We start from the raw sequence: 72,089 nt of genomic DNA, 5'->3' as shown, positions 1-72,089 counted from the left end.
GTACTTGCTCACCAGCCTCGAATGTCATACCCCTTACCTTTTGGTCAGCATACTTTTTCTGATGACTTTGAGCTTTTAGAAGCTTAGCTTGGATGCTTCTTACATTATCCTGAGCATCCCTCACTACCCATAATGGCTCTACTTCCCCAGCTTCAAATCACCCTATGGGAGACCTGCATCCCCTCCCATATAGATTTTCGAATGGTTCCTTATCAATAATGGAGCGGCAGCTATTGTTGTAAGAGAACTCACACAAGGGCAGAAATTTGTCGCAATGTCCCTCAAAGTCTATCACATATGCCCTCAACATATCTTCTAGCATTTGGATAGTCCTTTTTGAGTGCTCATCTGTCTGTAGATGGAACATTGTTCTGAAAGTGAGTTTAGTACCCAACTCTTCATGCAACCTACCCTAAAATTTGGAATTGGACTGCGTACCACAATCTGAAATGATAGAAAGAGGCACCCCGTGCAGCCTTACTATCTTCTCCACATAAATTCTGGCCAGCTATTGTGCATTATAGTCCACTCTAATCGAAATAAAGTGTGTTGACTTTGTTAACCTATCGACCAACACTCAAATGGAGTCATACTTTCCCAAAGTCTTGGGAAGTCCCACTAGGAAGTCCATGGTTATTCTCTCCCACTTCCATTCAGGAATAGACATTCTTTGAAGCAAACTTGTGGGTCTTTGGTGCTCATAATTCACCTATTGGCAGTTCTGACACTTGGCTACATAATCTGATGTGTCTTTCTTCATACCTAGCCACCAATATAACCATTTCAAGTCTTAATACATTTTGGTTACCCTAGGGTGAATAGAGTATCGTGAACCATGAGATTCAGACAAAATTTTCTAAATTAGTCCATTTACCTAAGGAACACAAATACTTCCCCTAAAATAAAGCACCCCACTTGCATCAAGGGTTGAGTCTTGATCCTTGTTTGTCCTCTAATTTCATTTAAGTTCACATCCTCAAATTGCTTGGTCTTGATCTTTTTCTATAAAAGTGGGCCTTAGATCAACTCCGACCATTATCTCACCTTGTTCTGAGATGCCTAGCCTCATGAACCTGGCCTCCAACGCCTGAATTTTTCTAGCCAGGGTCTGCTTAAGGGGCCCTAAATAGGCTAGACTGCCCATGCTAATCAGTTTCTGGCTCAATGCATCTGCCACCACATTAGCCTTACCTGGATGGTACTGGATGGTGACATCATAGTCTTTAAGCAACTCCATCCACCTTCACTGTCTGAAATTCAAGTGCTTCTTAGTGAACATATATTGTAAGCTGCGGTGATCAGTAAACACCTCACACTTGATGCCATACAGATAATGCCTCCAGATTTTTAGTGCAAATACTACCCCTGCCAACTCCAAGTCATGATTTGGGTAGTTCATTTCATGCTCCTTCAATTTCCACAAAGCATATGCTACAACATTCTTATCTTGCATCAACACAATACCCAAACCGGAATGTGAAACATCACAATAGACAATGAAGTATTTACCTTCGATCGGCAGGGCCAGAATTGGTGTTGTGGTCAGAAGAGTCTTGAGCTTTTGAAAGCTCTTTTCACACTTGTTAGTCTACTTGAATGGTATCTCCTTTTTAGTTAGCCTTGTTAAGTGAGTAGAAATAGAAGCAAAATTTTTCACGAACCGCAATAATAATTGGCCAGTCCAATAAAGCTTCTAAGCTCGATCACGGAACTAGGCCTAGTCCAGTTCATAACTGCCTCAATCTTTTGTAAGTCCACCATTACCCCTTCTTTGAAAATAAAATGGCCTAAAACGGCAACTGAAGGCAGCCAAAATTCACACTTAGACAATTTTGCATACAACTTTTGTCTTCCCAAAATACCTAAAAAAATCGAAGATGATCTGCATGTTCCTGTTCACTCTTTAAATATACGAATATATCATCTATAAACACTATCATGAAAAAATCTAGGAACGGTTTGAACACCCCATTCATCAACTTCATGAAGGCTGCAGATGCATTGGTCAATCCAAAGGACATCACCAAAATTTCATAGTGCCTGTACCTGGTTCTAAAAGCCATTTTGGGCACATCTTCATACCTAATTTTCAGCTGATAGTATCCAGACCTGAGATCAATCTTAGAGAAGACTGAAGCACCTTGAAACTGGTCAAAAAGGTCATTAATACGAGGCAAAAAGTATTAATTAAAGAGTAAATTAACATGAAATATTTCATCTTTAGGGGACAACAACAACAACAACCCAGTGAAATCCCACAACGTGGGGTCTGGGGCTTTAGGGGAATATAATTAAATTAAATTAAGCAATTAATGTTAGAGTCAATACAGGATAAATAAATATCATTAAGTAAATAAACAAGAGTAAGTGCAAGTGAAATAATAAAATTGGGCCCAACACTCAGTTTCTATCCTCATGGACTAAGTAATTGGGCCAAACGGCTGTCAAAATATTGGGTTTTAGGCCCATTTCTGATTGTATACCCATATATACATCTGTTGTATATCATGTATACATTAAATGTATACTCCTTGTTGTCCCTATATACGACTGTATATCAGCCCCTTTTTTCCGGCACATTAGCTTCCTTCGGACCCCTTCCCTCAGCTTCCAATTCTTCGAATTATGAGGTGGACTCGATGAAGAATGAAAATTAGGCCTCCATGACCCATATAAATGCAAATGAGGGAAATATTGAATCCAAATGGACTCTACGGGTTTACATGCACCACAACAAATAATATATGTAAGCACCCACCCACTTATTAGATTCAATATAAAATGATAAACGTTAAAATAAATGATATTAAAGCTGGATAAGTACACATGATATTACTACAAGCCTTAAACATCACAAAAAAGACAAACTATTTCCACATTTGGATTTAATTATCACAAGATATAATCATCTCAGCACCTATCATCCTAAGGATGGACTTATACAACTATGGATTAACATAAACTAATATTTGAAACTAAGTTATTAAGCCTCATTTCAGAATTGAAACCAGGTAGAACAAATTGTCATTTTAACAGATTCTTGCTCAAGTAATTACTAAGACAAGCAAGCCTCATCAAATACAACGAGAAAAAAAATGTGAATAAATTTCATACATGATATAACATCTCCTAAATCGATACATATATAACCATTAAAAGGAAAGTCATGCTCAATATTCAAATAAGGAAGTAACTAATTCCAGAGCAAGCTTTAAACCAACAGAATAATCTTGAACAGAATAGGAAAAAGTCGAATAATACTCGAATAGAAATCAATATTGATAGTTGCCCATGATTTGAAAGATTTTTTATTTTTGTTTCAAAATACAAGTCTCGAATTAGAATATGATTGAGCAGACAAATACTTTTAACATAAAGCAGCTACATGTTTCACAACTTTGACAAACAACAAGGAAAAGACTACAACATCAAACACACAGGTTTCAGCTGAAAGAAAAAATAGTAATAATTCTAGATTCAACAAATGCCAAATATAAACCAACATATCTTGAACCGAATAATTACTAACAGAAACCAACATATCGAAATCATCATATACAGAATTAGACTAACAGCCCGTTTGGATGGGCTTAAAAAAATAACTTTTATGTATAAAGTGCTTTTAGAATTTTAAAGTGCTGAAAGTTATTTTTATAAATAAGCAGTTGAGTGTTTGGATAAAAGTGCTTAAATGAGGAAAATTATGTGAATTTTAGGGTTAAAAGAATAAAAAGGATAGTTTGGGAATTTAATTAAAATATAAGGGATATAAAAGTAATTTCCATGGTCAAAGAAAATGACTTTAAGCACTTAGAAAAAAAAAGTTAGGAATCCTAACTTTTCATTTTTGACTGACTTTAAGAACTTTCTGACTTAAAGTTAGAATTGGAATAAAATGAGAAATTGGTAGCTGGTGAAGTTGGATCGTATAGGGACATTATATGTATATGTTGCTGTAGGAAATTGTAGGTTAGTGTATATGTTATAATGTTGTCTTGTTGTTGTGTGTTGTAATGTTTAGAACGTGGAAGAATTGGATAGTGGAAATTGAGGTGGTATGGTGTGACATGTGTAAAGGAATGGGAATGGGTGGTGCCATGTAGTAAAGGGATGGCGGGTAGATTTGTATAAGGAAACTTACATAAATATATAATATTAAAAAAATATTTATCATCTATAATAATAAAAAAATATTTTATTAAATATTTATAATACAGTTTTAATACATATTGCAAAGAACTATTTATAAAACATATATAATACAAGTTTTATAAATAGATAATACATTTATCATATACTTTAATAGACTTATAATACATTATGCTAGTTTCTTACTACACAAACATAATATATATTTTAAAACACTTATAATACATTTATATTATATGCATAATTCACTTTTAATACAAGTGTAGATTTATCATAGTATTATTATATATTACTATAAATGGTAATAAATAAAAAATATTACTAAAATCAGTAATTAATTTTTAAAAAACACTCAATCAAGTAAGTTTTCCTCTTTATAATGTTGTAGGAATTTGTATAGGTGGGGTCATTAGTTGCATTAGATGTAATGTGCAGGAAATTATACACTGTTAGGTGGATATGTGCAAATTGGAATTGAAAATTGTGTGCGAGTATAATGGTAAAAGAAAAAAATGGCTTTGTTTGATATAGAATTGGAAAATGATGGAGTCAAAAATAGTTAATCTTTATAATCTTTTGATCATATGCAGTTAAATTATAACCATTCGAATTTTGAATTTAGCCAAAATGAATTTAATTAGAAAGTTCGGCTAAAAGTTAAATAAGATGAATTAACATTAATTAATTAACGAGCTTTTTAATCTTGAAAAAGTAATATAATTAATTTAATTTTAAACTAGTTAACTAAAAGTATAAAACTATTAATTTAACCAAATATTTAGTTAAAAACCAAAATCGTTTTGAGACAATTTCGAATAACCATAAAAGGCAATAATTATAAATATATATATATATCGTTCAAAAATTATAAAAATGCCAAAAGTTACTTAGAAGTAACTAAAAAATATTTTTAGATTTTTGCAAGCTAATTATTTTAAAATTGTTTAAAATAAAGAAACTCGGTTACTAATTTATATTGTGGATGGTCAAAATTGGGTGTCAACACACACCATGATGAGAGTGGAATTAAAAAGAGAGGTTGTTTCCCAAACCAATAAGTGATAGTTTAGATATGAAACTCACATTTTCAATAATTTAGGTATGAAACTCAAAAAAAGATGGATAGTTTAGGTGTGTTTTGACATTTATCTCAAAAAAAATCAAATTGAACCCAAACCAAACCGACATAATACATACAAAATTTTAATTCTTTTATACACAAAAAAGTATTTATTGTAATATGATTTGTAAGTATTTTTTTAAAATTAGTTTATAATTTCAATGTTTACATATATTATTTCATATTTTGACTTGTCATATGACTAAAAAGATTGACATGTTTGTGTCTTTTTGTGAGCTTTTTTATATGCTTTTCTAAGACAACGTCTTGAAGATGCTATTGCATATCTTCTTTTTTTATATTTTTTTTATTTAAGTATCTTCGAAATGTCATTAAGCAATATATTGCACGATTAAGGGAACAATATTCAATTGAGAACTTCAAGTGGGGTATTAAATGACACGATCAAGGGAACAACCTCTTTAATTTGATTTCTTTTTCAATCACGGTGTAATTGTAAAAAGACCGAAAAAAGCTAAAAAAAAAAAAAAAAATCAAAAGAACCGACATAATTGATTTAGTTATCTTTTAAAGAAAAATCAAATCAAACCGACCTATGGACACATTAGTTCAGCTCTATGCTATTCAAAATGAGACATATGTCTTAGGCTTCAATTTCGAGGGCCTCAAATTTTTATCAAAAATAAATTATATGTTAACTTTTTCATAGAAAAAAATGATTATTTATGATATAAAGTAGTTTTTTAAAAAAAAATACGTATATATTATTTTATTCTCTTTAACCCCAATTAAATAGAAAAAATCAAGAAAATATTGTTGTCTCTTTACATTCACTTCGCCAACATTCACAATATTTTATACTCTTTACGGAAAAGAATTAAAAATAACCTTAAACTATGTGAAATGAATTAAAATGTCTTCTGTTTAAAGTTGGTTCAAAAATACCAGCGGTCAATATTTGATCTAAAAAACTCCTATTGTTACTTAATGGGTGAAAATGACTTTTTTTTCAAATAGATATATTATTTATTTTCTTTTTGAACGCTCCTAATAATTTTTTTATTAGAAAATATTTATCCTAGTTTAATTCAAAAAAGTTAAAAAATTATTATTTTATTATAATTATTTTTTATTATTATTTACATAAAAATTAATGATGGATTTACTATTATCTTATATATATGACATATATTATTCGTTAAAAGAGTACATGAAATTATTATATTTTAATTGATAAAATTAGATTACAATTAATTAATTGATAAAATTAGATTAAGTAGAAAAAATTATTTCCTACATTTTATTACTTAAAGTTATTTTAAAAGAAAGAAAATAAGAATATATTTCTTTAAAAGTAATGTTTTTATAAGGAACAGATGTGTTTATCTATCTATCTATATATATATATATATATATATATATATATATATATATATATATATATATATATATTTGTGTGTGTGTGTCGGTTCAGAAAAGACCATTTTTGACTCATTTAGTAACAAAAAAGATATTTCTGGATCAAAGTATTGACGGCAAGGATGTTTTTGAATTAAAATATTGACGACAAGGACATTTTTGGACCAAACTATGAAGGAGAAATTTCATAAATAGCTAAGAGTTGAAACATAATTAGCCGTCTTATATTGTATCCAAGTGGATTTGCATGTATTTGGAATACATAACAAATCTCGCTCGTCTCCCTCTTCTCTATCCCATCTCGCTCGCACTCTCGTATGTATCTAGTATCTCATATACATTTGAATCACGCCAGATACATACAGATGCATGTATCTAGTGTGATTCACATGTATCTGGATCGCTCGCCTTCCTCCCCATCTCGCTCGCCTATCTCCCTATTTTAGAGTCTCTAGTAACAAAAACACATGTGTCTAAGTGTATCTTCCTCAAAATATTGTAGAAAACTCTTAATTAGTGATAAGATACGTAATATTTTGAACGTATAAGTAATAATAGTAAATATGGTAGTAAAGTATGTGCAATTATGTAGTTTTTCCTTTTAAGTTTGAGATACATCATTCTTTAAAATTTACCTAAAATAAAGCCCTTAATTATCTACTCACTTAATTCTCTCCATAATTTATGCATTCACTCCAAATAAATCTTTCTCTCCTAAATTTCTCCTCCCACGTTTTCACCATTCTCTCTTCTCCTTCTCCCTCACACAATCTTCTTCTGTTAAACTCACCTCTATTATCGATTCTACTGGATCGACAAATGTCTAGCAACATCAATAGCATGAACCTTTTAGATCCTTCAACACCTTGGGAGGATTACCTTTTGTTTACAGTTTTTAGTCCTACTTCGAGGCTTATTGTTGCTCGAAAAACGACATGAAAATTACCGTTGCAACTCTCGATATTTCAGCCGCTCAAATTTGAGAATCCAAAAATGCAACAACTTTGACAAACAAAAGAAAAAAATGGTATGCAATTTGCTTCAAATGGAAGGAGGTTTTATGAAGTAATTGCGATAAACCTTAATGAGGAACAAGATGAGAAAAGGACTTTTGGATTGAGTTGGAATTATTAGATTATAGCTTATTGTTTGTATTATCTTGTTTTTCGTCTTAGTCCTACTTCGAGGCTTATTGTTGCTCGGAAAAATTAATTATTTGTGAAAATAATAAGCGGAGATTTACGCATGTATATGACACATTATTGTTGTATTTGATTTGATGTATCTGAAATGTTGTTGAGTGAAGATTATATGTATCAAGTTTTATCAATGTATCTAATTAAATGTAAATGTATCTGACAAAATATATGCATTTATTGGATATTTACGCATTATTGGAGATTTATGCATGTATCTTGCACATTATTGATGTATATGGCATACATTTGAGTTAAAATTATATGTTTCTACTTTTTATCAGTGTATCTGATATAATATACGCATGTATGTGGCACATTATTGATGTATCTGACACATTATTGATGTATTTGACACATATTTGAGTTAAGATTATATGTATCTAGTTTTTATCAAAGTATCTGATTAAGTGTATATGTATCTGGCAAAATATGTATCTTTGTTGAATCGCCAAAAAAAGAAGAAATTGTTGGAATTTTTTAAGAGTTGTGATATCCTCTAAAGTTGTTACAAGCGTGATTTTCTTCTTAATTAATAGCTTTAGGTATATCCCTGAATTAAACACACTTCTTAATTAATAACTTTTAATTATATCCCTTAATCAGACACAATAATTGATATATATTTGTCTTACATATATTTAGAAGAGTCAAATACACGTATCTGAGGCTCAAAGTATAGTAAGTTACGTAATATTGCAAACTAGCGTAAATCTAAATAACTAGCTTCCAAAGTAGTGGGATTTGTGTAAATTACCCTAATATATCCATATTAAGTTAAGCCAGATATAAGTCAATATAATGACTATGCTAGAACCACTAAACTCGAGGGGTGGGTAATACCTTTTCTTCGATAGACACAGTTTCCTACCCGGATTTCTAACCATTGACAAAAGTGGTCCACCTATGAATAGACTACACACAAGTACAAAGAAATTTATATGACAGAAGATCAAAAATTGTCAAAGTAGCATTAAATTTCACGTGGAAATTTCCCCATGTGATGATAATATATTTTAAGCACGAGAATGTCCATAATTTGTGGTTTATATTTTACAGAAGACGAGACAGAATTAATGGACATGAAAGGCCAACAACCTCATTCTTCATTCCCTAATAAAGTATCTACCTATTGTTATAGTATGGGAATTATGGAAGGACAGGTGTTGAGCCAAATATGATAGACTCATAACATCAAAAAGTCTATTAATCATATCTCTACCACTTTTGGGTCATGAGATAGTAAGAGCAACCAATTTGAGAATTGTAAATTTGAAGCCTAATTGGGATGATATTGATTTACTAGTGATGATGAGTAATATCAATACCAAGAAGTTCTTACAGTAAGATGACTCAAACCCAGCTTCAGTTTTGTGAAAATCAACTCTGATAGCAATTGCAATGATACTTTCTCCTTGCAATTGCCATCAGAGTAAATAGAATTTTTAGTAAATATTTTCTCCGTATAATTTATTTGTCACATTTTTTTAAAAAAATTATTTTATAAAGAATGTCTCCTTTTTATGATAACTTTTAAATTTATATTTTTAAGATTAAATGATATATTTATATATTCTAGTGATAGGGAATCAAATTTGGACGGATCATAATAATGACAAACGGGTAAAGATCAACCAAACTCAAATTTGCTCTAGTCAAAACGGGTAAGGTAATATGTTATAAAATGGGTCAAAAAACAACTCAACCCAACTTTTACTAAGTTTTAATTATTTTATTTGTTCTTTTAAAATATTTTAGTACCTAATAAAATTATTTTTTCTTTATTATGGTTATATATAACATATCAAATTAAAAAGAATTATAATTAATTTGACAAAATTTCTTATGAGTCAATACGAGTTACATATCAACCCATTTTTTAATGGATTGCATTAAAAAGAATTGAGATAATAAATGGGCTCGTCAATAACCCACCCAAACTTGAATAAATTGGACGGATTAGCTTCGATTTTGCCACCCTAATTTTGTGTAGAGGTCCCTCCCATGCCATAAATATTTTTTACTTTGATGCAAGATTTAAAATTAGATAGTCAAAAATATAAATTTACTAGTTGGCAAATCTCAACAATCAAAATATTATCATTTTTTGTCAAACCAAATCTCACCAATAAGCCTACCAAAGTTTGAAATATTTATTTTTAATGATATCACTAATGACATCATAGGGACAAATTGTTTTTTATAAATAGAGCACTCTTGCTCATTTATAAGAACACACCAAAATAGAAAAAAAATATTAGAAAACAAAGTGAGGTATACCATATACTATAAGAAAATAGTCTGTGAAGAATAGTAGAGTGTGAGCGATATTTTTAGTAAGATGGAAAATCAAAAGAGTGTTATTCCTTTTGAGTGTGTTGTGGTCACTTTGAGTATTCTACTCGTGACTATCTAGTATAAAATTCCCTACTATAGTGATATCAGTTGCTCCTCTTGGCTCGTGATTTTTCTTTTATATAAAAGAGTTTTCACGTAAAATTCTTGGTGTCATTGTTTTTTCATTTTATTTCCACTATTTTGATCATATATATTTTTGTGTTAGTCTGTTTTTTTTTAATAAACTGATATCAGAGTAAGATTTTATTTGAGTATGCTTTGTGGTTGCAGCACAGTCTGAACTTCCACATTAGAAAAAATTTACTTTGGTTTGCAATAGCTATATTGTTTTTGGGGGGGGATGATGAAAGTCAACACTAGTAGAATAGTTACTTTGAATGGTGTTAATTATGTCATTTGAAAGGAGAATATGGAAAATATGTTTTATGTCAAAAAATTTTATCAAAAAATCTTTATCACTGTAAAACCTGATAATAAAACAGATAAAGAGTGGAATATGTTACACAAATAGATTTGTGGATTTATTAGGCAATGAATTGACGATAATGTGTTGATCTATATTTATGGGAGACACATGCTCATACCCTATGGAGCATCTTGAAAGCTTGTATGTCAAAAGTCTGAAAACAACAAAATGGTCTTAATAAAGTAGATGTTAAGTTTAAAATATCATGATGGTTATCCGATGATAGATCACCTGAATAATTTTTAAGAAATCATGAATCAGTTATTTGTTATGGGCATTAAATTTGACGAAGAAATTAAAGGCTTGCTTCTACTTGATTCCCTACCAGACTCTTTGGAAACATTTAGAACTCAATTGTCAAATTCTGCTCTGGATGGTGTGATCTCTATGGATTTCGCCAAGAGCAACATCTTGAACAAATAGATGAGAGGAAATCTCAAGGTTCTTCTTCGTCAGATGTCTTGGTGATTGCCTTAGAGGGAGAAACAAGAGTCGTGATTCTCAGAATAGAGAATATAATAGGAGAAAATCCAGAGTCAGACTTAAGAATATTGAGTGTTATCATTGTGGCATGAAAGGGCACACAAAAAAGTTTTTCCAAAAGTTAAAAAGGGAGAACAAATACAAAGAGAAAAATAAAGAATATGACAATGATAGTTGTCTAGCCACCGTCTCCACCGAAGATCTTGTTACAGTCCTTGATGTGGATTTGATAAATATTGCTTTTGATGAGTCAAATTGGGTTATGGACGCTGGTGTCGCATCTCACGGGACATCAAGAAAAGATTTATTTCTCTTTCTATACTCCTGGTAACTTTGGAACCTTGAATATGGGTAATGAGATTGTATCTTGGGTGGTTGGTGTTGATACTATATGTTTGGAAAGTGTTGGAACTAAAAGAATCCTTTTGAATGAGAACTTCCCACTTCTAACTAGTTTTGAACAATGTAAAATATGCACATGATGTTCGTCTATACCTTATTTCTATTGGTGTTCTAGATGATGAATGATATGTTAGTATTAATGGTGGAGGAAAATGAAAACTCATTAAGGGTCCCTTAGTTGTGGCTTGTGGTAACAAATATCGTGGTCTATAATGGACTACGGCTTCTATTTGTGCCGATATGATGAATGCAATTAAGAGCGATAAAAATCTTCAATGTTATGGTACAAGAGGCTTAGCCACATCTGTCACGACCCAACTCTGAGGCTGCGACTGGTGCCCTATTTGGACACCCAAATGAACTTACATACTAAATCTTCATATCACAAAAGAATTCCGATTTAGTATTATTTTTTTTAATCAGAACATAAGGTAATTTTTATTTTAAGCGGTCGCGCGTGCTGAAAATATCATATCAAACCAAAAGGGGCGACGGAACACATATCGCCGGATATGTGCATATATATACAAACATATAGGCTATTTTGGTCGTTATAAAAGGAGGGACCGCATTAAGACACAAGTCATAAACAAACACACATACACGACCCATGACCCACACCGATGTCTACAGGCCTCTATCAAAGCATAACTAAAACATATGATGGGACAGAGCCCCGCCGTACCCAAATGGTCAAATACATAAGAGTGTGTACATCAGAAAGACATATACCAAAATACAGCTCCGAGTCAAAGGAGCACTCTGTAGTAGAAGAAGGTGTGCAGCCTACGCCAATGGATCTAAAATGTCTGTACCTGCGGGCATAAGTGCAGCCCCCGAAGAAAGGGGGTCAGTACGAAATATGTACTGAATATGTAAAGCACAAGTGTAAGGAATATAAATCATAACTGAAAGAAAGGGTACAAGGAGCACATACCAAACCAGAACATCAAAATCTGTACTGAAAACATATGTACATAATGCAAATAAAATCACGCATAAGGCGTAGGAACGTGGTCACCACCCTGACGCTGGTGCCACAACACATCATACTCCGAAAGGTTTCAAATCTCTGTACCAACCCCGAACATATCACATCATCATAGCATGCCATATCATTAGAATATATCATATGTCATATCACATCATGTCACCATAAATGGTACCCGGCCCTATGGCGAGGTCTCGGGACCCATAATACATCATACTATCGAGTATATTATAAGGCGCATGATTACAAAGCCGGTCCGGATTCCGGCGAACGATATCATAGTAGTATGCACGAGCGGTGTAGTGAGAAACTAATGCAGCACATATATATATCAAACATTTCTGAAATTATGTTTGTAGTCCCAAAATGGGTATTAGAACATAAGGGGACGATTAGGATATTATTATTTAATTTTTAGTTTTTGTAGGAAAACTCATAGGCAAAAGTTTTCCCTTTATATTATATCAGAATAAACTAGATAGGACAATTAGGTGAATTTCGGAGCTAGTGGGCCTACCTCCGGCCAAGCTGAGGTAGCGTACATAAATTTCAAATATTTGGTCCTACGGAGTCATCTATCAAGGTTGTTGGATGATACGGTCTTATAAGTAGAAGTATGGATATTTGCACGTTTCTTTTCAACATAAATGAATTTTTAATTCAATTTCACTGAATGGATTTTTAGGAAATTTAAGCTCGAATTCTCATGAGTAGAGTTTTTCCCGAGACTAAAATTACAACCTACTACACTTAGGATATGCCAAAAGAAGAAAAGGAAGAGCTTTACATACCTTATCCGCTTCTTACGCTCACTCAAACTCAAATCTCGTTTCTTTCAAAATCTACAAATGGTCACAATTATCAAATGTAAATTATAAGCCTTTAAGAGTTCAATTTTTTTCCTTTACTTGCCTACAAAAATTTGGGCAGCACCTCCCCTATAAATTCAACATCCCCGAAAATTTAACTCGGCTAGAATATCAACAACAACACCCACAAGCATACCAACAACATCAATAATTACTACAAAGCACAATTTACTCTAATAATATTTCTTCTTCTTCTCTTTTGTCACATAAGGCCACAAGTTCTACTCCACCTCACCTTTAAACTAATATCAATATTTCATATTCATTTACTAGCTCAAGACCACGTAATCATAATTCAAAAGAAGTTAACATTATTCCATACAATATACAAGAATTCCACCAAAATTATAATCCACCCAAAACTTCTACGAATGTAACGAAACTACAAATTGCATTGTCTCCTTCCAGATTCATTAAGAATAACAACAATTCACATACTAGAATTCTATTTCCATAATTACACAAAAACTATACTAAAATCACATAATTCTCTATAACAACTTATAACCAATTTCAATGCCGTCTCGAATCATTAAACTTTTAGTTACACCATAATCGCCATAACGACACCACTAACAAGCTAAATAAGGTTCAATTCCTCTTCTCTCAACCATCACACCACACGGCCACACACACACACTTGCACACCCACATGGTCACACACACATACATCACAAGTACATGATTTTCACTTAATTCTACTAGCTACAACACACCCACTTCTTCCATAACATGAGAAGATAGAATTCTTACCTTATTCTTCAAATTCTAACTTGCCACAAACGTAGTTTTCTCGCTTAATTACTTATGCCACATTGAAGAGGGCCTCGAACTTGACAAGAATTCAAGAAGACAAGATTTTTGGATCAAAGGTGAAGAACTTGGAATTTTTCCTCTTTCTTCTCCTAGCTTCGTTCTTGGCTCTCTTTTTTTCTCTAGTTGATGACTTTGATATTTCTTGAAGCTTCTAGTAAGTAAATGATGTATATATATAGATGATGTATGGGTAATGGGCCTTCCTTGCTTTGGGCCTCAACTCTTCTTATCATTATTATTATTTTATTTGGAGCCCAAAACTATAAGTCTTACTAGTAATTCACAAAAATAGTTTTCCAAAATTCTCAATTTTGTCCTCGGCCTTCCTCCATATTTCCACACCAATTTTTTTATGAACATCACACCGGTACTAATTAAAATAAATAAAATAATTTACAACCTCATTCTTTGCAAGCCAAAAATATTTTTTCCTCTTTCCGAATGCGAAAAGGTACGAGATATAACAACATCAGTGAGAAAGGATAATGTTTTGGCTAAGAAGAAATTGTTGTCAGATTTCCAAAGTGCTAAATTAGAAAAGTATGAGCACTACTTGGCTGGAAAATAAAATAGAGTTTAATTTAAGTTTAACCCCATTCAAGAAAGACAGAGTTGCTTGAATTGGTGCACTTTGATTTATGTGCTCCATTGAAAATAAGGACTCTGGGTGGTGCACTCTACTTTGTCACTTTCATTGATGACTGCTCAAGAAAGTTTTGGGTCTATGTCTTGAAGACTAAAGATCAAGTGTTATGTGTATTTAAGCAGTTTCAGGCTTCAGTTGAAAGAGAAATTGGAAGGAAACTGAAATGTATTCGTACTTATAATGGTGGTGAATATTGTGGACCATTTGACGAATACTGCAAATATTAAGGTATTAGACACCAGAAGACTCCTTAGATTAATGGGTTGGCTAAGAGGATGAACAAGACCTTGATGGAAAGAGTTAGATGTTTGTTTTCTTAAGCAAAGTTATTGAACTCCTTTTGAGATGAGGTCTTATTGACCGCTGCACATGTTATTAACTTATCTTCTACTGTTTCTTTGCAAAGTGATGTTCCAATTAGAGTTTGGTATGACAAGGATATTTTCTATGACTATTTGAGCGTATTTGGTTGCAAAGCTTTTGTACATGTGTTGAAAGATGAGAGGTCAAAGTTAGATGTCAAGATAAGGCAGTGCATCTTTGTTGGATATGGTCTGGATGAATTTGGTTACATGATATATGATTCAATTGAGAGGAAGCTTATAGGAAGCCGTGATATTTTCTTCATGGAAAATAGAATCATTGAAGATATTGACAAAGCACGGAAGCTAGAATTTTCAAGTTCTGATGGCGTAGTCCATCTTGATCAAGTTCCTCAAACAAGTGTGAACGATATTGGTAGACTTGATGATCATGGTGATGCCCAGAGTCATATCCCAGATCAACATGTTGATGTTTATAATAACAATGATGTTTCTATTGATGATGCTCCTGCTCATGAAGTTATGGAAAAATCAAATATTTCTCTTAGGGAGTCCACAAAACAACGTATTTTTTCCTCTCGTTATTCACATAATGAGTATTTGCTACTCATTAATGGGGGTGAAACTGAATGTTATGAGGAAGCTATGGAAGATGACCATAAGGATCAATGGATTGAAGCTATGAAAGATGAGATGAAATCTTTGCAATCACACTTATGAGTTGGTGAAATTGCCTAAGGGCATGAGAGCTTTGAAGAATAAGTGGGAGTTCAAAGTTAAAGTTGAAGAACACAGCTTGAAATCCAGGTACAAAGTTGACTGATTGTTAAGGAATTTGGTCAAAGAAAAGTTATTGACTTTGATGAAATATTTTCTCCTGTCGTGAAATTATCCTCCATTCGTACAATTCTTGGTTTGACTGCTGGTCTTAATTTAGAGATTGAGTAGATGGATTTGAAAATGACTTTTCTTCATAGTGACCTAGAAGAGGAGATTTATATGAAACAACCTAGGGGCTTCTAAGTAAATGGTAAATAAAATTTTGTGTACAAAATTAAAAAGAGGCTTTTATGGCCTAAAGCAAACTCCTATACAATGGTACAAGAAGTTTGAATTTGTTATGGGGGAGCAAGTCTATAAGAAGACTTCCTCATATTATTGTGTGTTTGTACAAAATATTTCTGACAATGATTTTATCATCATTTTGCTATATGTAGATAATATATTGATTGTAGGCAAGAATATTTTCAAGATTGATGAGTTGAAGAAAGTGTTGTGTAAGTCTTTTTCTATGAAAGACTTGGGTCATGCCAAGAAAATTTTGGCAATGAGGATTACTCGTCTCAGAGATGAAAGAAAGATTTATCTATCACAAGAGAAGTACATTGAATGTGTACTAGAGTGCTTCAACATGAAGAACGTTAAGCTTGTTAGCACATTTTTTGCTGGTCATATGAAGTTGATCAAGAAGATGCGTCTTACAGCTCGGCAGGAAAAAGAGAGCATGGCAAAGTTCCATATTTCTCCGTTGTCAAAAGTTTAATGTATGCAATGATATGCACTAGACCTGATATTGCTCATGCAGTTGATTTTGTCAGCAAGTTTCTCGATAATTCAGGAAAAAAATATTAGGATGTTGTAAAGTGGATTCTCAGGTATTTGAGATGAAGCTCAGATAAATGCTTGTGTTTTGGAGGATCAAATCCAATCTTCAAAGGCTATACAAATGATGATATGCGAGGTGATCTTGATAACAAAAAATTCACTACTAGATATTTGTTTACTTTTTCGGGGGGGGGGGGGAGGGGCTATATCATGACAGTCGAAGTTGTAGAAATGTTTTGTGTTATCTACAGTTGAAGCTGAGTATATTGCAGCTACTGAAGCTGGGAAGGATATGATATGGCTCAAGCAATTTGTTCAAGAACTTGGCTTGCATCAGAAGAAGTATGTCTTTTATTGTAACAGTCAAAGTGCAATAGATTTGAGCAGAGAGTCCATGTACCATGTAAGAACGAAACATATAGACGTGAGATATCACTGAATTTGAGAAAAGATAGAAAATGAATCTATGCAGGTTGAAAAAATCTCTATAAATGAGAATCTTGCAGATATACTGACCAAAGTGGTAATAAGGGACAAGTTCGAATTGTGCAAAGAACTTATTGGTATGAGCTTTCTCTGATAAAATGAAGATACCTCCTTTTGGTATATAAGACTAGAAGGGGAGATTTGTAGAGGTGTATCCCATGAAACAAATACTTTTTATTTTGTTGCAAGATTTCAAATTAGATATCCAAAACTGTAAATTTGGTAGGAGGCAAATCTCAAAAATCAAAATATCACAATTTTTTGTCAAATCAAATCTCACCAATAAATCTATCAAAATTTGAAATATTTTTTTCTTCATGTTGTCAATGATGACATCATAGGACAATTTTTTTCTATAAATAAAGCATTCTTGCTCATTTGTAAGAACACACCAAGATAGAGAAAATATATTAGAAAGCAAAGTGAAGTATACCATACACTATAAGAAAATAGTATGTGAACAAAAATAGAGTGTGAGCGATATTTTTAGTAAGGTGAAAAATAAAAAAAATGTTATTCCTTTTGAGTGTGTTGTGGTCACTTTGAGTATTGTACTCGTGACTATCCATTGTAAAATTCTCTACTATAGTGATATCAGTTGCTTCTCTTTGCTCGTGATTTTTTCCTTATATAAAAGGGCTTCCACATAAAAAAATTTGATGTCATTATTTTTTAATTTTAGTTACACTAATTATAATCATATATTTTTTTATTAGTCCACATTTTCCCAACATTTTGCATTTTCTTTAGTCGAAGAACATAAGATTCAAAACTAAGAGTTGTCTGTTTTTGTTTTGCTGGACACTAATGTGGATTCTGTCACTAGATTGAGATCTAATCTGAAAGCATTGCACCATTATTGAAATTAGAACCAGTCAGCCCTTTAAGGCTTCTATCTCCTCTCCTATGGACTAATTTATTAAATTCGATATCGAGTCAAATCAAATAAATAAATAGAAAGGGACTAAGATATTTTGCTTTTTTGTCCTGTAGTCTATCATTTTCACTTTTATTTCCTCCACAATTCCACTGCTTCCAACCTAATAAGTAAACACCATTTCAACATTAAATTATTACCAAAAAAAGGGGTTATCAACTCCATGGCTTTTCTCTGGTTAGCTCTTGCAGTAGTTCCCCTGTTATTTCTTCTTATTCAAGAATTACAGAAGAAGTTCAGTAAGAAGAAGCTTCCTCCAGGTCCAAGAGGTCTCCCAATTATTGGAAATCTCCACATGTTTGGCGAACATCTTCATCAAGATCTTCATAAAATATCCAAAAAACATGGTCCCATAATGTCTATCCACTTTGGTCTTGTTCCTGTCATTGTTGCTTCCTCATCTTATGCTGCAGAGCAATTCTTGAAAACTCATGATTTAACTTTTGCTAGCAGACCATCTAATGAAGTTGCAGAGACCATCTTTTACAATAGAAGAAATCTTGTCTCGTCCAATTACGGACATTACTGGAGAAACATGCGTAAATTGATCACTCTGCATTTGTTAAGTAATGCCAAGATTCAATCTTTTCAGCCTATGAGGAAACAGGAACTTGAGATTCTTGTGAATTTACTCAAACAGGAAAAGAATACGATTGATGTTAGAGAAAAAGTTTCATCTGTTATTGCTAACATGTCGTGTTTGATGATATTTGGGAAGAAATATATGGATGAGGATCTTGGCGAAAAAGGGTTCAAAGTAGTGATACAAGATATATTGTGTATAGCAGGATTGCCCAATTTTGCTGAATTCTTTCCCTTTCTTCGTGTTCTTGATCTTCAGGGATTTACTCGTCTTTCCAAGGAATTAGCGAAGTTGTTTGATGAATTCTTAGAGAGAGTGATTGAAGAACATGTTTTTGATAAATCTAGCCATGAGGAGAAGGATATGGTGGATACATTGATGGGGATCATGCAATCTGGAGAAGCTGAATTTGAGTTTGATCGTCGACATGTCAAAGCTATTTTACTGGTAATGGTTTTTATTTTATGAAATTTAAATTCTGAATTCGCAATTTAGAATATAAATTCATTGGTGAGCCTAAAGTTGGCACCTTAACTAGGCTTTGTTCATTTTAGACAATTCAAGTAAGGCTTTGATATGTCATTTTGACACTTTGTGCTGACTTGGCACATTGCGTGTGCTGCACCCATTTTAAGCGCGTAAAAAACGTTTTTTCTTAAAAAATATATTTATTTTTTTTGTTGTTCTTTTTCTTCATTTTTTAGCATCCATTTTCTCTTTTTCAGTTAAAAAACCCACCCAACACTCTTCAAACAAAGAAAAACTAACGCACGATTAAGTTCCTTCTCCAGCCACCAAAGAGGCATGAGCCAAAGAGGTCTGCGCACTGGGAACCTCTGCTTTGCGCAGAGAATTTTGCTGCAACGGTGTGATTTATTTTCTTCTTTAAATAAAGCGATGGTCCTAATAAATAATTTGAAGACTCAATTGAATGCGGCAAACGGCGTGTTTGAATTGAAAACCCCTAATTAAGAAGAAGGGTGTTGGAAAATCCCAAAATCAGAAAAGACCCAACTAAGAAACATAAGTAAAATTGAGAATTACTTTCTGAGATATCAAAAAAGAATGGGTAATGAGATACCTTTCCGACTCTAGAATTAGCCGTTGTAGATTTCAATACAACCCATATCAAAACAACCCAAATCCATTCTCCACAAATTTTTCTGATGGAAACTAAAACTGATGGAAATATCAAATATTATTTATCAAATATCTTTTTCTTTTTTTTTGGATAATTTTGACTTTTGAATTGAGGCATTTCTCTTAAGCTATAAGAGGAAGAAAGAGAACGTCGTATGAATTTTGTTCCTGATGAATCTGTTATTAACACTGAGAGGATTGAAGTTGATAAGGAGACTATTGACTTGCTTGCTTCAATGAGTATGAGTGAACTACCTGGTGTTGTACTCAAGAAAGAGCAGACAGTGGCTATAGCTGCACCTGTTGGTGGATTTGGCGGCGGCCGTGGTGGATTCGGCGGCGGTTGTGGAGATCGTGGTGGGTACTGAGATGGGTTTGTTCGTGTTTTTTACTTAAATGTTTGTTTTTATTGTTATGAGAAGTGATTTTTACTGAATTGTAGCTTGATTTTTATCTGATTATGGGTTTAAATTTGGGGGAAAAAAAAGAAAAAAGAAAAATATGTCACGTGTTTTTATTTAATTCGTTGATTTTGACACGTCAGGCGAGTGCATTACACACACTTAATATATTTTGGTGATTGTCAAAAAAGTATCAAAATGACACATCGGAGCCTTACTTAAGGTGTCTAAAAAAAACAAAATTCAATTAAGGTGTCTATATAAAAGTTGATATCAACTTTAGGGGATAACTGATGAGTTAATCCTTTATTTTATTGTCCTTTTGGATTCGTGAAATTATTGCTGATTGACAGTTTTCTGTTTTTCTCTCTCCATCATATGATTGATCAATGAATAAAAATATAAGTGTAAAACTCATCTAAAAATGTAAAAATGTAATCAATTTCCACTTTTCCATTAAACTGATTTGTATATAAATATTCTCACTACTTCAATTTATTTATCTGATTTTAATTTGATATGAAGTTTAAAAAAATAAGTAAAACGTTTAAATTTTGTGGACTTAATCTAAAGATATGTAGAATGTATCAAAAAAAATTAATTTTATGGTATTAAATATGTTACATGAAAAGTTAAAATTAAAAAATTATCAAAAAAATATATTTTTTTAAACGTTAAAACAGAGTAAAAAAAATATATAACAAAAATGTGCTTATAAGAATTGTCTAAAGTAACACTATAGCACTAGCTTTAAACCTTTGTATAAATGATGCCCATTGTGGTATTCAGAATAGGGGAAAACATAAAAGCACATATATTCATTCACTTTGGGTAACTCGTATTTTTCTTTTAAGTAAAAATTACAAGAATATGCGGTTTAATATCCTTATTAACAATATATATATTTATTTTCTTTTATTTACAAAACTAAGTTTTTAATTACAAACTTAATAATAAATTAATTTGCAAACTTTGTTTTTGTATATTCTTATTAATTCCATTTTTTTCATTTTTTATTGATTTACGTGCTAATTTTTAGAAATTTGATAATTAATGATTCTTTGAATTCTCAAACATAATAAAACTATTTTCTCTTTCTTTATTTTTATATTCATTAATAACAGCTTATTAAAAGTAAAAAGTCTATCTCTCTTCTTAGTACCATCAATGTAGTTTTTACCCACCTCAAAATTATTTTTGTATATTTTTATTAATTCCATTTTTTCTCATTTTTTTATTGATTTACTTGCAAATTTTAGGGATTTGATAATTAATAATTCTTTGAATTTCAGAATAAAATTATTTTCTCTCTCTTTATTTTTATATTCAGTCTATTAATGTGGTCTCAATTATATCTTTTACATTGGTTATATCAAAGGTAAAAAGTTTATCTCTCCTCTTATTACCATCAATGCAGTTTCTACCCACTTTAATAATATATTTTTCATATTTGTAAAAAAAAATCCTCTCTTTACAAGTTCATCGTTAATTTTCAAAAATTATTTTTTCTATCTCTTTACAAGTTCATCATTAATTTTCAAAAAAAAAAGTTGATACCTCCATTGTTGAGTTGTTCAAGTTTATCAAATTTTTAGATTTTTTTGAAAATGTTAAAGAGAAATCACACCATGAAAACTACCCCCACTAGAAAGAGCCCTAGGCTCAACCAACTCAAATATGTTCGTGTCCACACCTAATTGAGAAGCAATAGTGGTAATCAATATTTCTTATTTGGTGTTTGCATCAAATATTACTCCTTCAATCTTATAATCTACATAACTACCGGTGTCACATTACAAGTTAGTGTTACAAAAGCACATTATCCAATATATAATCAAAAATATATCAAATTGATAATTACGTTTGTGTTATAGTTAAAGTTTAACAATACGTACACCAAAAAAACCATTTATTTAACTATTATAAAAGTATATTCACCAAATTAGCAATCATATATCATATGATTCTTATTCTAATCAAAAAAATTATCAACATCATGTCACGACCCCGATCCGCCGTGGCTGACACCCACTCTAACTCTCTGGTGGGAGAATCATTCTAACAGCCTAACAACAATAATCGCAATGTATAAACAAACTTAAAGATGCAGAAGCATGTTTAAATCAAAGATAAATGCTGAGTTCCATAAACTCAAAAACCAACTAGTTATCAACCTAAATTATGCGGAAGTAAACACACCTTAGGAACTGAAAGTCCTCCGTACCAAAACTCCAACTAATAGTAAATATAAGAAGGGAAACACTCCCAAAAACCAAGTCATAATACTAAAACATTGTCTGTAATCTTAATCCCGAAAAAGTGACTAGAACATAGAAGAGTCCATGACAGCTTGAAACAAACAGCTAACCCTTGAATTCGAACAAGCTCACTCTTCTAATAGAAGTCTCTCCGCAGCTGACTAAATATGCCCCGTACTCAACAAAATGGCAGAGCAAGAGTAGTATTAGTACAAAAAAACAAAAGGTGTACTGATAGGATCACGCGGTTAGCTAGTAAGCAAATCATAGACAAGTAAATTCAACACAATAGGTATATACATACACAGAATAAGTCAACTAATCCCAAGTTTAACTATATTCAGCAATATTACAACTCAATATCCTCCACATACTATAACTTCACACAGAGGTCCCCTCAAAAGATCTACAAATAATTAACTTTATATTGGAACGTGACACCTGATCCAAATATGTATCGGAACTAAACACCCAATCCAATTATGTATCGAAATGTGATATCATGTCACGCCCCGAGAGGGTACCTGTAACACCCCCCAAAATTTTCCGCTAAGATTTGAACATTTCTTCACGTGTGGGTAGACTCGAACTGGAGGACTTGTAATTCTACACATGAGTTAGGATTAATTCCTAAGTATTTGAAGTGTGTTAGATATATTTAGGGGTCATAAGGGATCTCTAACACCAAGTTGAGTCCAAAGAACTCCAATTGATTAAGTTTTCGGACGAGTTAGTTTAAGGGTCAACTTCAAACGACCATATCTCCTATTATATAAAGAACTGGGTGTCCCACAACCTACCAAATTAAAGGTCTTTGAGTCTTCTTTCCAACGCCACCAAGATTGCAATTTTTGGAGTTCGGAGTCAAACGTTATGGTCATTTTACTACGAACTAGCACTGCAGGAATATTCAGGCCTGGGCGAAATATAGGCTTGGCGCCCCAGTGGCGCGACGCGCCACTATAGCGCCAGAAAACAGCCTCAGTAGTTTGATCCTTGGCACGACGCGCCACTATTAGATGTGCAGGGTTTTAGGCCTATTTTGGCTTGGCGCTGCAGTGGCGCGACGCGCCACTATAGCGCCAGCAAGACTTTTGCCCAATTTTTCAGATTTTTGAAGAGGGGCAACTTGGACTTTTTCCCTAATTATATATACCTATCCTTGGACATTTTGGGACCATATTTTCAGTCCCTCTCTCTCTCAAAAAGCCCTAGATATTTTCCCTCTCTTCTTCTTCTTCTTCTCCAAATCCTTCTCCAACAAAGGGTGCCTTCAAGAGTTCCAAGAGCTTCAAAATTTGAGTTCTCCATTGAAGACCCAACACAAGGTTTTCTTCAAAGTCTTCAAATAAGGTATGTAAGGCTAACCTAAAATATGGATTTAGTTCTTCCATATGCCCATATGTGTGTTGGATAGAAGTTGTGAAAGAGTTGAACCTTCTAAGAAGGTTTTCTTGAAAGTTTTCCTAAACTATGGAATGTTTTTAAGTACTATTAGTTGGTTGATGTTTTTAATGACTTGAGTTACTAAATAGTTATCTTTCATATTTTTGTCTACAAATGTGTCTTTATATATAGATTTATAGGTATTGACGATATTCTTGAGTTGAGTTTTGTTGAGAGTATGGGTCCATGTTTCATTCACATGAACTCAAGATGAGATTTCTTGTCATAAATGTCTTGAGGTTGAGATGGATAGTTGTGTGCATATATATGTATTGATTGGAATGAAAAGAATGAATTGATTAGTTAAGAATGTCCCTTTGCTTCTATAAAATGAACATAGGACAAAAATAAGGATTTTGGAGTAGATGTTTGATGATTGATGTGATGATGATACTTGACAATGATGTGATGATAATGTTTGATGATGATGTAAATGATAATATATGATGATGATGTGATGATGATGTTTTGGTAACGATGTGAGTGATGATGTGAATGGTGCTTATTTAATATATGTAGAATGGTTGACGAAGAGGTATATTGATGAGGATGTTATGTGATGAAGTGGATTGGAGTCTAATGTGAATTTGTGGTATGTGATGTGCATAATTTGAGTTGATTGGAGTCTTAGGAATGTTTTGAAAATAATTGATCTTTTGAGGAGGAGATTTAAATAAATTAATTGTGAACCTTTTTGCATAAACTACTTATACACTATTTTGAGTCTAAAGAATTATTAGTTTCATCTTTGATTTAGAAAGGAGTTTAAGTATGAGTTGAGTATGAAGAGCCTTTAAATGAGTTGAGTATCGTTACATTAAAGTATTTATTTTGAGTTTGAGTTGAGGAGTTGAAATTATATTTTGATGTACATAACATTTTCTACATTCATTGAGTCGAGATTGTATAAATTTTTAAAGAGAAGAGTTTGATGATTTGAGATGAGTTGATTTGAAAGAAGGTCCAATGAGACTTGTCATTTTGAGTTAATTGAGTTGAAATGAGAACAGAGTTGATGAGGTGGCAATGTTCCACATGAAACTAGCCGTGAGGGCTTATTTGAGATGATTGAAGGAGTTTTATGAGCATGGAGTCATGGGAGGAGTATCGAGCACCGAATTGAGCAAGAGTACAGTCCATACTCAAACCCAATACCTGTGTTGCCAAACGTAGGGGGGATTGAACCGTTAAGTCGGATGCTTCCCCGAGAGATTTGTCCTGACATTATAGGACTTGGTTGGATTGGATCCATGAGGTTCGTCGTTCATGCCCTGGCAAGGTATGAACGGGCGTGGCAACGACGTCGTTTCATTGTACCTTCACTGGCTCATAAGTGTTGGTTGTCGGTTAAGAGAAACTCCCATTTAGGTCTTTATAGTACTCTGAGTCAGTTGAGTTGAGTGAGTCGCTATATGCTTATGAGTTAGTCCGGTCTATACTATTTCTTGTTAGATTTAGGACACTTGAGTGAGTTGTTACATATTTATTGAGTTGAGTCCTTTGAGTTGAATTGTAAAACGTTGCATAATTTAATTTGCATATTTACTGAGTTGAGTCCTTTGAGCTGATTGTATTAGTTGAATGTTGAGTAGATTGTATACGGTTGGATTGGAGTAGATGAATATGCGATTAGAATGAATGGAATGGTATGTGACTAGAATCCATTTGATTATTGAGTTAATTGTTGAGTTGAGTGTATATAATCGGATTGTACATGATTGAAAGGGATTGAATTGTAAATGAGTTGATTGAACGGTATTGTGTATGATTGGATTGGACTGTATGGTATATGATTGATCTTTGTCTAAAAATGTATTATTACTTTAGACTTATGACGCCTTGTTGAGTCTCTCTTATCTTTTCAATTTGAGATATTTGGACCGCTGCTATTCTTCCTTGAGGTATGTTCCATTCTGCCATTTTACATACTAGTACATTCCACGTACTGACGTCATTTGGCCTGCATCGTTTCATGATGCAGAGATAGGTTTGAGAGATCGTCAATAGGAGCATCATTGGGGATCTATTCGCACTCAGCGTGGTGGTGAGTCCTCCCCTATATTCGGAGGACACCGTCTGTGTATTCTTGCATCGAGTTAGCCCTTTTCATTTTGATTCGAGGTAGCCATGAACATGTCATTGGCACCAATTAGATAGTAGTGATAGAGGCTTCATAGACTAGATAGTGATGAGTCGATCGAGTTATTCTTGTCAAACTATTTATAATGACAAATATTTTAGTTGATCTGTCGGCCCATGGCCTTTATTCTTTGAATTGAATGGATGATTTGAGTTGCCCGCTAAATTATTCTTTACTTTTAAACTTTCCGCTGAATGAATGAATGAACGGATGTGTGATTAGGCTATGTGGTTCGCTTGGGAGCCAGAAATGGTTTCTGAGTGTCGGTTACGTCTAGGGTACCCTCTCGGGGCGTGACAGTACCCTAGACGTGACCGGTACTCGAAGACCATTGTTGGTCCCCAAGCGAACCACTTGGTCCAATCACACATCCATTCACTATCAATCAATCAGCAGAAAATTTAAAATAATGAAATAATTTGGCGGACAATCCAAATCAACGATCTAACTCAAGAAAGAAAGGTCATGGGTCAACAAATCAAACTGCAATCTTTGTCCTTAAAAATAGTTTGACAAGAATAGTTCAAGGAAAGAAAATACGCAATCGACCCATCACTATCTAGTCTATGAAGCCTCTATCACTACTATCTAATTGGTGCCAATGACATGTTCATGGCTATCTCAAATCAAAATGAAAAGGGCTAACTCGACGCAAGAATAACATAAGCAGTGTCCTCTGAATGTAGGGGAGTACTCACCAATACGTTGAGTGTGTATAGATCCTCAATGGTGCTCCTATTGACGATCTCTTAAACCTGCCTCTACATCATGAAATGATGCAGGTCTAAATGGACGTTAGTACATGGAATGTACGAGTATGTAATATGGCAGAATGAAACATACCTCAAGGAAGAATAACGTTGGTTCAAATATCTCAAATCAGAAAGATAAGAGAGACTCAATCAAAGTGTCATAAGTCTAAAGTAAGAATATATTTTTAGACAAAGACCAATGATATACCATACAATCAAATCCAATCATGTACAATACGATCCAATCCAATCATATATCATCCGATTCAATCCAATCATATACAATCGGTTCAATCCGGTCATTTACGATCCGATCTAATCCAATCATATACAATCTGATCCAATCCAATCACATACCATTTAATCCAATCCATCACATATCACCTAATCCAATCCAATCATACACAATCCAATCACATATCATCCCATCCAATCCAATCATATACAATCAACTCAACAATCAAGTCAAAGGACTCAACTCAATAAATATGCAAATTGGAACTTAGTAATGTGATATAATCCAACTCAATTATCAACAAGCTCAATCAAACCAATCAAATCATGCACAATCCACACAATTTGGGAGTTTCTCTAACCGACAACAATCCACCACCTATAAGTAGGTGATTCACAACGAGCCACATCATTGCCACATTCATCCATACCTTGCCAGGGCATGAACGAATCAACCAATCATGGGTTCCATCGATCAGTCAAGTCCTATCATTTCAGGACAATAAAATGAGAAACATCCGACTTTAACGGTTCGATCCCATGGGAAACATCCAACTTTAATGGTTCAATCCCTTCCTACGTTGGCGGCGTAGTTCATGGGATTCGAGTATGGACATACTCTTACCCAATTCGGTGCTCGATACTCCTCCCAAGACTCAATATGCACATATCTATCAAGTGAGTAGAATATTCAAAATACTCATTTAGTCTCTTAGGACTTAGTTTCAAATCAACTCATTTAGTCATTGGACTCTTTTCAAAACTCAATCTATCTGGTCTCATTGGACCTTCTTTCACAATCAACTCATTTCAATCCACAAACTCTTCTTTCTGAATTTGATACCATCTCAACTCAATGAATGCAGGAAATATTAGATGCATTTAAAACATAATTTCAACTCCTCAACTCAAATTCAAAATAGACATTTTTATGTAAAAATACTCAACTCGTTTATACTCAAAGTACTCATGTTCAAAAATAATTAAAAGACTTCTCAAACTCAACTCATGCTTAAACTCCTTTTAAATCATAGATGAAAATAATCATTCTTTGAACTCAAAAATAATGTGTAAATAGTTTATGCAAAATGTTCACAAGACTCCAATCAAATCAAATTATGCAAATCACATATCACATAATCACATTAGACTCCAATCTACTTCATCAGGCAACACCCTCATCAACATAACCTCTTCATCAATCATTCTACATAGGTTAAATAACCACCATTCACATCATTATTCACACCATCATCAAGCATCATCATTCACATCGTTATCAAACATCATCATCACATCATCATCAAATGTCTACTCCGAAATCCTTATTTAATTCTATGTTCAATTATAGAGACAAAAGGACATTCTAACTCTACCAAGGTTTCGTTTCTTTTTATGCCCTTCACATTTATAACTATACCAAAATTCTCATATAACTAAAAATCAATTTCATCAAACTCATGTAAAAGAATACCCCATTTCACTATGAAAAATAATATTATTTTTATTATACATAAAAACCATTAATCTCATCCTCAAGACAAATTATGACCAAAAAGGAAATCTTATCTTGGGTTCATGTGAATGAATACATAAATCCATAGTCTCAACAAAGTCAACTCAAGAACATCATTAACACATTTTAGTAATATTTTATAGTTTAAGAAATTTCAAGAAAACCTTCATAGAAGGTTCAATCTTTCACAACTTTTATCCAACACATCTATGGGTATATGGAAGAACTCAATCCATATTTTAGGTTAGCCTTACATACCTTAGAGTAGATTTTGAAGAAACCTTGTTGTTGGTATTCAATGGGAAGCTTGAATCCTTGAGCTTTTGAGAGGATTTTGTTGGAGATGATTTGGAAGAGAAGAGGGGATGAATATTAGGGTTCCTTTGGAGAGGCAAAAGTCTGAGAAAATATGGTCCAAAACGTTCCAAGTGAGGGTATATATAATTAGGGGAAAAGTCCAATTTGCCCTTCCTCAAAAATCTGAAAAACTGGGCAAAAACTCTCCTAGCGCTATAGTGGCGCGCCGCGCCACTGCAACACCAAGCCAAAATAGGCTTAAAAACCCTGCAACCTAATAGTGGCGCGTCGCGCCAAGGACCAAACTATTGAGGCTATTTTCTGGCGCTATAGTGGTGCGTCGCGCCCTTGCAGCGCTAAGCCTAAATTTTTTGGGTTCTGGAAAATGGGCTTAAAAAACCTGCGCACCTAATAGTGGCGCGTCGCGCCAAGGACCAAACTACCGAGGCTTGTTGCTGGCGCTATAGTGGCGCGTCGCGCCCTTGCAGCGCCAAGCCTAAATTTTCTGGAGTTAGAGTCCAGGCCTGAAATTCCTACAGTACTAGTCTGTAGAAAAAGGGTCATAACTTTTGACTCAAAACTCCAAAAATTACAATCTTGGTGGCGTTGGAAAGAAGACTTAAAGACCTTTAATTTGGTAGGTCGTGGTCCACCCAGTTTATTATATTCAAAGAGATATTATCATTGGAAGTTGACCCTTATACGAACTCATTTGGAAACTTAGTTGAGACTAATTCTTTGGACTCGACTTGGTGTTAAAGATCCCTTATAACCCCTAAACACATATATCACACTTCAAATACTTAGGAATTAATCCTAACTCATATATAAAATTACAAGTCCTTTGGTTCGAGTCTACACACACGTGAAGAAATGTTTGAGTCTTTGCGAAACAATTTTCGGGGTGTTACACATCCGATCCAATTATGTGTCGAAACCTGAAACCCAATCCAAATATGTATCGGAACGTTATATACGATCCAAGCATACCACAATCACAATTACATTCAGTATTTATAATATTTATATCCCAAGAACAGGTTCATCACAAAAACAGGCCAGCAAGTGACCATTTCACACATAATCTAGCATGTTTCCCTATTCATATACACACATGCATATCATGAAGCAATTTAATAAGTATATGAAACACATACGGGAAACTAGACCATCACTTACCTCAAATTCAAGCTTCAATAACCTTACAGTGCAAGAATTTTCCCTTTTCGGGTTCGTTCTTTGTCTAGAAAATAATAAATACATATAAAGGATCAGCATAATAGCCTAACTATCATGAAATATAATACAATTCACACCTTAGGCCAAACCCATGATCCTAACCTCATCCTAGGGCTATTTTCCACCATAGGTTTTCAATTCAAACCCTCCCCCAATGATTATTCACCATACTTTCTAGGTTCTAGGAATCAAAGTATGAATTTAGGGAGTAAAAAACTTACCTTAAGCATGAAAATATGTTGAAACTTGATAGAATTCACCCTAGGTCGCTTCTCAAAGTCCAAGAAATTGATTTTGCAGAAAACAACCATTTCTGGACTTTGTCACGATTTAAGTCGCGGCTGTCCCGTTCTGGCGGGACCTATCCTGCTCTGGCAGAAATAATCCCGTTCTGACGGGATATGCGAAAACAGTGAGCTCAAAGTTTGTGCTCCGAAGCCCCATTTCACAACACACTCCCTTTCAAAGACGTATTAAAATATATTCTTCACGCCAACTTCGATTTCGGGAGTTTTACTCACCCAAATGTGATTTTGCAAAGTTGTAAATGCTCCGTATTGTCCTGGCTATCAGCCTATTCAATAAAATTAGAGGTTTGACCTCCCATCATTCAAATAATTACCCTAGACTTCACCTGACTCAGAATTCGTTCAAGTCTGGCTTAGGCTATGTTTTTTCGAAGTTGCTAACCGAAGTTTTCTGGCCCAAAATTCTTCCCCATTGGTCTATTTCTAACGACGAGGACAGGTCGTTACACATCATTAGTACATAGGTAATATTTATATAATTATTGCATACACCAACACGTACACCAAAAAATGAATCAACACGTACACCAAAAATGAACCATGACTATAAACCATTATGCACCAATTGTTCATCAATATATAATCCAAAAAAACACCAATCATAAACACATAAACCATAATATAATCAAAAATTTAACAACATCATCACTACATAGGTATTATTTATAACATTATTGAATCCACCAACACGTACACCAAAAAAATTATGTTTTTTAACCATCATAAAGGTGTATTCACCAATAATGGTTAAAATTTCAAATTAAATCTACCAACACATACACCAACACATACCCCAACACGTACACCAAGAAGTATAGTAACTAAAAATTATGAATTTAACCATTATAAAAGTATATAATCAAAATCATATCAAATTGATAATTACATTTGTGTTATATTTGAAGTTTAACAACACGTACACCAAAAAAAGACTACTTATTTAACCATTATAAAAGTATATTCACCAAATCAACTAGCATACATTATATGGACCTTATTATAATCTAAATAATTATTAGCATCATTAGTACATATGTCTAATTTATATAATTATTGAATACACCAACATGTACACTAAAAAATGAACCATGGCTATCAATCGTTATACAACAATTGTTCATCAGTATATAATCCAAACAACACCAATCATAAACACATAAACCATAATATAATCAAAAAATTTATCAACCTCATCACTATATAGGTATTATTTATAAAATTATTGAATCCACCAACACGTACATAAAAAAAATCATGTTTCTAATCATCATAAAGGTGTATTTACCAATAATGATTAAAATACCAAATTAAATCCGCCAACAGGTACACCAAGAAGTACACTAACTAAAAACCATAAATTTAACTATTTTAATTAGGTATGCTTGAATTTGTGATCACAAAAATACCAAAAATTCACAATATCAACAAATTATAATTTTAAAAAATGCCTACTATTGGTCGTATTCCATTTGTATTTGTATCCTGTTGTTAAAAAAAATTAAATCATTACATATACAGTATTCAAACTAACAAAGCACCGAATAATTAAATATATTTTTGAATTTAAATAATAGTTAACTAATACCTTAAACAATATTCGTAACATACAAATTGGCATAAAGCTCTTAACCTGCATTTCTTGTAATTTTCTGTACTTTATAATTGGTATTTATTTTTATCTTTATCAATTGATGATAGTTCAAGAACCTTAATTAAGAAATATAACCAAAAAGATACGATAACATTATCAAGAATCGAAACATATATCATAATACATACCTGTTGGATCCCATCTTCCGTCGTGATGAATTAAATTGACAAATAATTCACATCTGCCATGAAATGATTTTCAGAAAAGAGAAAGTAAAGAGTTTTATTTTGGTTATAATACTTCTTTTTAGATTATGTGAGAGAAAACATTAACAAATGATTGAGATAAATATGGAAGGTAAATAAGGAATTTAAAGGATTAGGCTGCAAAAAAGTGGACAGTATTTTATTATCCATTTTTTTCTTTTTTTTAAATTTATTTTGTGTTTTGAAAAAAAGAACTATTGTCATTTTGATGTAAACTAAAAATATTGTTATGTATTGGTTAATTAGGTTCTTATTTTGTCTAGTTAAGTTTTTTGCCCAGAGAAAACAAATTTCACAAGTGATATTCTAGATTGATCGTATCTTCTATATCCTTCAAACACATCTCAACTTCACCTCCTTCCAAGTAGCCACCATTCCTACCACCCCACATCTACTAATATTTGTTTAAATTATATAAAATTATTTTTTTCTTACGTACCAAAATTTAAGAAATAAATAAGATACTCTTTTATTATTCTGATAAATATTTTCTTCCATACAAACACACCCTTATTTGTTTAAGTACGATTCTCAACACGCCCTCATAAGTATAAACTCAGAACCCAAAAACTCTGTTTACTCCATATCTAATTATGCCATCATCTCATCTATACTCAGGACTTGCTGGTAGCATCTATGGATACTTCAGCAACAACAATAGAATGGATTCTAGCAGAACTTCTAAGGCACCCCACTGTGATGAAAAGACTTCAAAATGAGTTGGAACAAGTAGTTGGCAAAAACAGAATGGTTGAAGAATCAGACATAGAAAATCTGGAGTATTTAGATATGGTCATAAAAGAAAGTAGTAGGCTCCATCCTGTTGCACCCTTATTGATCCCCCACGAGTCGATTGAAGACTGCGAGGTTGATGGTTTTCACATACCTAAAGGATCCCGACTTTTAATCAATGTTTGGGCAATTGGAAGAGATCCAGATATTTGGGTAGAGCCAGAAAAGTTCAATCCTGAGAGATTTCAAGGAAGCAACATTGATCTCCGTGGACGACATTTTGAGCTTTTACCATTTGGTTCGGGAAGAAGAAGCTGCCCGGGTTTGCAGCTAGGGCTCACCACCGTTCGTTTGGTGCTCGCGCAATTGGTTCATTGTTTTGATTGGGAGTTGACAAATGGCATGACGCCAAAGGATATTGACATGACTGAGGAATTTGGTTTAGTAACGACTAGAGTTCAACATCTTATGTTGATACCTAAGTATCGTTTGCATATATAATTTTGTATGTTGAACGTATTTAAAAGAACATATATCCTCATAGACAAGCTATTTCACTATGTTATAATGCTCGATAACTTGGATTCGCCATTTTCGGGTCAAATTTATCCATCTTCGTTAGTAAAGATAATTATACTTTGTTGTAGTGGAATGGTTGATCCTTACTGGGAAATTCTCTAATATTAGTTGATTATATATATATATATTGCTTCTATCTTGATTATTGTTGTCTGTAGTTGCTGGATTGTCTTTGAATTGAGATCTTATATTTGATATTTGTGATTAAGTATTGAGACGGATCAACCCTTGACATTGCTTCATGTAAGGGTCGGTCAACGATGCTATTGACAAGTAGATGCGTTCACTCTTGCTTTTTTGCACATTTTGAGTAAAGGTTCAATTCCAGGGACTAGTGGTGGTTGTGTCATCATAGTATCTAAGGTTTTAGGCTAGAGTTCAATGTGACTTGTTCAGTTGTTTCGCCACACTGGATTATGGCTTCTTTTGATTTTACTATCTCTTTTTTTTATACAATTTGTGTACCAAATCTTGGGATTTCCATTTATTTTCGCTTTTGTTTTGACTCGAAATTCGAATTTTTATTCTATTAATGTTTAATGAAGTTTCCAGTTATTTTCGTTTTCTACTTGTTGATTTGTAAATTAATGGGGTTCGCCTTCAAGGAAATGATGGGTGCCCTCATGACTTAATGAGATTTTGGGTCGTGAGAATTTCTGGTAGATTCTCAATTCAAGTGAAGTATCGCAAAAATCAAGTAAGTAAAACAAGTATAATGTTAAACAATCTATTTGAAGGGTAAACCGTACCATATTATGCATTTGAACACGTTGATAATCCAACAAAAAAACATTAATTTGGAAACCAAATAAACAAGCTAAAATGAAAAAAGAAAGCATTAATCCTATTCTTTACCTTTTAAAGAAAAAAAGTAATGCAATGTATGTAAATTTTATACATATTTTATCTTGTTTTGTCCCGGCGGGGCTCGAACCCGCGACCTTCGGCTCATAAGACCAACGCTCTAACCAACTGAGCTACGGGACATCATATTTGTAAAGGTAATCAAATACCCTTTTGGTCAACATTTACATCATTTACATACTTTTGACCTTAAACAGAATACTCCTTTTCAATTAGAATTATTCTACTCTGTCCGTCCCATTATTAATTGTCAGCATTACTAAAAACATCCATTCCAAAATACTTACCAATTTATAAAATCGTGATTTAATTAATTAACCTTTTTTTCCATTTTATTCTTAAAATTAATTATTTTTGAAAATAAACAATATTAACTACATTGAAAAAACTAAGGATAAAATAATTCTATATTTTATTTCAAAATTATTTTCTCTTTTATTGCTCGTACCAAATGAGCCCTAATAGTATAATTTTGAATGAAGATTTAAGTTGTGACCCACGTTAGCCACTAATATTCGGTTTAATAAATAAGTAATAAATCGTTATATCCTAATTGGATGTTGAGAAGTTACCAAATTGTACTATAATCAACATGGATTGTAGTGCAATAGTGAGACTGTTTCATCTTTAATCAGAGGTCTCAGGTAGTCTGATATAGAGAAAATCACGTTGGGAGCGCCACTCTCGAATAGATCCTGCAGTGCGCGGTTCGAATTTAGTTGGGGCTTTAATGCTGGCTCTGAACACTGAGTGGAAAACCAAAAAAAAAGTGGAATTTTCACAAATAGCTTAGTCCTAAAATTTAATAGGCAGAAATAGCTACAGTTTAGGTAATTACATTACGTAACTGTAGCTATAGCAGCTATTTATATAATTCGCATATCTGTTTGTATAGTTTGCTGCGAATATACAAAATCCGTTTGTATAATTCGCTAGAAATACCCAAACAGGGCAAGTATATATAAATTTTGTATTCATTTACGTGATGTATCAGAACGTCGGATATATCACTTCACGCGATGATTCGGTCGGATACATCACTTTATGTGATGTATCAGGACGTACGTGATATATCCGGATTTCACCCAAAAAAAGAGATTTCAGGTAATTTTTAAAAGAGTAAGAATAGAGTGTAATTGAGAAAAATTACTATGAGATTTAGGTAAAAAAAAAACATGATACTATAACTCTCTACTGCTTTTTAACTTTTCACGGAGACAATTTATGAAGAATGCTTCTAATCAAAAAAACGTCATAGATTCGAATATGTTATCTTAATTAAATTAATATTATTTTATGTAATGTAAAAATCTTATAATTTCACGATTTTAAAGTCATGTTTAGGATTTGTATTAGATATTGTTTATGCTGACAATCTAAAATTGTGAGAATTTTTACATGTAGGTTTAATGAATCCTAATTATGAAATTAGTAGTTTATAGTTATTGGAATGTTATATGTTTTGGGGCTCGTAAAAAGGATATATATACTCCCGAACTATCGAAAATGATATTAATATACCCTCCGTTATACTTTTGATACAACCATATCCTTGCCATCCAAAAGCTAGTGCAATAATACCCTCCTCTCTAATAGAGGGACATGTGGGGACACGTGTCCTCATCTTGTCCAATGACTTGTTTCCAATTAAAATAAACCAACATCTAATTTTAATATCCGTTTTTAAAAAAGAACGCACCCAAATAGACCCAAACCCCACTCCTAATAGACCGATCAAATCAATTCTCTCTTCACTCTTCACTCTCTCCTGATTTACCAACGAAAAACAACAAATCCAACCTCACATCTCTTCTTCGACGTTCTTCTTCTTTCTTTGGTGTTCTTTCTTTTTTCTTGTGATTTCATCCATCTTAATTCCTAAATTATGTCTGAAATTAGTTGTGATTCAATTACTAATTCGGTGATGACTTATTTTTGTGGTGAAATTGTTTGTTGTTTTATTTCAAGGACTCCATTGAACCCCGGAAGCAAATTTTATAGATTTTCTAAACCTAAGGTATGTTTTTCATTAAAAGTCAATATGATTTATAAGTATCTTTTGGTAATTTTTGAGAATATGAATTCCTTTGTATTGCTCTGGATGAGATTGAAAATTATGGGTTTTGGAAATGGGAAGATTATTCTTCGAAAAATGCTTTAGTCGAACTAAATTTATTGAAGTCTAAATTGAAAGCTGCTACGGTAAAATAGAGAATTCGAGAGAGTCGTTGAGTGCAGTTAAGATTGAAAGAGACAACTTGAAGAAAAAAAATTGAAGGATTTAGAGTGTATAAACTACTTCAAGGTGAATATATGAAGAAATTTGGAAGCAACATTGTTGAAGTCGAAGATATTGTTTATATTATCATTTGTTGTGTTTGTGGGATATGTTGTTGCAATTTTCAAGTAACGTAGTTTCTTGGTTGTGTATGTTTTTCTTGATTGCAATTATTAAGTGTTTTCAAGTGTATGCGTTTTTGGTTGTGTAAGTGTATGTTCCTCAAAACCTTCTATTTGGAATCTCATTGCTATGTATAAGTGTATGTTCTGCACAAAATGTCTAATTCTTGCATAACCAAATTCTAATTAAGTAATTAGCAAACGACCTTTGTTAAGTAATAACTCATCTTCCCTTTATTAACTGTATTTAATCCCACTTCTTAATCAAATAACTAACAAATGGATGTCCCTGTAGGCTTTTTACATAGAAATGAGATGAGTTATTGAAATTTACACGTAATTAGGGGATAACACTCTGTTACTGAAATTTACACTTAATTAAAGGATAACACTACAAGATATTAACAAATTGATGTCCCTGTAGTCAATGGGCAATCCTTAAAAATCTGTCACAAGAGGTAAAATACAAACACTACAAGATACTTATAAATCACACTATACTAACAATACCAAAATCTTCCTGCACCAAAATCTTTCCAATACAACACTACACTACCAGCATCACTACTAAGCTACCAAAACCAATTAAGTACTAAGTAAAAATTAAAATTGTACTTTCATATAATAGCAAATATGTACAACAAAACATTAGTACTTTCAATGTTTAGACTATTAGTCAAGCAAAAACATAATTGAAGGCACCACACTTCAATTAATTAGTCTACCAAAAACTCATTACACAGTAATGTAAACATCATAAAAAGCACCAGCCTATACAACAACAAAAAAATTCAGAAGAAACATTATTAAAGGCACCACACTATCATCTTCTTTTTGGCCTTGACTTTTGAATCATTTGTGCTTGTAGCAGGTTGGTAGTAATTGCATCTTTTTTCTTCTAAGTTAATCCAGTTGGTGATATGGAAAGGTTAGTAGGTTTACTAACACCAGATTTGTCACCTCTGAAGCTTATTGCTTTAGTCCCAATTTGTTCTTGTGGATTTTGCCTCTTTCTCAATCTTGCTATATAAATTTCTTCAGAAACTGTTCTTGTCCTTAGACGAGAGTCTTCATCATCTTCCTTAGCTGCTGGAATATTTAGCTGCTAGCAGGTTCCTCTTCTTGTGTTGGTTGGGGGGGGGGGGGGTGAAGTTGATGTCTTCCTCAGAAGGTTCCTCTTCATCAATCAAACCTCTCCTAGGTTGCCTTTTCTTTCCCATAACACTGTCCTTATCTACTTGCTTAGTAGCTTTCTTTTCCTGCCTTGTATTCTTTATCCATAATACAAATTAAGATGTAAATAAATAGAAGTGTATTATGATTAATAATAAAAATTACTTTTTGACAACCCTTAATTATGATTTTGTTCTCTACAAGTACTACATATCATTACTTTACCTTTCCTTGATTACTTCCATTCACCTTGCCTCTTAACAGCTTCATTCTTTTCTCTATCCCTCATAACTTTAGGTTTGCCAACAAGCTTGACCCTTTCTGGTGGATTCAATAGCTTGTGAAGGGTCACATTTACAAAATGGTTCTTCCTTGACAGGTTGCAATTTATGTTTGTAAACTGTCAATGATGCCTCCTTACTGTAATACCAATCAATATCAGTCTTTGGTAACATTTTTTCATGCTCCATGGCCCTGATTGCATATGGACATGGAATTTCAGTGAGATCCCATATCCAACATGTGCACTTTTTCTCCCTAAGATTGACAATGTGTCTATCATAACCTTAAGTGACCTCATAGCCATTGTCTCCATTGCCACTCACCTTACAAATCTTGGATATCTTCAAATACTCATTATACAACTGTTCACTTTTGGGAATAAACCCACCATCTGTCTTCTTCATAGAAGCAGCCTCTTTTTGTGCCAGCCTTTTCATTATTTTGACCCTAATGTCTTCCAACATTACAATAATTGGCGTGTATCTTGCGTCAAGTATCTAAGCATTGAATGACTCTGTAAAATTATTGTTCACATCTTGATTCTAGCATATCGTATCAAAAAAGGCCCTGCACCATGTTTTGAGTGGATACTTGCTCAATAGATCAAAACAAAGAAGAGTTAACAGTTAACAAGTAACATTATTTAAATTTAGTGAACACTAAGTTAAGGATAGAGGAGTCATGTTAGTATTAAGTTAAGGAAAGAAATGGACAGTGTTGCTACTAAGTATTCAAGTTAAGGAAACACAACTACATAGCATACACTACTAAGTTAGTTATTTAGTACTCACGTTAGGGAAAAAATATAAGAAATGGATAGTGACAGTGCAACATAAGTCAAAATAAAGAAATGGACAGTGGCAGTGCAACATAAGAAGTCAAGTGAACACTACAACATAAGTCAAACCAAAGAAGAGTCACATTATACCTGTTCAGTAGGTCCTGCCCAGACTCTTCATCAACTTTCTTAATCTCCTCAAGTTGGTCTTCAAACTCCTCTGAAAATGAGGACCATGAAGCCCACCAAAACAACTTCTTCAGCTCACCTTTATCGTATTTTTTGCACCAATTTGTCTCAATATGTCTTGCACAATATCTTTGATGTGCTTCAGGTAAAACTGTTCTTATTGCATCAAGCAGACCCTGAAAATCAAATGAAAACAACAAAATTAAATAAAGGAATCACTAGATTTGTCTATCAATAGTATCAAATAATAGAATAATAGTATAATATTACCTTCTGCATATATGATATGAATGTCACTTCTTCACCATTTTAAAGATCAAGTGAATGTTGTAACTGTTGCATGAACCAAATCCAAGTCCTTTGGTCTCTTTGTCTACGACCGCCCAAGCTAGAGGGTAGAAACAGTTCATATTGTCTTGTCAAGAGCAATCAATATTTGTCCCTTAGCTTTTCCTTTAAGAAATTACTATCTAACCTAATAAATGGCCTTAACCCTGCCTTAAATCCCATCTTCAATGCCTTGAAGTAGATATATACATCCTAAGAAATTCTCCTACCATTAGATAGTTCCTCCTTAGACAAGTTAATCATAATATCAGACCCTGGATTGCATCTCCTCAATTCAGTAGCATAAGCCTCTAATTTATTGTAAGAGTCTATAAAGCTACCATCGAGAGTCTCTAGTATCTCTCTTTTAGCTCTTTTGAACTTGACTTCACTTACATTTAACTCAAACACTCTATGTAAATTAGCCTTCATCTCTTTGATCTTGTACTTAGGGTCACTTTGCAATTTCTCCTTAAAATACTGAGTTATTGTTGTGTAATCAACTAAGGAGTTGTCATATGATATTCCACACTCTATATGATCTACTAGTGTTTTGACACTAAATCCATGAGTGGTTTGATCCCCAGAAATCAGACATAGAAATGGACAACCTTCAGCAACACATTTATATCTCAGTCTTCTTTTATCACTTTTCAACACAACCAATTCTACCTTCTTAGCCATATCACAAAGTTTTGTTTTGCTCTGCAATTTCCTTGAAGGTTGTATCCTTAACAATATCCTTACAATCTTGCAAACTATCAGTTATAGTTCTTTTCTTTTTTGTAACAAAAATTTTCAATTCATCAGTACCATATTCTGAACAACTAATAATCATTCCATTATCATTGTCACTATCACTACAGTTTGTACCTTTATCAACTGCTAGTAAAAGTAAAAAATGATCCATCATGCATGACAATATCAAGTACATCAACAGCTAATTCACATTCATCAGTAGCAAACAAATGAATGGAAGAATAATCCTCAGAAATAAAAAGATAATAATGTCCTAACTCCATCTCCTACTAATTCAAAATACTTTCCAGACAGAGCAAGTATAATAAGTTGTTGCACACCAACAAAACCTAACTTATCTGTATACTCATTATCTCAGTCAATAAAAAATATAAGATTAGGATCATATCCTCTCCAATGATGGACTCATATCTTATCATAATGTGGTTCTGGATTGTTAAGTCACTTACCTCCATGATGAAAGTATGGATTAACATTAACCATTTTAATAACCTAAAAGGATAAATTGTTAAGTATACACTGTTAATACTCATATTAGTTACTTAGTTAGTTAATACTCACATTAGAAAAAATAAAGAAATGGACAGTGATACTAAAGATAGTCAGCAGCCTACTAGATACACACTACTAAGTATATAAGTTAAATGAACACTACAACATAAGTCAAAACAAAGAAGAATTAGTACTCACATTAGGAAAAAAAATATAAGAAATGGACAGTGGCAGTGCCACTGTATTAAATTTAAGTATCAACATTACTAAGTGTTAAGCATTAAAGTTAAGTCAACATTCTACTAGATAAATTATTAAGTCAACATTCTACTAGATTAACTATTAAGTACTAAAAAGAAGAAATGGACATTGATATTAAAGATAGTCCGCAGTGTAGTAGGATAAACTGTTAAGTATACTACATAAACATTGTTAATACTCATATTATTTTCTTACTTAGTTAGTATACACGTTAGGAAAAAAAAAATGGACAATAGTATTAAAAATAGTCAGCAGCCTACTAGATACACACTACTAAGTTAACACTACAACATAAGTCAAAATAAAGAAGAGTTAACAGTTAACAAGTCAAATTATTTAAGTTTAGTGAACACTAATGCATAACAGATACACATTTAGCATCCTACTAAATACACACTACTAAGTATTTAAGTTAAGGAAATACTACAACAAAAGTCAAAACAAAGAAGAGTTAACAGTTAACAAGACAAATTATTCAAATTTGTGAACACTAATACATAACGGATACACATTCAGCAGCCTACTAAATACACACTACTAAGAATTTAAGTTAAAGAAACAATACAACAAAAGTCAAAACAAAGAAGAGTTAATAGTTAACAAGTCAAATTATTTAAGTTTAGTGAACATTACTACATAACAGATACACATTAAGCAGCTTAATAAATACACACTACTAAGTATTTAAGTTAAGTGAACACTACAACAAAAGTCAAAACAAAGAAGAGTTAACAGTTAACAAGTCAAATTAGTTAAGTTTAGTGAACACTACTAATACATAATAGATACATTCAGCAGCCTACTAGATACACACTACTAAGTATTTAAGCTAAGAAAACACTACAACATAAGTCAAAACAAAGAAGAGTTAACAGTTAACAAGTCAAATTTTTTAAATTTAGTAAACACTAATACATAACAGATACAGACTACTAAATATTTAAGTAAAGGAAACACTACTACATAACATACACTACTAAGTTAGTTAGTTAGTACTCACAATAGAGAAAAAATATTTTTAAAAAATGGACAGTGACAGTGCCACTGTATTAAAGTTAAGTATTAATATTACTAAGGGGTCGTTTGGTTGGAAATAAGTTATCCTAGGATTAATTATCCTTGGATTAGCTATCCTGAGATAACTTATCCCACCATGTATATGGGATAACTTATACCATCACTATGGTATAATTGGTGGGATAAGTTATCCCAAACTTGACAACCAAACAAGACACCAAAATTCTATCCCTATACTTTTTTTATCCCAGGACTATTTATTTTTTATCCCTCACACCAACCAACCCCTAAGTGTTAAGCATTAAAGTTAAGTCAACATTCTACTAGATTAACTATTAAGTCAATATTCTACTAGATTAATTATTAAGTATTAAAAAATGTTAAGTGTTAAAGATAAGGAATGGACAGTGGCATAAATGAAATAGTTAGTTCGTACTCACATTAGAAAAAAATAAGAAATGGACAGTGTTGCCACTTAGTATTAACATTACTAAGTACTAAGCATTATTTAAGTTAAGTGAACACTACTAAACAATTGAAGTTAAGTGAACACTACTAAATAATTGAAGTTAAGTGAACACTACTACATAATAGAAGTTAAGTGAACACTACTGCATTAGTTTTAAGCATTATTTAAGTTCAGTAAACACTACTACATAAATCAAAACAAAGAAGAGTTAACAAGTCACATTATTTAAGTGTGAACACTAATACATAACAGATAAGTTAAGTAAAACAGTTAAGTATTAAAGCATAAATTTAGTTAGTTAGTCATATTAGAAAAAAACAAGAAAAAATGGAAATAGGAATCATAAGTTATGGACCTACCTAGGAAGAGTGGTTGTTTTTAAAAAATTGAAGGCAACTTGTCTGATTTTGAAGTGGAAATCATAAATTATGGACCTACCTAACTTTAAAGATTGACAATAAATAATGGGAATAGAAAACCCTAACAAGTAGACATATAGACACAAATAGACAACACAAGAACATAAAGAAATCAAAAATCTTTAAAAAAGACATTACAAAGTATAAAAATTATTACTTTAACATTTCTTTAACCCTAACAAGTAGACAAAGGTGCACAATCCCCTAATAAAATCTCTGAAAACGACAGGGTATAAAACCCTAGAAAATCAAAACCCCTAAAAGTTTCTAAAAATCACTATAAAATGTAGATTCTAGACAAGTATTATACATATTTATGAAAATCAAAACTTAACACCATCGTCCTTACACGGTAAAAATGACAAATATAAACAAAAATTCCATCATAAACAAGACAAAGAAAACGTAAGTTGACTGAGAAGACGTGGTACCTAAGATTGTAAGTTGGATTTGTTTGGCCGGAATAGAAACAATGAATAGGAACACCGACGAAGTGACAGAACACTGCCTACGACTAGAATTTTCGTTGGTATATCAAGAGAGTGAAGAGAGAATAGAGTGAAGTGGGGTTTGGGTATATTTGGGCAGTTTTTTTAAACGGGTTTTAAAATTAGGTGTGGATTTTTTTTTTATTGGGAATGAGTCATTGGACAAGTGACACGTGTCCACACTTGTTCGTTCATTAAAGAGGAGAGTATTATTGTATCAGTTTTTGGACGGCAGAGGTATGATTGTATCAAAAATATAGCAGAGGGTATATTAGTACAATTTTCGATAGTTCGGAGCGATATATGTCCTTTTTCCCTTTGGGATTTCAGTCTTTCCAGAGGAGAAAGCAAATTGCTTTGGAATTATTTTTTAAAAACTGTTGGTCATGCATAGTGATGACAAATGGGTGGTTTGGGTCAAATTTGGATGGATAGAAAATAGTTCAATATAAAATGGGTTATAATTCAACCCGTCCATATTTTATATGGGTAAAAATGAATTGATTAAAATACTAGTATGCACATATTTATCTATTTTTTCATGAGTAAATAATACTCTACTTTATAACTTAATATTGAGAAAATATTATAGTCTTTTTTTTTGGATTAAAAATATTTAAAATATTTTATTTAATTTTACTGTATCCTAAAATTAAATCTGACATCCAATGTGGGACCCAACTTCTACATCGAGACCTGACTCCAACCAGATCCAGGACCCAAATTTTATATCGAGACCCGACCCCTGACTTCAACTCGGGACCGACCCTGATCCCCTACTTGGGACCCAATATATGAATTTGTATTTGATCCCGACACCTAAATCGGGATCCAACTATAACACTCCAAAAAATTTTAAGCTCACATCTGAACCATTCTTCATATGCGTATTGGCCTGAACTCGATAATTTCATTTGTATATATGTGTTAGGATCAAGTCTTAAGTATTTGAAGTATATTTGATGTGAATTAGGGTCATAAGGAACCTCTAGTACTTAGTCGAGTTCAAAGATCCTCTACCGATTAAGTTTTTGCATAAGAAAATTCAAGAGTCAACTTCAAACGATCATGTTTCTCAAAAAATAATGAATTAGGTGGTAAATGTCCTATCAAATTAAAGATATTTAAGTCTTCTTTTAAACTCCACTAAGTTTGCCTCATTTGGAGTTCAGAGTAAAAAGTTATGACTATTTTTATCGGAGATTCTCTAACCTAACAGAAGTTCGCGATGCGGAGAGGATACGAACTTCATTGCCTAAGTTGAATGACGTCTTATTTTTTTTAGGTTTCTTTTGTCCTATGAACCTTTGGAGAGTTATTTTAATGTCCTTAAACGTGTAGAAATCCATTTTTCATAATTAGAACCCCTCTCATTCACTACTAAACTTGAAAGCTCAAGAATTTTCAAGAACACATCAAGTTAGGGTTCTGTTTCAAGGTTCTTCATCAAGGTAAGTTCTTATCCATAGATTTCAAGCTTTCCAAGCAAAATTTTCTTCGTCTATTCATGAATCTCTAAGAGAAATCTTAAATCTTAACCATAGGGTTTCCAAGAAAACGAATCCAACAATTTCAAGAAAGCATATCATGATTATTCTTCTTCAAGTTAGGATTCTTCATCAAGATTTGTGGAGCTCTTAAAATATGTAAGGCAAATCATAGCGTTGGATTGAGTTCATCCACGCTTCCTACATCTAAATTCTATCTTCAAAGAGTTGAGTTGAGTTTTAGCCCTAGTTTCTTTGAATTCTAAATGAGTAATTTCGTCGTTTATTGAGTTCTATATAATTATGCATTGAGATCATTATTGTTTCTACACCTTGAATTCTTGAGATTGTTGTTCATGATTTCATTCACATGAACCCTCATTGAGTTGATGGTCATTATATTAACATGCATTTATTTTGAGTTGATGAGAATGGCTTTCATGCATTAAATGAAGTATGATTTTAAACTGAGTATATGCATATTTTATTGAGTTTCGAAAGAGCATGAGCATTGAGTTTAAATGAGTTCGAGTATTGAGCTAAATGATTTGAGAAAGTTTTGACGAGATGTGAATGATTTTTTTTAAAAAAAAGTATATGTTAAATGAAAGAGCATGACAATTTGAGATAAGATTGAGCTTTTTGAGTTAAATTCCAATGAGACTACATGAGAAGATTTGAGTATTTTTCTTGATTGAGCATATGAGCATACTATATATTTTGGGAGTAGTATTGAGTACGAATTTGGGTAAGAGTAGAGGCAACTTCAACCCCATAAACTAGTAGTCAACGTAGGATAGAGGTCAAGCCTCTCTTCTCCCAAAAGAGGACTTTTATATTGAATCTATTGAGGTTGATCGTCCCTTATCCTAGAAAAGTATTGAGCTGATGTGGCAACGACATCGCTTCTTTTTATCATCACTCGCTCATAGGTGATGATTGTAGGTTAGAGAAACTCCCTAATGAGTACATATACATTATTACACTGAGTTGCATACCTTTAAATATGATTATTGAGGCATTGTTTTACTTTTAAAACTTGCATACTTTATTGAGTTGAGTTGCGCTTTGTTCTTGTCATTGAGTGTACTTTGAGTTATTCTTTTCTTTCATCTATTTTACATATTGTACATTTCATGTACTGATTTCATTCAACGCTGCATCATTTTATGATACAGATTCAGGTTCTCATGATCGCATACACATCAATAAGACTTCTATTCATCAGTAGTTGGTGAGACCTCATTGTATTCGAAGGAGCTCTTTCCTTTTAAATCCATCTTTTAATTATTAGTAGTTAGTTGAGGTAGTTGTGGGATTGTCTCAACATATTCTTACGAGTCAGTTAGAGGGTTCATAGACATAGTATATATTGAGTCAGAATGATTCGTTCAGAGTTTGTTTTAAAACTACAATTGCATTACTGAGTTAATAATATTGAGTTACATTATACTTTGAGTATTTTAAATCTATTATTTAGTTATTGAAGAAGTTGTTTTTAAATGCCCACTTGAGTTAACTTTCTATTGAATCGAGTCTTCCGCTGAGTGAGTTAGCCAGGTCAACAGTTCATTTGAGACCAATAATGATTTTTAAATATCCGTCACACCTAGAATATATGCTCGGGGTGTGACACCGACCCCAACTCTCGACTCCCGATCGAGATCCAACTTTTGAATTTGGACATGATCTCAACACCCGATCCAGAATTCGACTTTCAAATCAGAATTTGACCCCGACATCTGACCTCGATGATGGATCCAAAACCCGATCTCGATACTTGATTTGGGATCCGATCTCGACTCCTTAGCCAGAACCCGAGTTTCAAATTGAGACCCACTCCGAGGGGCCTAAGACTTCACCTTATTAATTTTATTTTTATTATCTGTATTTTTTTAATATTTATTTTTTAAAATATTTTTTTTAATCTTTTAAATTATAGAGGAGAATAATTAGTTTTAATGAAGAACATAAAAAGGAAGGAAAATTATAACACTTGTGGTGATATCGTGAATTTTGAATGAATAATAGTTGGAAGTTTAACTCATTTGGTAGCCCATATTTTACCCATGAATATCCATATTTTTCTGGGTTAAATATGAATTTAAACTCATATTTTACCCATTTAAAAAATAACTCACCTAACCCATTAAAATCTGGGCGAATTAGACGTGTTACCAAAATATAGGCTCACTTTGCCATCACTCGTTATGCATAGTGTCTTACTTGCATACCATTATCTATTTCTTTGATTCTAAGAATGTGAGATTATTGAGTAACTAGTTGTTACTCTATATTATCCATCTAACTAAGCATTATTATGTTAGTACTTTAATTAAGATAGATATAATGATAATACAAATAGGGGCGGATTTAGGAGGTGGCGACAATGTTGTGTATATAAGTTATTTTTTAAAAACATTAGTGTAAATACATAGATTGTAAAGATTAGAGTTAGATTAATTAGTGGTTTTAGAAATTTAAAATTTACTGTGAGGTTCCTGGTTCAAATCTTAGGCATTTTATTTATATTTTCTTCGAATCCTTGATAACTCAGATCTTTTCTAAATCCCTTAATTAAAATTCTGAATCTGTCATTGAAATGCAAAGTCATTTTTTGCACAATTTATAATTCTACCCTTGTTGCATAATAAATATTTGAAAGTACTATATATGGCCCTATCTTTTCCTTCTAATGGATCCAATGTGTTTGTATCCTGTCACATTTTAATTTCCAAATACTGAAAAAACTTAATATGTCTCTCAACTTGTCATCCTTTTGTACTTCATTAAAACTTTACGGCTAATTTAGTAATGCATAGATCAGGATAATTCTCATCATTTAGTATACTTCATGAAATTGTTATTTTTTTCTCCCACTTAATTGAGAATTGTTAGATTTAGTTTCAATTAATTATATGTATTTTGTTATATCAATTAATTAGAGGTAGTATCTAATGTCAAAAATTAAAATAGCTTAGTTGTCATATAGCTTATACACATGTATATGTATAGGAAAAAGGTTAAATGGAAGTTTGGTTTTTTATTTGTCCAAATTATGCTTTCACTTCTCTTCTTCATCCTCTTGTTCTTGATTTCTTCAATAGCTCCTTCAATGGAGTTTCAATTGTTAGCTTGTATTCTTGACATGGTATTAGAGCCATAAACATTGTTTACTTCTCTGAAATTCAGCATCACCTCATTCAGTTCTCAAGTTTTCTTTGATTATTTTTATTTTTATTTTTTATTTTTACCCCCATTTTGGAGGATTTATAGTGTTTCCACACTTCCCCTCCAATGTGACTCGAACCCAGGAGAGCGAAAGACTCATGCTCATCACCCTAATCTAATGGGTGTGGGGAAATGGCCGTTCAATCTATTGATGAAATTTCTTCTCGACTGCCCCCGTCTGGTCTACTATCGTCTTTTCACCGCCGGTAGACTACTTTGGCCCACCAAATGGCACAACCACAGTAGCTGGCAGGGACGCCTCGCGAGCCGGGCTTTTAGAGATGAGGCTTTTTGGCGAAGCCAAGTCAATTTCGGGCCACCAAACCCTGCAACACCTACCGGTCGTGGGTGGAGGTGCTTAACCAACTGAGCAAGTCTCACTTGTCTATTTTTTCTCATTTTCATTCTCGATTCTACTCTCTTCTTTGATTCGATTTCAATTTCTGAATTCCTCAACCCGCTAGCTCAACTTCATCAATTTTTGGCAAATGCATGGCTCCGAATACAGACGTGAATCGAAATCAAGCTCAACAAGTAATTGACTCCAATGAACCTCTTATATGCCTCCGTTAGCGAGCATCAGATCTGAAATCATTCAGGTACTTTTTTATGGAAGTGGATAAAGATTTTGGAGGCAAGATGTTCTTAGAGCACTATCTATGAAGAATAAAAGAAGCTTCATCAATGAAAAAATTCAAATTCCAACTCTAGATTCATCTACATTTTCTCAGTGGGAATGTTGACGTAATTATGTCATGGATTTTGAACTCCCTGTCGAATGATTTTAGAGATAGCTTGTAGCAAAGAAATTGTAGAGGATCTAGAAGATATGAAAGACCAAATCAATGGTGCAAAATTGTACCTGTTCCAACCAGAAATCATGACCTCGTGCAAGGAAATCTAGACATAACAGGGTACTATATACACTCTGGACGCCAACACTCAATGTACCTACCTATGCACTTATAGTGGTAAAATCAAGATGCATAAGGCGGAGTATGATATGAAACTCATTCAGTTTCTAAGAGAATTAAAGGAGATCTATATTGTGGTGCGAGGTAGCATCTTAATGACGAATTCACTAAGCCTTCACAATTCTAGTCCAAAAGGAGAAATAAAGGGAGGTCAACCCTTACACTCACATGAATTTTCTCTTAGTGCTATCTCTGGGAACAACAATTTCAAAACAAATTACTCTCAAAACAGGCACACAAATGGAAACAACATTTACAGAGGTCCATCCAACCATTCTCAGAATTTTCAACAGGAATACTTATCCTCCTCCAGACACCAACAAAGAAAATATAGTATGTGACTACTTTAAAAAAAGAAGATTGGACACACAGAAGATAAGTGCTACAAATTACATGTTTTTCCTCCAAATTTCAAGTTCACCAAAGGAAGGAACTCAAGATCAACAACAAATGTTCATATCACCTGTGAAGAAATGATGGACAACAATCATGAAAACCGTCTACACAATCCTAGCCAAGGAGCTCATGATTAGACCAAAGACCAATATGATCATCTGGTGAGATTGCTAGAGAATGTTCAGGTGCAAGGAGCATTTGGAAATACCAAAGAGCGATGGATAATAGCATGAGTGGACACAGTGCTGGAGCCAGAATTTTCAATAAAGGGATTCAAAATCGGAAGAAGTAGACACACGAATTAGCCGAAGGGGGTTCGACATTTACTATTTATATATAAAAAATTATTTTAATCATGTATAAATAATATATTTTTTTATCGAAGGGGTTCTAATGAACCCCATCCACCACCTGAGTGGACATATAAACTTTGCAGGTTTTTTGACATGTAACTCTTCTATTACTGAAATTGTGATTTTTAATATAGTTGTTTCAAAATAATTGTTGATACCTTGAATTTAGGCAGTGGAGCCTCAAACTATATGACTTTTAATAAGACATTTTACAAATATCATAACTTACCTTACCCTTTCCTAGTTACATTACCAATTGGCTATAGAGTCAAAGTGATTGAAATTGGAGATGCATATTTAACTTCAACATTACCGTTATACAAAGTGTTGTTTGTACCTAGCTTTAAATTTGACTCAATTTTTAATACATTTCTCAACTTCATATCTTAAAAGGTGTAGTCAGATTCAATGATATGTCATGTTTTATGGAAGGCCCTATCACGATTCAACTCATCGGGTCGTGCAGGCACCTTCTCTAACACCTAAATAGGAGAGCCCTTACACCAATTTTGAAATCAAGTCAATGTAGAAGTTAAGAAAACATAAGAAATCCCTTTACTAATTAAATTAGTTATGAAATACACTAAAAACCCTCCCAAAGAACTAATCTAATTAGGTATAAGAGCATCTAAGCGTAGTGTTTATAAATAAGGACAAGACACAGCTCCCGCCATAAGGAAGGAAGAGTAGAAACTGTCAGAGATCATCACCGATCCTACATTAAGACTATACCAAGTGGCATAAAAAGAATAGTATCAGTGCAAACAACTTGTACTGGTAGGCATCATCAGCCAACCCGATACCTACCATATAATTAACAAGAGTAATTATGCACATAAGAAAACTACACTGCCAACATAGTGCGAAACTCTATCGTCCCCATTTTTCTCATCCATGTTATTCAAGCCTAACACTCATCTCTTTTCTTTGGTCCGCTGCCAACTCTAATACAAATCAAGACCTAGCCCATCTATCAAACTTTATACAAGCTTTCACTACCACGATCTAGTCACTTAGCTCCCATACCAACCCCTTTAGCTCTCACTTGCACACTTTCCACCCTGAAATCCTGATCACATCTAAGAACCACAATATGATAACTCAAGCTTATACAGGAATCACACTACTACTTCCGTACCATAAGTACTACTCAATTGACAAGATCAATTTCTATACAACAAATAACAATAGTCCTCTCACCTTAACTTTTACACAAGATGGGTCCAGTCAGTTAAGATAGTGCTAATTTCCTTTACCACAATCCTCCCCCGTGAAATCACATTTAATCACAATCACACAATCAATTGGTTCTCTCAATAAACAATAACACATAATTGGTCCTCTCATGGGACCCCACCTAAACCAATATTATGTCAAAAAATGACACCATATTCAATATGTATGTATGTGTATGTGTGTGTGTATGCGAGAATGTGACACCTAATCCAAGATGTATTTGTGTCGGTGCGGACACCGGATCCTTAAAAATAAGTGTGTGTGCGCGCACGCGCATGTGGGTGTATATGTGTGTGTGTTGCGCGCGCGTGCGCGTGTGTGCGTGTGGGGGGTGCATGTGACACCTGATCCCTATATATATATCAATCATAACCACAATTACAATCAAGATCCACAATGAATATTTCACATACTTGCATAATCAAGTAATGGGTTCATTGCATGTAATTGATCTTAGAATTCATTTAATTAAGTTATTACATCTTTACTAGTTTCACACATGCAGGCAATACTATCAATTACAGTAACAAGCACATGTAGCACAGACAAGAATGTAAAACCATCACCTATAGTTACCCACACAAGTCAAACCCTTGATACATGCCAATGACTATATTTGAGCCTTCCCCTCCTCCATCACTCAACTCTAGAACTCATATTCAATCCGGCAAGAGTCTACAATTTATTTCATAAGAGCCATTGGCCCTCTAACACATTATTAATAAGGTGTACCTTCAATTACTAGACCACTACCATTAGTCACAAGCCAATCAAGACCCATGTATATGTATATACTTGACCTACGCAGTAAATTATATGTATATACTTGACCTACGCAGTAAATAATGACTTTTAGCCATTCAAACTCCGTGTCCGAAGGACTAAGCATAAAATCTCCTATCAACTACGTTATAGAATATGTGGGGATAGATTTATAACTACTCAATTAGAGAAATCTAGCCTACCTAGGCGTCAAGCAACTGTAGGAGGATTAATCGAACGATTTTGGACTTCCGAATGGAGGAACAACATAGACGGGCCTGGAATGTGTGGCTTTACAGACTTTCTTGTGCTAAAAATATCTTCCTCTCTTCTCCCTAGGCCTAGAGCAATTATTTTTTTATAAGGGATTTTGGGTAACCCTTGTCTATTTTGGCACTTAAGGGAAAAGGGAGGAAATTTTTGGCCAAAGATGGAAGATGATGTTGAAGCGTACGTGAAAACTTATCTGGTTTGCCAACTAGATAAGACAGAACGCAAGAAGAAAGCGGGGTTGCTGCAGCCTCTTCCTATTCCTAAAAGCCTCTGGATGTCCGTTTCAATGGACTTTATTGGTGGGTTTCTAAAGGTAAACGGGATGGCTTCAGTGATGGTTGTGGTGGACAGGTTCTCAAAGTATGCTATCTTTGTTGTTGCTCCGGTAGTGTGTTCGTCGGATATTGCGGCAGATTTGTTCTACAAAAACGAGGTTAAGTTCTTTGGTGTGCCATCTGATATCATCAGTGATAGGGATACTCGGTTCACGGGTCGGTTCTAGACGGCTTTGTTCAACATGATGGGAATCGATTTGAAATTATCTACAGCGAACCACCCTCAAACTGATGGGCAAACTGAAAGAATTAATCATTTGTTGGAGGAATATCTGAGGCATTTTATGACGGCAAGTCAACAGAATTGGGTTGATCTACTGGATAGTGTATAATTTTGTTATAATTTACACAAGTCGTCGACGATGGAGATGAGCCCGTTTGAGTTGGTCTTAGGCAGACAACATGTGATCCCACTTGATGTTTCCAAGTAAAAGACGCAAGGGAAATGTCCTGCTGCTTACCGTTATGCCAGAGACAAGCAAGAGGTGCTTGCTGAAGCACAAGACAGTTTGCGCAAGGCCCAAAAATGTATGAAGAAGTATGCAGACCAGTGGAGGAGGTCGCTGGACTTCAGTGTTGGTGACAAGGTGCTTCTCAAACTTACTCCCCAAATCTGGAAGCAGATCACAAGTAAGTTTAGGCACAGTGGTTTAATCCCAAAGTATGATGGACCGTTTGAAGTGGTTCAAAAAGTTGGCGAGGTTGCTTATCGGTTGAGACAACCTAAGAGGTTGAAATTGCACCCAACCTTCCTCGTAAGTTTTCTGAAACCTTATTATGAGGATGCTGATGATCCAGACAGGAATCAATCAAAGAGGGTGTCGGTTGTGGTGCGCACACAGTTTGATGCTGAGATTGAGAAGATATTAGATCACCGGGTACTTGGTGTCAAGAAGAATAGGTGGAGAGAATTTCTAATTCAGTGGAAGGGTAAGCAAGAGGCTGACGCTACTTGGGACAAAACAAAGTCACTGTGGCAGTTCGACAAGCAATTGGAGGACTACCTGAAAACAGCCTCGACGAGGACTTCGAGTTCAACTGGTGGGGGTGGTTTGTTAGACCCCCAAGTTCGGACTTAGGAGTATGGTGGGCGAGGGTAGTGTCAAGGGCTTGTACATTGCCCCTTGACACGGGCCTATGCGGCTGTGGCAAGCAATGTGCGGGATTGCATGTCGATGGCATGGTGTACAACTATGTCAAGGTGATTGGGTGATGGCAAGCAGCTTGGCGAATGTCAATGGCGCGAGATAGGCGCATGGCATCAGGCGGGCATGCGCGAGATAGGCGCATGGCACCAGGCGGACAGGCGTGTGGCACCAGGCGAGCATGCGCGCTATAGGTGCATGGCACCTGGCGGGCATGCGTGCAGGCAATAGGGTTAGCATCGACAGGAATGCGTGTTGGCATGGGCGTGCTGAGGCCAGGGCTGATGGACGATGACAATGAGATGGCATGGGCAATTTCGCTAAGTGTTGGGGCGAAGCTGTGAAGGGAAAATCGGCTAAGGCATATGAACGAGGCAGGTGCAAGGCACGTGAGCTAGGCATGCGTGCGGCACATGCAGAAGGGTCACGCGCACGACACATGCGTCGGTTGACCAGTGTGCGAGGCACATGCGACGATTAGCAGATTTTCTAAAGACTTAGCCCAGAGGTCGAAAATCAAGGGCACGTTTCCTAGTATGTTTTCCTATGATCCCCATGTAATTGCAGGCACATTTCATGCACGTCCCTCCCTTTTGTGGTGCTGTAAAATGCCCTAGCAGCTTGTATATATATAAGCATAATTTGGCTAAGGCAGATAGCAAGAGTTTTGTAAGCCTTTCCAAAGTCGTGAGTCCTTTTGTATAGCTGGGTGAGAGATAATAATAAAAGGTTGGGCATCCGCCTGTAACGCTGCATGTCATTGTTTGTATTGTGTTTGTCACGAAATCAAATTAAGTGTCAAACGTGTGTGTGTGTTGGTAGGCTGAAGTTGGTGTGCGATGATGACTGCCGGATGGTGGTGTTTTGAGGAGAAAAAAAATCACCCCTGTGTCAATCATTAGAGATTGGGGAAAAAAATAATACACCACTTCTGACTAGTTTTGAATAAATAAAATAAATCTATATCGATAATTTTTATTTAACGTGACATCTTCAACACTCTTGCCAGTTGCCACATCTTTTTTAAAAAAATAATTCTAAAGTATTAATATATTTTTAACAAATTCAATTAATAAACATTCTCCTTATCCTTCAGATATCGTGAAAAGTCTAATTTGATAGGATTGCATATATGTTGGTTGGGTTCTATTTTGAAATTTATCAGTTTGAATTATCAATTATCAGTTTGTAGATATGCTATTTCACATAAAAAATATTGAAAATCACCTAGAAACAAAGTGACAATACTAATAAATTGATAAATTGCATCTTGCTCAGAAGCAAATACTGACACTTTATAGAATAACCGTAAATTTGAGACAGTGAGTAATGAAAGCATGAAATCAAACACTAAATCAAAGACTTTATATATCAAATGGTATAAATGTAATTTATTAATATACTCGCGGGTTACCAATTAACCCATTAAGAAAAAACTTCAAACCATTAAGAACCAATAACCAAATATAAATAAATCAAAATCATTACCGCAATTGCTAAACCAATAACCCATTATCGATAAGCTAAAAACTTTTTTTCGAAGAGGATTATTGGTATCGGTTCGATTTGAACATGGAGAAGAAAATATGGGAATCAAAACTGCAGAATGGAGAAGAAATGTAAATGAACATCCACTAACAAATAGGAGCCAATTTCTGTTAGCAAAAAATAAAATTACACAAAAATAATTGCAATCCTTTCTAATTTGAGAAAAATGCCAATCAATCAATCAATGGACTGATCATCCCTTTACACAAAAATTGAAGGGGGGGAGGGAAAAGAAAATGGGAATATGTAGGATTGACCAACATTAGAAGGCAACCAATAGGAGATAATAAAAAATGTGAAGGAAATAGAAAAAAGAATTGTAATTCCAAGACAACATGTACAAAAATTTCACACAGATATGGAACCCAGATCTTCAACAACTTGTCTGATGTTTGGCCTTTCGTTTGCCGGAAGAATACACCTTAACGACACAGCTAGCAGATCATCCATCGCTTTGCAGTGTTCTTCTCCTCCTGCAATGTCCCTATCGATACAGTCCATTCCCCTACCTTCTTGATCACATAACCGAACCCAATCTGTTAAATCAACTGCACCCGAGTGCCCTGATATTATGTCTCCAGCACTTCTTCTCGTCAGCAATTCCATTAGAATCACACCAAGAGCATATACATCAGCCTTAAATGATGGGATAGGTTTGGTTGCAGTAGCAAGTTCAGGAGCACGGTACCCTAGTGCCCCTAGGTTCAGTATCTGCTCTGCAATCCCTGCTGGAGTCATAAGGCGGTGGAGACCATAATCAGTGAGGCGGGCACTGTAATCAGCACCAACCAAGATTATATTTGTAGGTTTCAAGTCTCCATGAGGCAGTCCTCTCTCATGGAGAAAAGCCAACCCCCGAGCAACTTCAACAGCAACTTTTAACCTTTGGTTGAAGGATAACGGGGAGTACCTCCGAGGGGTTGTCTCTGTAAAAAGTAGACATTCATTAAAAACTTAAAACTGAGAAAAATTACAAAAAGTAAAAAGTTCCCAGCAAACCCCAACATGTCTACAAGTATCAGTCTTCACTGCACTGGGGATGCTATGACAAAGCTATACTTCAACTCACAATATTTATTAAGTTTTACCATCAAGAACAATGAATGATTCTGAAACAAATGGAAATGCTATTTAAAACGAATTGTTGAGCAATTATCACAACATTCTAGGTCACGTTAATGAGATGGTAGAATAGGTTTACTCCCTAATTTTGATAGGCTCTTGATGTGTGGCTGTTGAGGTATGGCGATTAGTGAACCAGAGATCTCTTGAACCTTTCTGGAGTTCCTTTGAAGGTTCTCAGATGAAACATAAAGATCTGTGCATACATTCTAACAAACATAATTTGTAAAGAACATTCAGATTCTACAAGTGCTATCCTTTTTTTTTTCTGGAACTGAGATTCTACAAGTGCAATCCTTTTATTTTTTTCCTTTTTCCGTGATCGACTCTACCACTGGATTCATAAGAGACCACAGATCCAAGTAATATCTCATCACTACCTGCATAATAAGACATGTTAAAGAGGGACATTTGCAAGAGAGGCCAACCCAAAAAAGTTTTGGGGCCAAGCCAAGTTTATCCTCCATAATTTTTATCACGACGATCCCACAAAACACAAGAGCTCTCAACAATTAGAAAACCACCACTAGAAATAAGCTATGCCTCTTTAGAAACTATTTATGCGAAGGATACCAGAAATTGGTCCCAACACAGGATAATCACCCACCAGACCAGTAAAAGGAAACTTTCTAATAATAGCAACCAAACAACAATGGAAGACATGGAAAATCATTGTTGAAGTTATTCATAAATAAATCTTACCATAGAGATGCAACGCCAAACTATCTCCTGGTATGTAGTCTGCTAAAATAAGCCTCTCTTGTTCCCGAGGTCCCCAGTAATATGCTCGTAAAGGAACAGCATTTGGGTGCCTGATGGATCCAATCTTTTTAACTTCCTTTGCAAATTCTTTCTTATTTTTTACTAACCCGACCCGCAACCACTTGACTGTAAGAACGTGCCCACTATTCAGAGTAGCTTTATACAATGTGCCATGGCTACTTCTACCCAGAACTTCAGCTGGGGCACGAGATAACTCCTCAGCAGTAAATGACAGTGAACCATCCAGGAAGAACAACTCCCCAGCCAATCGATCCGGTGAATACACATCCAATGTCACCGGTTGTTCAACTGTGTCAATGAAACGAGGCGACGAAGATATTGGAGAGCCTGGAGAGGATCTCCGGCCAGATGTTGCAGGATGATTAGCCACAGTGCCAAGATGTGTAGATGCTGAAACTGCAGTTACTCCCTCTGGAAAAACATGCTCAACAATTTCTGTACCAGACTCAATTTGCCCAGACAGAGATCTCGAGTTCGCTGTGAGCAAGTGATCATTAGAGAAACTCAAGGAAGTTGGCGGCGGTTCTGAGGAGCCATGGAACTTGAAAATTGCAGGCCGGCTGAACCTCCCGAGTTTAACATCCCTTCCAGCAGATTGGCCGTTAAATCCACTTGGCAAGTGGAAATCTTGGAACCGTTCCCGATGGTAAGCCAGGAGAACAACACCAATCATTAAAGCAGCTCCAACTGAGGCAAGAATAATTGCCACCCTGATACTGGATTTCGAGTTATGATGGTGATGACTATTTTGATCAGGATCGCCATGAATACCATGTAACCAGTTGCTTGGGATTGTCAAATTTGAGTTTCCAGGAAGAAATGAACTTTCATTAAAGTTTCTCAAGTTATCAGGGATTGCACCACTTAATTCATTGTTAGACACATCAAACACCCTCAAATTCGAAGAAAGATTTTCAGGGATCATACCACTAAAATTGTTGTTAGACATATCAAGGAATTCCAAACTTCTAAGGTCACCCAATTCAGTAGGCAGCATGCCTGATAACTGATTCTTAGCAAGATTTAGCACTTGAAGCCTCCGCAGATTACCAATGGCAGAAGTCAAATTACCTGTCAATGTGTTTTCTGAAAGATCAAGTGACTCCAGCGCAGGGTATGGTGATTGAACAAGTAATTCACTAGCATGAGAGCCTTCAAGAGGAATTGATCCTGACAACTGATTTCCAGATATATTTAGGTTCATCAATGTCGTCGAAGTAAAAAATGTAGATGGAATAGGTCCACCAAGTTTATTGTTGCTGAGATCAAGTTTAACCAATCTTGGCGAGGTGCCCAGTGCTGAAGGTAAGGTTCCCTCAAGAGAATTGTTTCCGAAATTAAGTGAAGTCAATCGTTGATACTGAGAGGTCATATTGGGAATATTTCCAGTTAACCTATTTGAACTCAAATCAATAATTTCCAAATTGGCTTCCCAGCTCTCAATAACTGATATATCATCATGTAGCATATTTCTGCTCAAATCCACAACTGCACAATTTCCTACGGAAGATGGCAATGAACCTAATAGGTGGTTCGATGAAATATTTAGAATGCTCAACTTTGTTGAATTCACCATCGGAATTGAACCTGCATGTGTAGAAAACGAAATATTAAACTTTAAACATCTCTTTAGAATAAGTTTACAAGTCCAACAGAAAAAGAGCTGATATTATAAATAAAAAGATGTGCATTGTTATTAAACATCTAATTTAACTTTCAGATGAGTCCAAGTGCAACTTTTCTAGCTAAAGAATATTGTACAAAAACTATATAGCCTAAAAAAATTAGAAGGCAAAAGTGTATATTAGTGAGACAAGTATACAAAACTATCTAGCTAATCTGAGAGTCACTTCCTCAAAGAATAAATGCAGGAATGAGAAGAATTAAATATCGGTCATCAGTCAACGGCACCATTCAACTTCTGAACAGAGGATTTCCACATTTAGGCTCTACAAGAAACCATGGTCTGGTCCCTACGATAAAAGATATCCAAGTGTAACTAAAGAAATATGCAATTGTGAACCCTCCCTGTTGCTCATGAAACAGAACAAACTTCCTATCAGAGGGTCATCAAGGAGTTTTAAGCTCAGAGACCCAAATTATCACCCTTGTAAATTTGCTCCCTTTTCTTCTATAATCAAGTCTCACCGACTTCATTCTTTTTGCTGATTTGAGTACTCATTTGATAATAATGACTCCAGGAATGTTGTCATCAATTCCTTATCAAAAAAGAAATGTTGTCATCAATTATTTTCCGATTCCAAGGCCCAACGTCATCATGAGCGGCTAAGTTGCTCAAACTTGGGTGCAGGTGTCCGAGACGGATGCGAATCCAAGAGTTAGATTCGGAAAAATCTAAATTTTAAGATCGGGAATACGAATCCGAGTATGGATACAGGTGCGGGGATTCGGCTAAAATATTCAATATTATAAAAATATTGTTATAAAAATAAAGATATTATTCCCCTCAGAAAAGAAAAAGAAAGTCATTCAAGACCTTCCACTAACTCTCCTTACAGATCATTGCTACTGTCTACCATAAGTCGGAACACAACCGCTTGAATATTTAGCATCTCTTTGTTTAGCTTGAAACATGAAGAAACGAATACTGACCAAGAGGAAAAGTATCTTGGTCAAAGTATCTGATGTGGGTTGACCGAATCTCACACGTATTCCGCACCCACACCCGTCTGATGTATCTGATGTGGGTTGTCCATGGACTCTTGGTCAAAGTATCTGATGTGGGTTGACCGAATTCCACACGTATCCCGCACCCGTCTTGACACGGGTGCGGCAGCAAAAACGAAGAGTCTGAGCAACCTATATGAGCGGCCTACACTAGAGGGAGGGGGGGGGGAGGAAGGGAGCCTCTGGCCAATGAAATACATGATAACTAAATAGAAAGATGAACATATTAAGAACAAATAGATCATTAATAAAATAAAACTCATTTTACTATAGGTACAAATATTGTGCTATACATAGAATATTGAAAGCAGAGGGAAAAAATTCAACATTTTTAACGTTTTGAGATAAAGACTAAATATTGCTCCAACTAGCTTGCCATGAACTTTGAGCATACAGTTATACCATTGGAAAAAGACTACATTATAGCTACTAAATGATGCAGTCATGCAACTATTCCATTAGGGGCTCTATTAATTTTACTACACCAATTAGGGAACACTTTGTTGACTACTTACTAGGGGCAAGTCCTATTTAACATGCTTTGAAATTCAAACTACTCTATGCAGTCCACGCTACTCACGTTCTGTTGAGGCAAACACAAAAAGCTAGCGGTAAAAGTTTGTTCCAAAATTCTGATTTTGTTAAAACAATTTTTAAAACCTACTTACACAAAAAACAAGTTTTCTGTATTTGGCATAAGCTGAAAGACCTTGAAGATTTCTATTCTCTGTTATACAGATTGTCAACCACTACTCACACAACAAAACTAATTATAACCTGACAAGAAAACAAAACGAACAAGATTTTACATTTACAACTGCTATGTTGCTTGGACTCTTCAAAAATGGGTAAGAAAAAGATGGGACACTCGCAGACTGGAAGGAAGAGAATTATTAGAACTCTCGTCCGCCCCTCTCTTTATCCTCTGTAGCTAAACTTTCTTACTTATGTGGATTCTCCAAACTAGTGTATTTTTGGAAAATCCGACATGGGTGCGGCATCGAAAGTGAAGAGTACACACAACTTTGCACAACTGTAAAAGTTCCAATGCCTTAAACACAAGAAAGTTTCCAATTCAAGTCCACCACCAAACATTAAGAGGCTTGAAGTTCAAGGCATCCATAAAAACACCATACAAATAAAAGGAGTATTTGATTATGATCATTCAACAACAACAATATACTGATCTAAGAAATGCAAATATTCCAAAAAAATGTTCATTTTCCAACCTGAAAATCCATTGCCACTAAGATCCAGTTCTTCCAATGGACCTGTTCCCTGCAAGAGCTCATCAGGAATCAATCCATAAAGCTGATTATTCCCAAGCCTTAGAACCCTCAAATTATACAAAATCACCAAAGAAGGAAGCTCCCCCATTATAGCATTATTCCCCAAATCCAAAACCTGCAAATTCTTAAATGTCTCCAACAATTCTCCGGGAAAAAAACCACCACCCAAGTTGTTGTGACTCAAATTCATGACCTGAATTGTTGAAGAGAGTGATACATTATCCGGGTTCGTAGGAAGAGACCCGAAAAACGAGTTGTTACTCAAATCAAGATGCTCAATAAACTTCAACTCCAAGAACAACTCTCCAATATCACCCCAAAGCCCATTGTTATGCAAATCCAGTACTCTCAACTGCTGGAGATTACTAATTCCACTTGGGTAACCAAATGTAAAATTATTATTCGACAAATTGAGGTAATTCAAACCCCAAAGCTCATTGATTCGTGCTGGAATTGGTCCATAAAACTGGTTTCCAGACAGATCCAAATGTTGAAGAGTTAACATAGAACCCAAAGCAGGAACAACCCGACCCGTAAAAGAGTTACCAGAAAGACTTAGAACTCTAAGCTGCTTCAACCCATTAAGAGTTGAAAACTTCAAGTCACCCACAAGTCCAAGCCCGTCAAGAGTAATGGAGAAAACAGAATCGGAGTTGGCGTCACATACAACACCATGAAACGACTTTGGACATGCTGATGGATCTGAAAGACCGGTTTGACTCCATGAACTGAAGATTTTACCTAATGGGTCGTTTTTTATACCTTTTTTGAACTCCAAAAGTGATCGAACTTCATCTTCTGCTGCAGAAGACCCATTGAGCCGAAACACAAGTACAAGGAGGAGTAAAGAGAGAGATTGAGAGAGAGTCATTGGGTTGAGAGTAAGAGTTAAGTTAACTGCTAAGAATGAGGCATTGAGACAAAGAAGGAAAGTCTGAAAAAGGGTAAAAACAAGAAAGGCTTAAGGTAGACTATGGAGAGAGCACCATGGAAATTCAAGAAAGAGTTCAGACAAAGAGAAAGAGAGAGTTTAGGGTAGGTGGGGGTGGCAAGAGGAAGGGGGTGGGGGTGGGAAAAGAGTTGGAAAAGGGAAATAAAAAGAGGGAAATTAGGGTTTTTATATTTGGAGGTAAGAGTGGCAAATGAGTTGGTGTCTCTTTTGTATTTTGCTCTTTCTCTCTGTATTACTCTGTTGGAATGGGGTGGAGGAGTAATGGAGGGGGGGGGTCGGGGATGGGGGGGGCAAAAGTAGGATTTTTAGTTTACTTCCTCTTCGTTCACTTTTATTTATCACGTTTTAATTTACAAGAATCAATTTAATTAATTTTCGAAGCTAAACTGAATTAGATTGATTCACTATTTAAAGGGTGGGGGTGGGGTGAGTATCAAAAGTAGGATTTTTATTATCACGTTTTGATTTACTGGAGTCGATTTAATTAATTCTCATAACTAAATTGAATTAGATTGATTCAGTATTTAAAAGGTGGGGTTGTGGTGAGTATCAAACGTAGGATTTTCATGATATTATTTATGTTCACTTGTACTTATCAAGTTTTAATTTATGAAAGTCAATTTATTTAATTTTCGGAGCTGAATTGAACTTGATTATTCATTGTTTTAGATTTAAAATTATTTGGATATTCAAAAACTATACGAAAGATTCTATAAGTTTCAATCTTTCTCATATTAATATGATAAAAGAATATTTTAAAATTTTGATCAAAAATTATATAATTTAACTCTCACAAAGTAAAATATGACAAACAAACGTGAACGGTGGGAAGTATTTGGGAAAATGAGTTGTTTTGTAGTGAAAGATGGAAGAAAGATTTGATTTTCTTAATGACAGAAAAGATTTATGGTTGTAGGAAACTCCATGTTTGTGTGTGCATGTGTTTCGAACAGAATTTTAGTGTTATTTTATTCCTCTTCTTTAACTTTGAAAATTCTTGAAAAAGGAATTATAACTTTAAAAACTTTAATTTATTTTGTGACTAAACAAACACCTTTACCTAAAATAAAATAAAGGGAGTAATATTTACTGTTTTCATTTATTTTTTTCCATTTGGGACTTCGTTCAATTTTACCACATTAACTGTTCAAATATTTTTCCTTATTTGAACTCTTTTTGTTTCTAATTGTAGGTTAACATGAATCAGTTCTTGGTTTTCAAAGTAATATTTGTGCAGAAACATGTGTACAATCTCAAAAATAACAAATTCATGAAATAGGTCTGGATAGAGAAATAATAAATAAATAAATACTCCAGTCATTTCAACGTATTTGTCCTATTTTAATTTGACACGGAGTTTTAAAAAGTAAAAAAAAAAAATCAAACTTATGATCTTAAACATGAAACGTGAAGAATTGAAATTAAAAAATTATCAAAAATGAAAAAAGATATTCTTTTTTAAACAAAATAAAACGGAGGGGATATAAGTTTTTTTTTATAAAAAAAAACATAATATTGTACATTGAATTATTCATTTACCAAGGTGTACGTAAGGACAATATGATTTGTGTTAGTCCTCTTTTAGAAATTTCAAAAGATAAAATGCCTCAGTTTTCCATTTTCATAAAATCTTCACCCTTGTATTTGGAACTAATTTTTTTTTCCTCTTTCGTGTTTGGACGTGAATCGTGAGATGGGAAAGCACATAATTTGCCTCTCCTTGAGATCGTTCGAGAGTTATGCAGATATTAGTAATATAAATGAGGTAAGCAATTAATCAATCAACATTTAATACAAACATTTCCTTTTTTTAGTTTTTATTAAGTATTTAATGATACTCATACTAGCTAGGTACAATTTAATTCAAAAATTTAAATTCTTATTAATAAAAATAATTTTATATTCAAAGCTCGAATTTAAAATCTTTATACTTCAAATATGGATATATGACAACTCAACACAAAAAGAAAAAGAAAAAGAAAAGTGTGAGGGGTGGCTAATCTTGGAGCCATTTGTCTAAGTGATAAACTATAGAATATTCATAAAGACAAGAGGGTATGAAATGGGATTTTAATACACATGGATATTAGTTGTAAGTTTTAACGTGTAATATACATTTATGTATGAGAGAAAGTTGCCTGCTTCTTGTTCAAGTAAGTTGGTTGCTTCCTGTTCTAAGTATTCCATCGTTTTTAATTATAAATCTCGAATTCAAATCTTTCCGAATATAGAATTTGTTAAAGAGCGGTATATACTCAATGTGAAATTTATTAGTGCAAATTTGAATTTAATCGAAATTTAATGTAAATATATATATTAAACGCCAAATAAAAAAAATAAAAAAAAGTTGGTTGCTTCCTTCATTCTAGAGTAAATTTTACATATAATTAGTGAACTTTATCGGTTATAATAGTTAATCATACAATTCTTCTTCTTTTTTCTACTTTTAGTTAATTGAAATTTACTCATATAATAGTAAGCAGGGGCGAAGCTATCCTTGCTCGAGGGGTGTCAAGCGACATCACCTGAAAAATTACATTATATATAAAAAATGAATTTTGATTTAATAAATATATATATAAGTGCTGAAAATTTTGACTCCGCTATTAAATACAGTGATTAAGGTGTTGTAAATATTTCTTGAGGTCATGTATTTTAGCCTTGCTAGCCCCATAATTGTATATTTTTATTGCAACTATTAACACCCGTTACAGAAAATCCTGGTTCCACTATTTAAAGTAGTTAAACTTTATCAATTATCACAGTACAATCACAGAAGTTTGCCCATTAATTAGATTAATCAATTTGATGTTGGGTAAAGTTTAACAACTTTGATGTCATAACAAGTAAAGTTCAATTATTTTAATTGTGAGACAAAATAATTATTTGGCTTTATTACTATATAGGATAAAGATCAATAAATTAAATTTTCATTTTGCTGACAATTAAAACAAAAAAAACACTTCTTGTGCATCGTTCCCTTTTTTTATACTACCTATATGACTTTGATATGTATGTAATAGAAATGCATAATATATAAAAGTGTGCTTTAATTTGGTTTTAGCTAATATTTATATTTTTTTAATTTTGGGTATGAACAAATAAATATTTAAATTTGTGCAAAATTGAACAAGTAGACATACGTGATCTACATGATGTTCTACGTGGTAATTCTAGTGAAATACACTCGAACTGATTAATAGGACATCATATAAAACGTGTCTATATATTTGTTCAACTTTATACAAATTTAAGTACATATTTATGCCCACTCAAAATTAGAGAGCATAAATGAAAGTCTGAAGTCAAATTAAAAGATACGTTCATTATGCCAAATGAAAAAGTTGCAAAATGCAAATAGTAAAATAAATACATATCGTCAAACATATACACAATTCCTTCGGCTAAGGAATAGAGAGGATAGGGAGGTTCAAAGTGTTAGATATTTTATTTTTGATTGTTTGTTTATTTTTTTCTAGTAGATTGGATCATGTAGGGAATGGGCATTTCCCAAAAAGGTGTAAGATGATGTTTATACTCATTACTTCATCAATAAAATACCAAAATTTATCCAAAAAAAAATTGCCTTGAAAGTTAAAATTTCATTTTATTCCATTTTATTAATCCTCCTATCTCCATTTTTCATGGTAAAATTTGCAACAAAAGTTAACAGTAGATATATTTTTTGTCACTAGTGTTGTCCTTGGATCCTATCAAGTTGTCAAAATTAATTAATGCCACTGTAGTGTTCTTCCACCTTGGCAGTTTGACACTAATTTCTTTAGAGTAAGTTTTTTTTCCCCTTCTGCTTATTTGTGCCTCAACTAGAAAGTATAGATAACTATAAGAACTAAACAACAAATTTATCATATATTTGCACGCAGGAAAAAATTGAGCTTAATTATTTTTGCACTATACTTTCAAGTTTGTATCATCAGTCAAGTTCATTGAAAATGATATTCTGATTCAAGATATTGAGGAAATATTATTTTTCAATCATGAAAAGTTAGAGGGATTAAGTGAAATTCACTCCAGGGTGTGTGTAGGGTATGAAGGAAAATGTTTTTTTCAGAAAAATATGTGTTTTTTAATTTATTTTTTTTGTGTTCGTATCTATTTTCTTGTATTTGATATGCCAGGGAAAAAAATTAACCTAAGAGTATTTTTATATATATAATCATCTAGACAAATATTATAAAAGGTGAGGTGGGGTAGGGGTGTGGTGTGGTGGAGATGGAGGGTTACGGAGTGGGGATGAAGATAAGGTGTGTTAAAGGGTGGAACGGATACAATCAATATTCAACGCTATTTGTGAAACTTGTTTTTCCTTACTTTCGCTTAGAAAAGTCATTTCCTCATTTAAGAAATTAATTTTCTTGAAGAAAATATTTTTCAGAAAAACATGAAAAATTGAAAAACATTTTTCTAGAATATATTTATATGGGTTTAAGTAGTCGCTTATAATTCAATAAAACCTTGGTTCAAGATTTTCCAAGAAATAAATTCTTATTTGACTTGGATTTCATCTTCACGCGTATACGACTAACTTCTTCAAATTCCAAGCTAATTTTATGTGTTCAAGTTGTGATGATACTTTCATAACCTGAACTCCAGTTTCTTATAGAATTAAATAAGGCTAATTACAATTCTCTAAGATTTTATTTGTGCGCATGAAATTGCTTTTTTAAACAGTTCTTCTTTATATTTTCTGTTTTACCAATTCCTTTTGGAGATCTGTTAAAGACCTGATTCTTGTACTTCTTACTTCATTCTTTCTTGTACAAATATTGTCACTTGTATAAAAGTTGTCAATTTTCAAAATACATTAGGATCTTGAATGCAGATTCATTAAACTTTATCGGATCTATATGTCTTCAACTTTGGTATAGGGCCACAGATTTTTTCTTCTATAGCTCAGTGTGTTACAAGGTTTACAAAAAATAATAATAATAATAATAATAATCAATTTTTGTGTAATTATATAGTTGTATATAGTGTAGTTGCAGCTTTCTTCTTAATAAGTCTTGATATTGCACCTTCTCTTCTTTAATCTCTGGAATATATTATACAACAACAACAACCCAGTGAAATCCCACAACGTGGGGTCTGGGGAGGGTAGAGTGTACGCAGACCTTACTCCTACCAAGGTAGGACGGCTGTTTCCGAGAGACCCTCGGCTCAAAAAAGGCATAAAAGGGGGTCAGATAAGGTTAAGAAATTCAAAGCGCTATAGGAAAATAAATAACGAAGGTATCACAGATAAAATAGAGTAATCAAAAGTACTGAAAGCAATAAATAGTAGCAGAAATAGCAGAAATGAGAGTACAAAGAATTGTAATGTGCTAGTGCGCCTATGAATAGGGAAGAATAACGAGACTATGTACTAGCCTTCTACCCTAATGTGGGTCCTCCACAGCCTCCTATCTAAGGTCATGTCCTCGGTAAGCTGTAACTGAGTCATGTCCTGTCTAATCACCTCTCCCCAATACTTCTTCGGCCTACCCCTACCTTTTCTGTAACCATCCATGGCCAACCTCTCACACCTCCTCACTGGGTCATCTGTGTCTCTCCTCTTCACATACCCAAACCATCTCAGTCGCATTTCCCGCATCTTGTCTTCCACCGAGGCCACTCCTATCTTGTCCCGAATAGCCTCATTTCTAATCCTGTCGCTCCTGGTGTGACCACACATCCATCTCAACATTCTCATCTCGACAACTTTCATCTTTTGAATGTGAGAGATCTTAACTGGCCAACACTCTGCCCCATACAACATAGTCGGTCTAACCACCACTTTGTAGAACTCTGGAATATATTATGTGTCTACATAAAACTAGATTTCTTTTCTTTTTAAGTAAGAACCTATGTTTTTCTTATAATTTAGCCTATAGCATTTGAATACATTGTTGAAGACATTTGAGAATAGAACATCTAGGGATGTGTTAAATTCATCTATAATTGTGCTAAATCTTTACGCTACGAGTACTATATAGTAATAATTGTTAGAATAATTAGTTAGTTTATTTTCTGCAGTAGATTAATATAATAAACAATAATCAACTTGTGGTGAAAATACTTGAATTAATGAATTGATAATAGATGAATTTGATAAATCATAAAATCAAGTCCTTATGGGTATGGTATCCGACTTATTATCACTATATTACTTGACGAATTGTCATATACACTTGCATGTGCTTTTTGGAAAAAACACATTTTTGGCGCCCCATAACCCCCTATATCCCCACCTACCTACTCACTCCTCCAGCGCCATATTTTTCAAAAAATTTAGGATAATATTTTCTATAATTTACTTATCAAATATTAAAAAATAAATAAATAACCTACTTATTTTCCTTTGAAAATATTTTTTTTATACCAACCACAACCTGTCTTTAGCTAGTGAGATGCAGACTGCAGAAAAGGAAGTGTTAACTTATTGGCGTTGAATGCGCAGTCTATCAAGCATTCAAACATGAAAAATCCTTTTTTGATTTAAATAATTTTCTTCAAACATCTCAAAAATGTGACATAATATATATGAAAAGTGAATAAAATACTTCGTAATTAAATGACTACTTTCTTAGTATTTTGGTATATACTCCCACCGTTTCATATCAGTTGATCATTTTTCTTTTTATACGTATATTAAAAAATCATAAATAAGTAGATAATTTTATTAATTCATCCTTTAAAAAATGTCCTGAGAATTTTACAAACAAATGTAAATACTTTCAAAAAGATTAATTGCAAGGGTAATAGAGAAAAAATTTAATTAATGTTTTCTTGATTTAGTAAGGTGGACAAGTAAAATGGGACAACTACTTTTAGAAAGATGATCAACTAATATGAGACACAGGAAGTATAACTTTATTTTTTCAATACTATAAATGTTGAGTTCCTAAAACTAATATCATTTACTTTTGTAGTTTCAATTTGTTTGTCTTATTTTTTTATAGTTTGTTTAAAAAGGAACATCTCTTTTCTTTCTTTGACAACTTTTTTAATTATAACTTTTCGGATGACATGGTTATGACCATAAAATTAAAGAACATTCTGATGCATTCTACATATGATTATAAAATTCAAAATTCTTTTTTACTTTTTTTGATAAGTCAAAACTAAATTATCAAATTAAAATGGCGGGAGTAATAGTTTTACAATTTGACTTGATATATGGAAAATCTTCAACCAATGTCAAGCTCATAAAATAAAAAGTGGCCTATGGAGTAAGACACTATCATGTAGATATGATATAACCAGTTAAGATTGGGTTGTTATAAATGAATAAATAATAAAGAAAATGAAATTAAAGATTAAATCATCTGAGAAAAAAAATGCTTGGCATAACCAGATTAATAAATTTTAAGTAAAAAAATGACTCCACATATTCACCATTCACTTTTTTCTGCATAAGACATTTGTTAGTATGGCGGAAAATATTTTTAGGAATTTTTTTCCTTGAAGTTGTTTTCTAATGTTCTGGAGGATTTTTTTTTTCTTGAAGTCAGAATGAATCCTTATATGACTCCTATCAACAACTTCCTGTAGGGACTAAAGCTCCATTCCAATTGGACAAGAGCCAAATGCCTTTTATAAGGACCAAATACGATAAAGCAAATTTTTTTGTTCGCTAATCGTATAGGTAGTCTATTTTTGCGAGGGGTGGAATGTCTATTTTACTAGCTTCACCTCCCTCTCTTTTGAAGGATAAAATCGCATGTACCCTTGTGTTGTATATATACATGTACATTGTATCTGTACATGTATATATAAAAGGTTCAAGACCATAAAATGTAGAGAAAATTTTTAAAACAACAACATTTTATCATTTAATAGGACTCATACACTTTCAATATTTATTGATAATAGCAATATTTTGAGTTGCTATTCACTTGATTTTGTATTCTTTTTTAAAAAAAAATTATAGAATACAAATAATAAATAACCAATTGAAGAGATTTATGGGAGAGAATCTTTTAAGTAGGGTAATGTTTTCTGAAAATACTCAATTAGTTACAGTTACGTTTTAGGAGAGGAAACATACGACTTCAATCATCTCTTTCTCTCTTCCTCCATTAACTAGCTTCAATCATCTTCCTCATCCTCCATTAACGAACTTCAATTCTTGTATAATGCAACTCGATTAATCAAGTTTGTGGCTGGAAAAAGAAGATCGATTCTGGGAATACGAATTCGTACTAAAATCATTCAGGTATTACGAATTTAATTTTTTATTTAGAGTTCAATCAGTTTTGAACCTCAAAATTTGATTTGAATGTGTTATTTTGAATTCGATTTTTTTAATGCATCAATTCAAAGAGTGATTCTTGATTTTTTTCATTGTGTATTTAAATCTTATTTGATCCCTAATTTGGTTCGTTTTGCTGTTTTTGAGGGATACAAAACGCTTTATGAGTGAGTTACATTATTTTTTTGGAATACAAACGAAATATAGATATATTTTTTGTGTAACTTATAATTGTATGTTCCCTGATACAAAATGTGTATCCTTATTTTAGTATTCCATGAAATTTGGTCATAGTAAAATAATTTAACTTATGAATACAAATCAAGTGTTGAATCGTTTTGAATACAAAGTGTTGAGTCCGTTACACTTTATTTGGAATACAAACAAAATATAGATACATTTTGTTGTGGATCTTATAATTGTATTTTTTTCTGATATCAAATTTGTATCCTGAATTTACTATATATTTTTTGTGTAACTTATAATTGTATGTTCCCTGATACAAAATGTGTATCCTTATTTTAGTATTCCATGAAATTTGGTCATAGTAAAATAATTTAACTTATGAATACAAATCAAGTGTTGAATCGTTTTGAATACAAAGTGTTGAGTCCGCTACACTTTATTTGGAATACAAACAAAATATAGATACATTTTGTTGTGGATCTTATAATTGTATTTTTTTCTGATATCAAATTTGTATCCTGAATTTACTATCCAATCAATTTTGGTCATGATAAAAAAATAATTTAATATATGCATGCTAATCAGATGTACAGTGTGGATTATGGATACATATCAAATCTTGAATCGTTTTGAATATTTGTATATTAATCGTTTTGGAATACAAAGTGATTGTGATGCATTTTGTTTTGAAATACGATGTGTTTTAGATACATTTTTTTAAAATCTTATTTAAAGTAATTGTGATACATTTTGTTTTGTTATACGTTTTGAATATTTATATATTAATCATTTTGTTTGCTTATCTGATTTTTAATACGAATAAGATGTCGAATGTATTTGAATATTTATATATGAATGGTTTTGAAATACAATGTGTTTGTTTGCTATTGTAATATCATTTTTGTCTGATTGTAATACATTTTTTTTTGTAATACAATTAGATATGGGGATCATTAGTTTTCTGATCATGTATTCGGAAAGATGGAACGAAGATAATTGTTATGTTGATCACATGATAGAGGCTATTATGATTAAGGAGTATGCAATGTTTAGAGATTTGGTGGAGGAGTTTGCTGAACAAATTAGTTTTGGTTTGAGATAAAATTGCATGAAACTGAAGTATAAGATCGAAGGTAGCAATGCACCTTTGAAAATACACAATGAGATGGGTGTACGTGTGTATGTGTCATTAAAGAAAGATACAATATTCTAACAGGAAACAGTTGTTGTATATTTTTCATACTTTTTTTTTTGAAAATGTGAAATCTCTTTTGGCATAATCTTGGAGTGAATACAAACAAAAAAAAATACAAGATTCATGAAATATGCATGGTTTCTCAATTTAAAATGGATAGTCATATGTATTAGAGTGAATACAATTGTAGAGAAATGATATAATTTTTCTGGAAAAGTAATGTAATTAAACCATTTAAAGAAAAAAATACAATTTT

General features: G+C 33.5%; 2 protein-coding genes, 1 long non-coding RNA gene and 1 other non-coding gene across 5 annotated transcripts; 1 reads left to right on the top strand and 3 right to left on the bottom strand.

Moving 5' to 3' along the window:
* Nucleotides 1–18,320: 18,320 nt before the first annotated feature.
* LOC129902228 (cytochrome P450 71AU50-like) lies at nucleotides 18,321–33,851 on the top strand. The gene is made up of 2 exons (XM_055977345.1): nucleotides 18,321–19,257; nucleotides 33,017–33,851. The coding sequence occupies exons 1-2, from the start codon at nucleotides 18,391–18,393 to the stop codon at nucleotides 33,629–33,631; spliced, it is 1,482 nt and encodes a 493-aa protein (XP_055833320.1). The 5' UTR covers nucleotides 18,321–18,390; the 3' UTR covers nucleotides 33,632–33,851.
* Nucleotides 33,852–34,622: 771 nt separating this feature from the next.
* On the bottom strand, nucleotides 34,623–34,696 carry TRNAI-UAU (transfer RNA isoleucine (anticodon UAU)). Its single transcript has one exon. It is a non-coding gene; the product is annotated as a tRNA-Ile (tRNA).
* Nucleotides 34,697–38,108: 3,412 nt separating this feature from the next.
* Nucleotides 38,109–40,918, bottom strand: LOC129902225 (uncharacterized). The gene is made up of 4 exons (XR_008770066.1): nucleotides 39,666–40,918; nucleotides 39,357–39,571; nucleotides 38,372–38,995; nucleotides 38,109–38,244 (listed from the first exon to the last, which is right to left on the bottom strand). It is a non-coding gene; the product is annotated as an uncharacterized LOC129902225 (long non-coding RNA).
* Nucleotides 40,919–55,471: 14,553 nt separating this feature from the next.
* Nucleotides 55,472–62,411, bottom strand: LOC129902211 (probable inactive receptor kinase At5g10020). 2 transcript variants are annotated; one of them, XM_055977315.1, is made up of 3 exons: nucleotides 61,190–62,404; nucleotides 57,192–58,859; nucleotides 55,472–56,293 (listed from the first exon to the last, which is right to left on the bottom strand). In XM_055977315.1, the coding sequence occupies exons 1-3, from the start codon at nucleotides 62,118–62,120 to the stop codon at nucleotides 55,716–55,718; spliced, it is 3,177 nt and encodes a 1,058-aa protein (XP_055833290.1). In that variant the 5' UTR covers nucleotides 62,121–62,404; the 3' UTR covers nucleotides 55,472–55,715. The 2 variants fall into 2 exon arrangements, with proteins under 2 accessions (XP_055833290.1, XP_055833297.1); XM_055977322.1 differs by lacking the exon at nucleotides 55,472–56,293 and adding an exon at nucleotides 56,301–56,869 and having other exon boundaries at nucleotides 61,190–62,411.
* Between the last annotated feature and the right edge of the window lie 9,678 nt (nucleotides 62,412–72,089).

The sequence above is a fragment of the Solanum dulcamara genome, chromosome 1 (assembly GCF_947179165.1).
Source record: "Solanum dulcamara chromosome 1, daSolDulc1.2, whole genome shotgun sequence".
NCBI classification, from domain to species: domain Eukaryota; kingdom Viridiplantae; phylum Streptophyta; class Magnoliopsida; order Solanales; family Solanaceae; genus Solanum; species Solanum dulcamara.
This window is presented reverse-complemented; position numbering and strand designations above follow the sequence as displayed.

What these genes read in the sequence shown, in the direction of transcription:
- LOC129902228 (XM_055977345.1), top strand. Translation starts at nt 18,391, where the DNA reads ATGGCTTTTCTCTGGTTAGCTCTTGCAGTAGTTCCCCTGTTATTTCTT. An exon ending in ATGTCAAAGCTATTTTACTG is followed by an intron (nt 19,258 to 33,016) that starts GTAATGGTTTTT and finishes ATCTATACTCAG; the next exon opens with GACTTGCTGGTAGCATCTAT.
- LOC129902211 (XM_055977315.1), bottom strand. Translation starts at nt 62,120, where the DNA reads ATGACTCTCTCTCAATCTCTCTCTTTACTCCTCCTTGTACTTGTGTTT. An exon ending in TAGTGGCAATGGATTTTCAG is followed by an intron (nt 58,860 to 61,189) that starts GTTGGAAAATGA and finishes CTACACATGCAG; the next exon opens with GTTCAATTCCGATGGTGAAT. An exon ending in TTTGGCGTTGCATCTCTATG is followed by an intron (nt 56,294 to 57,191) that starts GTAAGATTTATT and finishes TACTTTTTACAG; the next exon opens with AGACAACCCCTCGGAGGTAC.